The 72089-nt window shown below is 36.3% G+C and overlaps 1 long non-coding RNA gene across 1 annotated transcript; it reads right to left on the reverse strand.

Moving 5' to 3' along the window:
• Positions 1-21303: 21303 nt before the first annotated feature.
• Positions 21304-38890, reverse strand: LOC118703444. Its single transcript, XR_004983035.1, has 3 exons — positions 38878-38890; positions 28074-28080; positions 21304-21467 (listed from the first exon to the last, which is right to left on the reverse strand). It is a non-coding gene; the product is annotated as an uncharacterized LOC118703444 (long non-coding RNA).
• Between the last annotated feature and the right edge of the window lie 33199 nt (positions 38891-72089).

Genomic DNA, 72089 nt, shown 5'->3' on the forward strand with positions numbered 1-72089 from the left:
GGCCATGGTATTTTGTGGAAGAGCCACAGTCAAGGGGCCAAAGAGCCGCCATCAACCAAGAGCCTAGAGGCTAACTGTTGTTCTTAGTCTCTTAAGGGGCAAAGTGTTTTCCAATAGGGTGGGTCAGCTGTCTTCCCCAGGCAATGTTGCCTGTGTAGCAATTGTCTAGGTGAGAAGGATTACCTCTGCTTCCTGAGGGAATGGTGCAGCAGAGGAAACCCAGTGTCTGCCTTCTGAGCTCTAACCCCAGAGCCCTGGATCCAGGCTTCTGCTCACCAGATCCAGTCCACTCAGCTGTTCATCTGTCGGAGCACAAGATGGGTTGCTCCACAGGGAATTTTATGCATTGGCCCTTTAAGAGGGTGCCTGAATTTCCAGCCTTTGCTCCCTGGCAGGACTCTACCCCATTGCTTTTCACATCCAGATATTATGTGGTTCTGGTGCTGTCTGCTGGGGGCCCCACTTGGGAATTTGATCCCAGAGTTTCAATGGCAACCCCCTACAGCTGAAATACCTGTCCAGAACCTCAGCTGCTGTCTGTGGGATCCCGGCCAGCCTGTCTTCACCCCTCCTACCAGTCTCTATGTGGTCTCCACTTTTGGGCCTTGGTTATCAGGGTTCTCTCCAGTGAGACTTCCCTTGATTATTCAGTAAACTTTTCTGTATTTTAGGTGTATTTCCAGTTTAGACCGGGGAGCATGTCCATGTAGCATCCACTTACTCCACCACCATTTTAAGTCACGTACTGGAATTAGAAGGAAGGCAGCTGGATCTGCTCTGCCTTTCCAACCAGAATAGTAGTACTCTGAAATCACTGAATACAGGAAGCAGACCAGCCCTCTATCCCCTTTATACTACAACCTTGGTGCCCCCCCCCCCCCCCCCCCCCCCCCCCCCCGCACTTGAATGCAGTAAATCTTTAATGAGCTATGCTGGACTAAATGGAAACCTCCACTGAAATGGAGTTTTTGTTTTGTTTTTTTTTTGCCCCCTTTTCCTATACCTCACGTAAGAGGATATGAAAATGAAAAGTTTTAAAGTAATCAAATTACTGACTTCTGGAGCAATGGAGAATGAGACACACAAATCATTTGGATATCTACTCCCAATGCAACACGTTAGCAGACATTGATATTCTATGATGGCAGAAACCATTTTTTTGCTTCTCAAGTCTGCTCCAGACTTGAGAAATTAATTGATTGGGTTTGGCTAGAATTGCTGTCCTGGTTATGGAGTAGTTTCTAGGGTTAATCAAACAGAGCTCAAATCTCTTATTTTTCAGTTTTAATATTTTTAAAAATAAAATGAGCCTAATCAGACTGTTACTGAACTCAATGGGTTCGCCTCTTTGAATGTTCTATTCAAGAACATATATTAATAGTTGTTGCTATGTAGTTTCATTTACTGGCACCAAATAAAAGAACTGGGTATTCACACTCCTAGTTCTGTGTCTGGGACTGTAGGCTTAGCCATTGCTTACATACTCCATTTGGTTAAATACATATTAACTTCTTTGTGAAATGGGAACTTTGGGGGTGAAAAAGACAGGCTTAGGGAATTTTAGAAATTAAGGGGACCATGGAGGAAGCACAGGGCTGCAGAGCAGCAGAAGGTATATTTCCATGGAGCTGAAAAGCTGCAATGGGTACATTTCCATAGAATGAGGGAGCTGGGAACAGCCGAAGGTCTATATTTACAAAATAAAGAGAAGGAAGCCCTTCATCCAGAAGGAGAAGAAGAAAGACCAAAGGGAATAGGAAAACAATAAGGAAAGAAGTGGGGGGGGGGGGGAAGGGGGGGAGGAGACCTCACACGTCCCATTTGAGGCTGGACCTTTGAGCTCAGGAGTTAATAAACCAGTCCAAGGGAATAGTGACCTATCAGAAGGGATATCAAAGCACCAGGATCTACAGCTTTTATAAGCTGTAGGAAAAAGGAACTCAGTGGGAGTCCATGCTGTGAGATTCTTTCCCTTTCCCCATGGGGGAGTGAGTACTTGTTCTTCAATAAATTTCCACCTTTGCTATACCATCTTCCATCGGTGGGTTCATTCTTTGACTCCCATGGACAAAGAATCCAGGGAACCAGTCTGTCCAGGGGAACATCACATGTTCCAGTCCAAAAATTATCTCATTTGCAGTGGGCTACCAGAGTTGAGTTCCTGTCAAGCTCATCCTCTTTACATCTGCTTCTGCAAAATACTGTGCTATATTTTAATATTTAACAAGAATAGTATTTAGTAAGGAATGTCCAGACCTTGAGACCCATATCCTATTTAACAAGACCTTTGAAAAGTGATTCAAATGCTTTTCAAAATTCTGTTCAGCTCTATCATATCATGCTTGGTAATGACTAAAACAAAAAATGCACAGTGTTCTCATTCCCTCATTTACAATTCATCATACTGTTATGCCCAGATTTCATGATAGCAAAAAGCCTGTATTTGGACTAGTCCTAGCTCTGTCCCACTTATACCAACAGTGGTGTGGTGGAAGAGAGCGAGCTTCAACAGGTCAAAGAGTTTTATAGGGGTTATGATGTCACTGCTTTGGCTGACCCCAATTGGTTGGGTGAGGGCTAGGGTCCAGTTACACAATGACATACAAAATGGAGGATCAGGAGTTAGCCCTGCCCTGCCCTCTCAATACACATCTGCCAGAAGTTTTGCTCAGTACCAGGGAAACTAATTTCCAACCCAGAAGCATTGTGGTGGAAGGAGATGAATAAAAAGTTAAAGACTAGTGTGGCATAAGTATGCAAAGGATTTATCACATTATTTCCCCCTCCAAGACTCCCACTCCCATCACACACAAACTGTAGAGGATCTTGATTATCTACAAATTAATTTCTTAAAGTTCAAACTTCTTAGATTAGCATTCAAGATCTTTAATGATCTGCATCATTATTTATTTTCAACTAGCATATATGCCTGCATAATTGAACTACCTTGATTCCTGTCTCAGGGCCTTTTTCTTTCATCTGCAATCCCTCCTCCTCTTCTTTTTCCTTCTTTCCAGTTACCATATATGTAAATCCTACCTCTATTCTTCAAATGTTATGTACTCCATAAAGTTTTTCTTTATTATCCCTTTAATAGTTTCCTAGGGCTTCTGTAACAAAGTAGAAATTTGTTCTTTTACAGTTTCGGACCACACTTCCTCTGGAGGCTCTCAGGAAGAACCTGTTTCTTGCTTCTGCCAGCATTTGGTGACTCTTGGCATTTCTTGAGTTGTGGTTGCATCACTTCAGTCTCTATCTTCATAGTTACATTACCTCCTCCATTTCTGTGTGTTTCTCCATCTGTCTCTATCTTATAAAATACATATAATTGCATTTGGGGCCCATCCAAATTCTTAATCACATCTGAAACATTTTTTTCCCCCCAATAGAGTAAATTTAATAAATTTTAGGGATTAGAACCCATTGATATCTTTTGGAGCATGAGGAACATTATTCAACCTACCATAACTACAAAGGGAAGTAAGCTCTCCCTCTAATCTACTCTATCTTATCTTTAATGATATTGGCCACTTTTTAAAATCCCCTACGGATTACCATTTACAACAGCATGGATGAGCCTACAGGATATCAAGCTGAGTGAAACAAGTCAGATAGACAAAGACAAATACCATATGATTTCACTTATCTGTGGAATCTGTAAATGAACAAACAAAACAGAAACAGACTCATAGATACAGAGAACAGACTGATGGTTACCAGTGGGGAGGAGGGGAGGAGGACTGAGTGAAAAAGTGAAGGGATTGAGAAGTACAGATTGGTAGTTACAAAGTAGTCACTGGGATGTAAATAAGTACAGCATAGAAAATATAGTTGGTGATATTGTAATAACTGTATGGTGCCATGTGGGTGCTTGAAATATTGGGAATACTTTGTAAAGTATATGATTTGTCTAAGCAGTATTCTGTATACCTGAAATTAATACAAACTAATATTGAATGTAAGTTGTAATTGAAAATAATTTATACATTTAAAAATATTTAAAAAAAGATTCTATTTTACAGTCTTAGACCTACACAAGGAAATAAGTAAAAATCTTTATGGTTTGCCTGTTTTGATAAGTTTTCTTTTTAAGTACCTTAATTCAGAGAGTAAATAGTTTGTGTCATATTTTTGTCTTCTACTTCTTTGCCTTATTTCAATTAATGAATATATTTACTTTAGTCTGGTGCTTGTTTTTAAAAAAATATATATTTTTATTGATATTTTTAGAGAGAGAGAGGAAAGGAGAGGGATAAAAAGATAGAAACATCAATGAGAGAGAAACATCAAATGGTTGCTTCCTGCATGTCCTCTACTGGAGACTGAGTCCCCAACATGTGACCTAACCAGAAATCGAGCTGGGGACATCTTGGTTCATGGGTCAGTGCTCAACCACTGAGCCACACTGGCTGGGCAATTCTTTTCTTATTGTTACACTAGAGGCCTGGCATACAAAATTCATGCACTCTGCTCCATTTGACCCAGTAATCACACTCCTAGGAATATATCCCAAGAAACTAGAAATACTGATCAGAAAGGATATACGCACCCCTATGTTCATAGCAGCACAATTTACAATAGCTAAAATTTGGAAACAGTCTAGGTGCCTGTCAGCAGTTGACTGGATCAGAAAACTATGGTACATCTACACAATGGAATACTATGCTGCTATAAAAAAGAAGGAATTCTTACCATTTGCAGCAACCTGGATGGAATTGGAGAACATTATGCTAAGAGAAATAAGCCAATCAATGAAAGAAAAATACCACATGATCTCACTCATTTATGGATAATAAAGAACATTATAAACCAGTGAACAAAAAAAAATAGATACAGAGACAGTAAAGCATTAAACAGATTGTCAAAATACAGCGGGAAGGTTAGGGAGAGTTGGGGAGATAAGAAATAGAGATCAACTGAAGGACTTGTATATATGCATATAAGCATAACCAATGGATGCAAAATGCTGGGAGGTGAGGGTATGTATGGGAGTGGGTTTGGGGGAGGCAATGGTAAAATATGTACACATATAATTTAATAAACAAATGAAGAAAAAAAAAAGAAATTTGTGCTCTTGGGGTAGGGGCGGTCCCTCAGCCCAGCCTGCACACTCTTGCAGTCTGGAGCCCTTAGGGGATGTCTGACTGATGGCTTAGGCCTGCTCCCTGCGGACATCCTTAGAGGCTCCTGCCACTACCCCTGAGCTCGCCAGCCATTAGCCTCAGCTTCTGGCTAAGGGGCACTTCCCCTGTGGGAATACACTGACCACCAGGGGGCAACTCCTGCATTGAGTGTCTGCTCCTGCATTGAGTGTCTGCTCTTTCATTGGGCGTCTGCTCCCTGGTGGTCAGTGCATGTCATATCCACCAGTCATTCTGCCATTCAGTCAATTTGCATATTAGCTTTTTATTATATAGGATTTGTTGATTACAAGAGTTAAAAATAACTATTATTCTGGTAGTGAATTTTATTGAATAAGGGTTTTTGAGTTACCTAAAATAGTATATGTAATTGTCTTGGTTGCAAATTAGAACATTTGACAAATTATTCCAAGTTATTCTTTTCAAATGCTGGAATTTTAAATGTTTCCACATATTAAATTTTATATAGTTTTTGATTTTTTTCTTTCAATAATAAATCTGGGCCTTAAAAATATTGTCCAGACTATGTAGTATTTAATTGGCACTCTATTAGAATTGCTTTTTTTAGTCTAAGCTACTGCCTGGCTTCCAAACTTGGTTAAGCATTCTTAATATTCCCCTTTTAACATGGCTCACTTAGTATGTACTCTTTAACAAGAAATTATTATTTGCTCATAAGGAGTACTCATGAAAGTAGACTTTATATAAAATATGGTATTTAACTTTCAGTAGGAAATGGTCAAATAGAGAATCTTAAAAAATGAGGTATTCAAAAGTAGAATGGGGGTTTACTTAGCTAACGAGTACTTTAAAATGTCTGTTGACATAAATTAAACATGAAAATGTAGTTATTTAGTTGTGTTTATCAGTTGAAACATTACTATAATGAATAATCTATAAAATAATTTTATTTTCTGTATAAAAATGTATGTGATGGTTCAAAAATACAAATTCTTTAAGATTCAAATTGTGAAAGTACATTCTAGGTAAGCTTAATGAATGGCAGTAATTGTGCCAGACCTCCAAATATAGCAAATCCTTTTCCATAGGTAAGTTTATAAATACCCCAACGTGCTTGCTGAACGTCCCACCTGAACAGAACAGTTCACATACTGGGTTCTTTCAACTTAATTTTGAAAAATCACTCACTATTTTGAGACATGTTCAAATGCTTCTGCTTTTATTACCACAGGTGTCCCTTTTCAAACAGGTCTCCCAAGAATAAGATTGTTCAGTTCTCTTAGAATTCTCAACTTTCTAAAGCTGCCACCAATAGTCAGAGGACATCTGGAAACATTGGAATTAGCTGTTTAAAAGTGCGGGGTTTTATACAGGGTCACTAATACTCTGAAATTCCAAATTAATTTATTAACCTATGGGGAGTTCTTGTCAAAGAAGTCAAAGTTGGCTTCAGTTGATCTGTGGTTGCTGCCTGAATATTAGTTCATGTTGAACTGATTTGTTTTTCTGAACATACCTAACCTATAGTAAGACTGTATGGAATAAAGCTCACTCTATGTAGTTTGGCCAAAAATTAACCTGAAATCTGGCCGTTTTTAGAACTTTCACTATTTTTATAAAAATTAGAGATGGTGTCTTCTAGCACTTAAGATGTGGCCTCTTTGCAGTCACTGGAAGAATTGATTATGTTGTTTGTGGATAAATCTTGGCTTTTTCCTTATTGATCTTCTCTAGGCATTTCCTACCAGTTTAACTCAGGCTAGGTGGATAAAAGAAAGTGAGGTGAAATGAAAATGATGCTATTTTTATTGTTGCTTTTATTTCATTGGCTCTGATAAAATGTTTTTTAATAATTTGAAGGCTTTACATTAAGGGTCCTGGCTTATGTAAGGATCATTATTGTTATTTTTTCATTGTTTTTGCTATTTCTCTAGGTCACTGAAAGTTTATCTCCATGTTAGTTTCTTAAATGTGCAGTAGATAATAATTTATGCATATTTAAGGTATTTTAAGACTAAATTTTAAAATAAAATTGTTTTATTTTTTATGCAACAGCCCTGTAATAAAATATTTTTTCACTTAATTTTTGTCAACAACTATATATTTAATTTAAATTTTATTTTTTATTTTTTATTTTATTTTATTTATTTATTATTTTTAAAAATATATATTTTATTGATTTTATACAGAGAGGAAGGGAGAGAGATAGAGAGTTAGAAACATCGATGAGAGAGTCATTGATCAGCTGCCTCTTGCACACCCCCTACCGGGCATATGCCCGCAACCAAGATACATGCCCTTGACCGGAATCGAACTTGGGACCCTTCAGTCCCCAAGCCGATGCTCTATCCATTGAGCCAAACCGGTCCCGGCTAAATTTTGTATTTTAATTGCAAGTTGCATTTAATATTATTTTAGATTCATTTCAACTATTTTTAAAAAGTATATTATGAATGTGTAGAATTTCATGTTAAACTTTTTTAGTAATTTCTTTTTCAATGTTCAGTTTTAATTTTGACTATTAATAAGTGATTGTTAGCAGGATCTGCTAATTATTCCCAATGTTCACAAGTCTATGTTCCTGGAAAGCCTTCCTATAATTGTTTCTCCCTCTTACCCTCTTCTACCCAAAAAATCTGAATACTAAATTACTATGGAATATCGTACATTACTTTGTTGTTGTTAATCCTCACCCGGAGATATTTTTTCCATGGAGAGAGAGTGGAAGGGCGTGTGTGTGTGTGTGTGTGTGTGTGTGTGTGTGTGTATGTGTGTGAGAGAGAGAGAGAGAGAGAAACCTGAATGTGAGAGAGACACATTGTTTGATTGCCTCCTGCATTCTCTGATGGGACAGGGAGCAAACATGCAACCCAGGTTCATGCCCTTGACCGAGAATCAAACCCTTGATCCACACTGACCAGTGTATAATACTTAAAAAAATTACTCTGCTTTTACAAAAGATAGAAGAGGAGGGAAAACTTTTGATAACATTCTATGAAGCTGGTATTAACCTGATACCAAAATAAGATAAAGATGTTATAAGTACAATAAAAAGAACTACAGATTAGTATCCCGGTGAATGTAGAATTAAAAATTCATTGAAGTATTAACAAACTGAATCCAGCAAACATAAAAAGGATAACACACTATGATGAAGTGGGGTTTATCCTAGGAATGCAGGGTTGATTCAGAATACAGAACCCAATCAGTGTAATAGACAGTATGGAGAGAATAAAGATAAAACCCCACAGTCACCTCAAAAGATACAGAAAAAGTATTTGTAAAAATTCCCCTACATGTTCTTTCCTTTGGACTGTATGTTTATGAGTTGAACATTTTTTATTTAAACCAGTAGTTTTGAATTTTCCCCACGAGGACACAGTTGGAATTTTAGCTTCTTACTTTTACTTTGACAAAGTTATTGCACAGTTGCAAGTCACAGTTTCTATATTGTTGGTAAGTTTTTGAACAAACTTCTCTGTGGAGGGCCACCCACATTTGGTAGAGAACAGGCAGGATTCCAAGGAGAAGACCACCCTTTCAGTATGATGCAAGCTGCTTTTGACTTCCTCCTTCATGCCTCCTGGAATGCCAGGCAATGCCTGTCTTTTCCACGGGAGCTTTGTTTCTCTCCAGGTTTTAATACTTCAGCTGCCAGAGAAGAAATGACAACTCGGAGGCATAGGAGCTACCATTTTCCTATTTCCTACACATTTTTTATTCTCTCCCCACCACCATCCCCTCCTTGGCGTGCTAGAATCCTTATAACAACACTCCAGGTAGCTATCAAAATGTTAGAGTTGGCGAGAGCATTGCGACTTATGAACATTCCTTATAAAGACACTTGGTTTATCACTTCCATCCATGTGATGTCATCTCACTGCTGCCTTATTCTACATACAGGACCTACCTATTGGATCTGTGTCTGGCTGCAGCTACCATAAACACCTTGCCTTTATTATCTTTAAGCATGTGGCCCTTGGCTCACTGCTTATAGCTACAGAGGGATTGAAATGCTTCATATCCAGATGTGAGATATCTGCTCTGGTCCCTACTATTTTCTCCTCACTTTACATAATTAATTTCATTTTGTTGTTGCCCACTTTCCCGACTAATCATATCCAGTTCATCCTGAGTATCATTCTTCAGGAGCAAATAATATAGGGAGAAACTGAAATATTAATTGGTAAAATAATATGAGACTTGCTTTTAATTACTCCAGCACAACCATTAAACAAAAAAGTAGAATAAAAAATGAAAATGTGTAGATAAAAAATGGCAAAACGATGATGCTTCTGAAAACTGGGTGATGGCTACATAATGCTATTCTATTAATGTGTATGTATGGATTTTCCATATTAAAAAGTGAAAAAATAAAGCTAAATGGATGATTCAAAGAAATGAACTTTCCTATGGTAGAAGTCCTGGAGAGGTGGGACAGGGATGTGCAAAGCGATTGGGTGATGGCTGAAAAGAAGGTACCCTTTGCTTTCTTAACACATTATGTCAGTCATGTTGTCTTCTAATATAGCGCCCTTTTCTGGGGGATTTTTTTTTAATGGAGACCACTATCTTTGGTCTTCTTGATCCGCTGTCTTGGTAATAGATGATTTACCTAAGATGTGTGTGTCAAACAAAGGCATCTATCTTTGTAGCAGGCCATTTAATCCTGGGTGCTACTGACATTTGGACTGGACAATTATATATATATATATATATATATATATATATATATATATATATATAAATAAATTCAGAGAGGAAGGGAGATGGAGGGAGAGAGAGAAACATCAATGATGTGAGAGAATCATTGATTGGCTGCCCTATACTGGGAATCGAGCCCACAAACTGGGCATTTGCCCCTAGCCAGAATCAAACCTTCAGTTCGCAGGCTGATGTTCTACCCACTGAGCCAAACCGGCTAGGGCTGGACTGAGTAATTCTTTTATGTGGGTGCTGTCCTATACATTGAGGATGTTTAACAGCATTCCTGACCTCTATCCACGTGGTGCTACCTCCTGCCCTCTTAGTTGTGATAGCCACAAATGTCTTCAGACATTGCCAGATGTACTGAGGAGGTGGGGCCAGGGAGGCAAAATCACCCCTAGTGTGAATCACTGAAATACAGAGATGTGACTTCTTAGCTCAGCAGCATCCTTGTGGGTATTGGCTAACTTAATTTGGGTATTCAGATGCCATAATTTTCCCATACTATTATAAATTAAAAGGCTGATTGTAAGTATTATAAATAAATAACCTAAAAGTAATAAAAATTTCAGGTCTCACTATATGTTTGTTATAATAATACCAACTTGTTTTAAGGTATAAACCAGGTCCCCTGGTTTTTATCTTTATCATATGCAATCTTGATTTTTTTTTTGTATAAAATTTATATATTTCCCCAGTTTCTGCATAAGATACTTTATTTTACAAAATCTTTACACATTATTCTCTTCATCATTTATAGAATATTTTTTTTGTATTTTTTGTTTTTTCTAGGTACAATTATGTGGTGCTAATTTTTATTTTTTTAATCAATAAGAATTTTACAGTGTATTTGGAAATGTAGCCTTTACTTGGATGAGAGAGTCTGAAAATTTATTTGATAAATTTTGTGGTTCTGGGCACAGTGTAAATGAAACATTTTCAGGTGCTACAGGATATAAATAAGTGAATGTTTTCCCTGGCTCAGTTTTATACCATAACTAGCCAACAACTCTTGTATTAACTTCTTCAACTGAATGGAGGCATACTAGTACATACTTCTGATTTAATGAAATCCTCAAAATAGGTTTTTGTGCTAATATATTTATAACGTGCAGGTGTTTGACACAGAAATATAAATTACATGTACATAAAATTGGTTTAGGGAAATACTGACATGGGCTGAGGAGGATATTAAAATATATATATTTGAATACATATTTATAATTGTTAGAGGGTTTATAGCTTTATTCGATGACTCATTTTTCGGTTACAGTTCTAATCTTGTATGCTTTTTATTGTTTCTCTTCCTAGAAGTGATTTTATTTAGTCTGGTTGTGTAGTTTTTTCTTTTCGGAGCACATACACACACACAGATCTGACTACTAAAAAATCCATGTAATTATTCCCAAGAATCTTACTTATCAGCTCTTTTTATTATGCTTTTCTTTAGAAATATATATAGTTTATGGTTATTGACATGAACCACAAGTCTGCTGGTATACTTAGAATGACAGTCATATTTGTATGTTATGCTAAAAATATCGGTCAAATTTTTAAGTGATTTTGGAGGGAGAACACTATTAAATGTATTATTATAAAAAGGCTTTTATTTAGATGAAGGGTCATCTCTGAAATTTAAACATGCTAATTTAATTTGTCTCTTAAAATACATTTATTTAAAATGTTTATTGAGTACTCACTAAATGACAGGTAAACGATGGTATTGTTTTTCCATTTTTTAAAATCATTATTTCTTACCAATTACCTGAAAGGGAGCTTTCAAGTAAGAAAGAGTTATATCTGTTCCTAAAAGCATCTTGAAATCTGAAACATCAGATTGAACAAAGAATGGGCATTCTCCTCATTTTTAGGTTATTTGCACATTGGTCTGTTCAAGCTATTTGTGATAAATTAATTTATTCATAATTTGATTTAGAATATGTTTAGTTTTTATCTTCATTAGAACTTTTTAAGGTAAATATTTTCATTCTTTCTGGATTGTGAACCAAGTACTATATGTAGACGAATTCTAACTAGGAAAATTAATCATGAAATTGCAGTATGTATGTATGTATGTATGTATTTATTTATTTATTTATTTATTTAATATATTTTATTGATTTTTCACAGAGAGGAAGAGAGAGGGATAGAGAGTCAGAAACATCGATGAGAGAGACTCATCGATCAGCTGCCTCTTGCACACCTTCCACCGGGGATGTGCCCACAACCAGGGTACATGCCCTTGCCCGAAATCGAACCCGGGACCTTTCAGTCCGCAGGCTGACGCTCTATCCACTGAGCCAAACCGGTCCCTGCTGAAATTGCAGTATTTAAATAAGAAATGGAATTTTTCATTTCAAGGTAGTACCCTAAATTGTAATATACCAAGTGGTATCCTTAGTTTTAGGATTACTTGATGTTTTTTATTTCATAAATATCCCATCTGTTTATATTTCTGCAAGGTAAGTAGTAGGAAGAAAAACTAAGGCATTTATTATCAGCTCTTGACTGAGATCTTTGACTACTTTTCTCTCTTTCCGTGTGTTTACACTAGAGGCCCAGTGCACAGATTCATGCACTAGTGGGTCCCTTAGCCTGGCCTGTGGCTCTTCTACATCCCCCGAGGGGTCCTGGATCCCAGATTGCGAGAATATTGTTTTTAAAAAGTCTTTTAAATCTCTTCTTAGTAGACTGTAGATCTTAAAGCTGGACTGTTTTGAGCATTTGGCCTTTAACATTATCCAAGTACACAGTTCTGATTGAATGTTTTGATAAAGTGTTTGTATCTTTGCCCTTTTCCTATAGTTTAAGATGCAAAGCCCCTCTAGTTTACGAACCACATTAAATAATAAGGAATACCCATAGAAGGGGGCATGAAGGATTTCTTTTTTTGCATGTGCACCAAGGTTCTTCAGCCTGAGAGAGTCAAGGGTTAAGAAAAAAATATAACCAAATATCTCAGTGGTTTTGAGAAGTACAATAGTATTAATCTGAATTCTTGGGTCCTGAATTTTTTAATTTCTAGTGCATGGGTTAGGAAGAACTATAGGGTGGAGATTTTAAACAGTGAGTTTGTGTGCTGAATCTGGCCTACAGACATATTTTGTTTGGCCTGAATGGTGTTTTTTAAAAGTTGAATTAATGCTAAGTATTAGCAGTTGAGAATTTTCACCCCCAAAGTCAGATTTCTAGCTTCTGGGAAATTGGAATATCTGACCACAATGAACCTGCTTCCCAAAGAGCAATATTTAGCTGCATTGGGTGGTGGTGCCTTTGGGCCGTACTCCAGTTTGCCATGATTGACACCACTCCCTCTTCTCCTTGATTACTGACATGCAGTGCCAGTTACCAGTCATAATTGTACCTGCACTGCCATTTTTTAAAATTTATTATATTTGGTCTGTAGTTATGAGTTTGTATCTCCTACTATACTGGGAACATTTTTCATGGAAAGCCCTTTTCCCGGAACCCTCTGACCAACATTCAGTGTCAGGCCTTCTCTTTCCAGTGCTTCCATAGCACTTGGACCACCTCGCCCTTTAATACTTACCATTTTAAGTGTTCACTTGATAACTTTCCTTGCTAGATATGAAATTTTTAAAGTAAAGAATCTTGTATTATGTTGTATCCTCAGGGGATTCAGTAGTGTTTGACACTTAAAAGGTGATGAATTTAGGCTTGTTGATTAAATGAGGTGAACTTTAAATATTTCATGGAAAGCTTAGATTCTAGGATACAAGTGAATCTCCAGGAATAGTCAGTTCCTTATGAGGTTCTAATATTTGTCAGTAAAATTGATTGAGATGAGTCTTGGGATGAGTGCTGCAGAACAAGGCCAGAACTAGGGAGAGGCAAGACAGGCTTCTTGAGTGAAAGTTTAAGGAGGGATTCTCTCAGGGTCAGGCAACTGCCTCCTTAAATTTTATGCCATAGGAGCTTCTCTTGCTTCATAATTCAGTCCAGCTTTTAAAAGATATATGTAAATGAACTTTTAGCTTAAAAATAAAATATTGGTTCTAATTAGAGTGGCTGGTCCTAAAAAGAGAAATCTACATTGTTTTCAAAGAAAACACTACCACAGAAAGATATTTATTGTTATTATTTCCAAATTTATACTTATGGCTGTTTTAAAGATTTTTCTCTTCATTATTAATTTTAAGCAAATTGATTATGATGTGCTTGGGTTTAGTCTTTTCTGCTTAATATTCATTGAGCTTCTTGCATCTGTGAGCTTATGGTTTTCATCAAATGTTGCAAAGAATATTTACTAAAAATGCAAATGATAAATTTACATATGTTAAATAGAGAATTTAATGTTACAGAAGCAGAATCACAAAATTTTATATGTTTAGACTAGAAAACAACATTGGGATCACATTTATAGAGCAGCCCTTATATAAGTTAATTTATCCTATATAATAAAAAGCTAATATTGCAAATCGACCAAACAGTGGAATGACTGGTTGCTATTAGGCACACCCACTCAACACGGGAGCTTCCCACTGGTAGTCAGTGTGTTTCCACAGTGGGAGTGCTGCTCAGCCTGAAGCTGGGCTCACAGCTGGCAAGTGCAGTGGCAGTGGCAGGAGCCTCTCCCGCCTACTTGGCAGAGCTAAGGATGTCTGATTGCTGGCTTAGGCCTGCTCCCTGCAGGGAAGGGCCTAAGGTGGCAATTGGACACCCCCCAAGGGCTCTCTGACTGTGAGAGGGCATAGGTTGGGCTGAGCTCCCCCCCGCCAAGTACATGAATTTTGTGCACTGGGCCTCTAGTAGTAAATAAAAAAGTGGATACTATTATGGATAATATGAATGGCCTATTTTGTAGATAGAACATTTCTGGGGAAAATATCCATAATATTTACCAAGAAAACAGATACTCCATTGCTCTGGCAGCGAGTGTGACTTTCATTTGATGTTTTTTTAATTTTGTTTTGTTTTGTTTTTACACGATAAGGGCAAAACTATCAGGAAAGCTTTTAAAAGCAATCATAGTATCTTGAAAGTCAGCAGTAGCAGAATTTCACAAGTCAAATCAGATAGATGCCATAATGTCAATATTTGTGTACTAATAAACGTGAGTTGTGAAACTTGGCTTCAGTTGCCAGATGCTGTAGCCTTGCAATTTAAAATTACATTAGTATTGAAAACTAAATGAACAAAATATTTCCATATTGAAAACAAACAAGCAGTCCTACCCAACTTGCACAGTTTTGGAGAAAAGTAACTTTGGGTAGTTTTGGCAACTGCTGATTAAATAGTTGAATCTGGTTTTGTGCATATAGAGCATATTTTATACATTACATTAACCACACAGTAAATAAATGAATACCACAGTCATTTACTTTGCTTAGAATAACTAAAAAGTTAAGAATTACGTATATCATAAATATGTAGAAATGGAAAAGTAGTGAAGAATACTACTCACAAAAGTACAACATTCTTGTATCTGACCATTACATTTTTCTTGAAATTTAATTGAATAATCCTAATTTATTTCTTTTATAATTATATAAAATGTTTTGGCTTCAAATATTATTTTGAGTCATTACTTCATTTTCCTGAGCTCTTTATTCATGCAGTTATTTAATTCCTCAGTCAAAACTTGTGCTTAATTGTCATTATTGATAAGAATATTTTAGTCCATCTGGTGTGGCTCAGTGATTGACTGTTAGCCCATGAATCAGGAGGTCCTAAGGCACATGCCCTGGTTGGTTGTGGGCTCAATCCCCAGTAGGGGCATGCAGGAGGCAGCTGATCAATGATTTTCTCTCATCACTGATGTTTTTATCTTTCTTTCCCTCTTTCTTCTCACTGAAATCAATTAAAACACATTACAAAAATAACATTTTAAAATAATATCTAGAGAAACTTTAATTGGCTGCCAATGACTTAAGACCTTTTCCCTTTTCATATAATGGTATTCTAGGTATTATCACAGATTTGAAGGTAAATAGACAAATCACAATTTTAACTTCTGTAAAAATAGTGCATTGCTTGAGCTTTAGCCAAGTGGCACTTATGTCAGGGTTATTTTTCCTTTTTTGAATGTTTTTTATATTTTTTGGGTAGAGACAGATTGAAAGGAGTGAGAAGTATGCATTTGTTAGGCATCTAGGCACAAGTAAGGTATTTCAGTCTTCCACTAAAACTGAAAATTTAGAAGGGGGCTATGCCTATGGTATCCATACCACATTTCCTCACTGGACTTTTGGAGGCGTTTCAGGGGAGTTGGGGCCTGTAAGCAGACTGTGTGGGTCTCTCAGCTCTGCCACTCAATAGCTGGCCAATTTCAGGCAGATCATCTAATCTGTCTGTGCCTCTTATCTGCGTCTATAAAATGCCAATAATGATTTTACTCTTAAGATTGGTTAATATACAAAAAAGTGTTTACAGTGTGTGACAAATAGTAACTACACAGTATATGTGATTATTATCATAAAGGTGCATGAATAATATTTTATTTGGGGACCTTTGGTTTTCAATAAGAGAATACCAGGCCTCATTTCTCTCCAGAAAGCTTTATGTGTTTTCAGAACTTCAGTATCCATTCTGTACATTGTTTCACCTCTCATGCAGTTAGAAAGACATAAAAGATTTGATGGCATTTATGGGGACCTTTAAAAAATGTAAGTCCATTATAAATCTCCGGCATCAGCTAATGTGCTTTGATTCCCATTGTAAAATGCTCTTCTATTCTGTATCTTTTGCAAGAGTATTCTACAATGCAGAATCTATGCTAAGAACATGTATTGCCCTACCCTGTTTTTATTTCTTTGCTTCAGGTTTGCTTGGATTTGTACTTGGTATGATCTCTCATTTTAGGATCTCATAAATCAACCTGACCTTTGCTGTTGCAGGAGAGGAGAGGAGGAGATGAGGAGAGGAGAGGCGAGGAGAGGAGAGAGAGAATCCTATATAATAAAAGAGTAATATGCAAATTAACAATCACTCTGTGACAAAAATGGCAGCACCCAGTCCTCTCAGGCACAGGGAGGGCTGCAGCTGAGAGAAGGCAACATGAGGCCCTGGCTGTTGGCCTGGGAGGCACCATCCGCTCCCAGCCTTGACCTGGGCAGTGACCTGGGAGGCAGACTGAACCCTGGACACAATCAGGCACGATCAGCTCCCAGACATGACCTGGGCAGGGGCCTGGGAGGTGGCACCCCCCACCCCCAACCCCCATGAGATCGGCTGTGCACCCCTGGTGTGATCAGCACCCAGCTGCAATCTGGGCCATAGGCCTGAGAGGCAGCTGCGCCCTCCCCCCCATCCTTCCACCTTCAACCCACCTACCTCCACGTGCAATCTGCTCGTACCCTCAGCCTGGGCTGTGGGCCTGGGAGGCACCTGCAACTGCCTATCCCCACCTCCCCACCCTCCAGCAATCAGCTCCCATCCACAACTAGGGGGTGTAGCCCTGGGAGGCACTTGTGGTCCCTAGAGCTATCCATTCCCTGGGGCAGCCTGGAATGTCAGCCTCCAAAGAACCTGCACCCCCATGGAGTGATCCCCCCACACCTATAGCCTGGGAATTTCCCTTGGCCCCAGCAGAGTGATTAGAGACAGAAAAGGAATAAAAAGATAAAAGAAAGAGAGGAAAAAAGGAAGAAACAACCACATGATATCATCTTTCCAAGGTCTCATGAAATTCCTGTTTAATGAGTTTATTTTATGACACGTTTAGTTTGGGTTTACATTTTTATTGGTTTGTCAAGACCACAGCAGGTACACTGTCCAATATGTCAAAGACAAAACCCTATCTAATAAAGAGGGAATATGCAGGGGAAGGCATCTGGGGGTGACCAGGCTGTCAGGGGAGGGCAGTTGGAGACTATCGGGCCAGCAGGGGAGCAGTTAGGCACCAATCAGGCTGGCAGGCAGAGTGGTTAGGGTTAATCAGGCTGGCAGGTGAGCAGTTGGGAGCCAGCAGTCCTGGATTGTGGAAAGGGGGGTCCCAGATTGGAGAGGGTGCAGGTTGGGCTGAGGGACATCCCCCACCCCCAGTGCACAAATTTCATGCACTGGGCCTCTAGTATGAATAGATTTACACAATCCAAGAAGTGAATTTACAGACCCTTCTACTCCAATAGTTCTCATGCTGCTTTTTTATTCTCACCTTCCTGTCTCTCTTTTCTTCCTATCTCCCTCACTCCTTCCCTCACACTCTCCTAAAGTCTGAGACCATTTAAATTTATATGGAAGCATGAATGAGGCAGTACCTCTACCTCTTCCTAGCTGTGGTTCTGGGGAGAATAATTTGGGGAAAAAAACTGGTTAATTATATTAAAATCAGAAACCCAGATGTTTACATCATTTGCTTTGGGTTCTGGTTTTGATTCCTGGGACAATGTGAGCATGCTGAAAACTCTTCTGGAAATGGGAAAATTCTTAACACTAATTGCCACAACTAGCTGTTGAAGTTTCAAGTTATCATCTATTTTTACTTGCTTTTAAACCCTCTAAAAGTTAAGTTTGAATATGGTAGTAAAATTATGGTTCAACTTTGTTACCCATTTTTCTTTTTAATCTAAGTTCATAAGTATTGTATACATGGTTCTATGATTGCAGTAACGTGGGGAAAAGTCTGTTAGATTTACATCTATATAGTTTAAGAAAAACTAAAAACTTTATATTTTCTGAGACAAACCTTTATTGTACAAGGCAATGCAAATATATTATTTGAAGGTTTGTAAATTAATGTACCATAAATTGAAATGTTTACCAAATTCTTGAAAAATCCTATATTTACTTAAAACAATTTTAGTATTGTCTACACTGAAACTATTTCTTTTTATGCCCTATAGAACATAAACTTAAAATTAGAACAGTTACATGAACAGCAACATTACATAATCATGAACTACGGTAGTTGCATGCTCTCTAAAGCTTTTGTTCCTCTAGAGGGCAGTGCTTCCCTTTTCATCGCGAATCCAGAGAAAATGTTAACAGCCTTTTTCAAGAACTAGAAATAATTCATTCTACTCCTTTTCTCTTCTCAAAATAGATTGAATAACTAAGACATGTTTTTAACCAGAAAATATCTTAAATAATTAGAGCTTCCATAAACTAATATTTGATTTGTATTTTTAGAGAAGATTTCTTTGGCTTTCCTTTATTTTCTAAGAAAGCATGAAAGAGCTTGACCTATGTTCTAAATTTAGTTATAATTGAGTTCTCTGTTTTTTGAAAGGTAAACATTATTTACCTCTTAAAAACATTTTGATTTAAGATTCCAGATCTGTCAGTGGACTTGCTAAAAAGACAAACAAAAGCAGAAATACAATTTTTTTTTTCAGTTGCAAGAAATGATACCTTTCTCTATCTTTCCATAGAATATGTTCTAAACTAGTAAACTTTTGTAACCTGACATATTTTATTTTGTCTTTGTCTAGTCTTTTTGGTATAGAGATGGAAATTGGTAGAAAATATATAATAAAATTATTTGAATTGTTTTTATATTATATGATCAAATAATTTAGGAAAATAGGTTTGTACCTTCCATAATATTTCTATCAGAAGATATATTTTAAGAGTATCAACTAATTATTGGCTTTGCTTAAAAATGTTTCCTTTTAGAAATTATGTCAATAAATTATTTTGTTTAAAGGTTTTGTTTCTTGCTAGTGAGAATGTAGACCATACTTTCTCAGTTGGCATTATAATTGCTTATTATTCTTTTGACAGAAACATATTGGAGATTGTGGCACATGAAAAAACAAATTTTGTGCTATGTAAAGGTGATAACAATTAGTTTGTGTTGCTAAAATTAGTGTTCAGTGCCTTCTCACAATAGCAATCTTACTAGCAGAATGAATAGTCTCTGTGATAAAGAATGTAATATTGCAAGCATGATAGTTTCTCTTTAATAATTTAAAGTACCTTTGAAATGTGTGTTTTTTAAGTGTGTTCCAATATATATATTGAAAGCTTTGTGGATTTTTATTTGTTTACTTTCTTTTGCTTTAAGTTCTTTTACTTGCAAACATTGATTTTCGCAGAATGTAGTTGTGATAAAGGACCTCATAGATCTTAAGCTTTTCCTAGCTGAGCTAATTTTCCCTTGAGGTTTTTTTTTTTTTTTTTTTTTTTTTTTACATGTAAGTGTTTTAGCAGGTTAGAGTTGATGCAAATAGAAAATACCAAAAAATACTTATATTTCTATAAATACTTAAAAGTAATTCTAGGAATTTTCACAAACATTCAAAGAAGATTAATATAAACCCTTCCCAAACTCTTCTGAAAACTGAAGAAGAGGCAACACTTTCTAACACATTTATGAGGCCAACATTATCCTGATACCAAAGCCTGGCAAGGATAACATAAAAAAAAATACAGACCATTATCTTGATGATTAAATATTGAAAAACCCTAAACTAGCAAATGGAATCAATGCTTCTCTCTCGTTGATGTTTCTATCTCTTTCTCCCTCTCCCTTCCTCTGTGAAATCAATAAAAACATATTTTAAAAAGTTGTAAGGATGGATTTATATAGGAAGCTTTAATTTAAAGAAAGAATCTAGGTTGAATTGATTTGGAATGGCATGACTGATCAGGGAGCATTTGTAACAAAGATCTCTGAGGTTATGATTATGATTAAAAACAAGGAAAGAAAGGGCAGAGGAGCAGAAGGAATTACACCTAATGTGTGTCTTTCAGATCAGGGACATTGCACAGAGATAGATACTCAAATCCAAGAGAAAGACATGTTAAATATTTACTATTCGGAGAATAAGGGGTCATCAACCAAGTAAAGCAATTACATAATGAGATGGGTGTTGTATTAGTTATCTAGAGCTGCCAAAATGGAGTACCACAGACTGTTTACCTTAAACCACAAAAGTTTATCTCCTCACAGTTTTGAAGGCTACAAGTATGAGATCGACAAAGGTGTTGGCAAGGTTGACTTCTTCTGGGGGCCCCTCTCTTTGACCATCTTCTTCCACTGTCTTCATCTGGTCTTCCCTCTGAGTGTGTCTGTATCCTAATCTCCTCTTCACCTAGGGCTGTGGTTCTCAACTTTCCTAATGCCGTGACCCTTTAATACAGTTCCTCATGTGGGGGTGACCCCCAACTGCTGGAAACCAAATCAGTTTCACTGAAAAAGAGATGTTGACTTGAAGCCAGGAAGGCTGGTCAACAACCTTAATTGCTCTAACCTTTAGTTGAGATTATGTTAGCTGAAGCAGAATCTACCTTATTTGTCCTGTGTAAGTTTCTGTTATTTCCTGCCCAGGGGCTACATGTAAATTTCTATTTATGTTGCTTAAGATGTTTTCCCCAAAGCCTCAATAAAAGGGGATGGCAGGGCCAGAGCCGGAGTAGTTCTCCCACTAGAGTTGGACTACCGCCTGGCCCCCCAAATCGCCAAATTGAATTTCTTCAAGTCTCTTTTCATTTGTGTGCGGCCCTTCTCCAGAACCTGAACCCTGAATTGGAACTCTTTCTACGCGGGCTGTGAAAGAGAGTCCTATACCCAACCATAACATTATTTTCATTGCTACTTCATAACTGTAATTTTGCTACTGTTATGAATCATAATGTAAATATCTGTGTTTTCCAATAGTCTTAGGCTACCCCTGTGAAAGGGTTGTTCAATCCCCAAAGGGGGTCTCGACCCACAGCTTGAGAACCGCTGATCTAAGGACACTAGCCATACAACTTCATTTTACCTCGACAATTTCTTTAAAGGCAGTACTCCTAATACAGTCACATTCTTAGATTCTGGATACAATTCAGCCCAGAACAGAAATGTTCACTTCAAGTTTGCTGTGAACTTACCCTAGTATCTTCCCTGTGTGAATACAAGAAAATAGTCTAGCCAATAAAAAGAAGAATCATTATGATGGATCATGTAGGATAGAATGTATTTTAAAAACTTGTTTTTATTTAAACCCTTTAAAGGAAACCCTGTTTGACCAGAAAGATATATTTGAACCTGTTACTTTTGAGGGAATGGAAGGACTGGAAGATGTTCTATAGGTAAATGGTATTGGAGTGCCTGTGGAAATTGGTCTAGGACAGGTCTAAACCCAGAGCCTTCTGAGGAATACTATATCTTTGTTTTTTCTAGTTTCACAGTGAACCTTCAGAATGTGCTGGGGTTGTTTACCAGCCACTCCCATGAATGAACATGTGAGCACAGAGAGGAGTCAGGTGAGGCACTGATGAGGCTGGAAAGGCTGAACCATTCACCTTTGGTAATTTCCCTCCTTGCACTATTTGTTTTTAATGGGAATTGGGGGAATGGGAAGCCTATTCCTTTATCTTAATATGTGTTGTGTTGTTTCTTGTTTTATGTAACTATCTCTGTACATTTCCATAGTCTTTGTCAGTTAAATGTTTTATAACTTTGTCTATTGGTGTATTTTTAATTAATATCTCATAACCCCACTGGACACTCATGGTACGCTTGATGATAGGCCAGAATTGGAATCATTCATCCAACATTCACTGAGGTTATGATTATGATTAAAAACAAGGAAAGAAAGGGCAGAGGAGCAGAAGGAATTATACCTAATGGAATTATACCTAATGGAATTACACCCTCATCTCTCCCTCCTATTAACCCCTTACACCTCACCCCTACCCCTTTCCATGCCTTCCCCACACTATTGTCTGTCCATGGGCCATTAAAACATTCATCCTCCCCTCCCCCCACTCATTTATCTAAAGCTTATAAAATACTTTGAACTATTGTATTTCAGTAAGATACAGCTTATATTTTAAATAATTCCTAACACTAAAATTGTGATTAAACCCAAAATTGCAGTTGTATTTTTCAATTGTTACCTCAAAATTCAGTGCTTAGATAAGCACACATAAATATTAATAGCCTCAAGCCAAGTCTATTATTATTATTATTATTATTATTATTATTATTCTTTTGGCTCCAAGCCTTATTCAAATTTGTTTCTAGGACGTTGGGTCTAAACATTTAATCCATGTCTATTCCCTTGAATAAGTGGCAATGTAAATATTATGGTAGAATTAGTTCAGATGGGAAATACCAATGCCTGGTATGAGATTATTGTCCTGAAACTAGGGCCAAGGTCTATGTGGTGGGAAGACCCATGTGTAAGACTTGTCTGCCATGGAGAGGGCTCTCTCCAGCTGAGGATGATGCTGGAGGGCCAGGTTGTGTGGCACCTTTCCTTTAGTGAGAACAGATGAACTCTTCTTGGAGATTATTTTTAAAAATTAGTATCTGATTCTGTTATACTATATAAAGTATTAAAATATATAAAGTATTTTCAATATTTTTCTTGTTTTAATTTTTACTTTTATATTCCACAATTTTTGTGGTATGTGCTGGGCACTGTCTATGTGCTCAGTGAACAACTATGAAAATCTCTACCAGAGGGGAGCTTATGTTCTAGCAAGGGAGATAAATAATAATATAACAGTATTATATTAACAGAATGTAATCATATAACAATATTATATTAATGTAATTTTATTATCCTAATATATAAAAACCCTGTGTCGTAATGACCAGTAATGACCTGAGGCTGACCAACTAGAAGTCAGTGCTGGCTGGAAAGGCTGAACCATTCACCTTTGGTAATTTCCCTCCTTGCACTAGTTGTTTTTAATGGGAATTGGGGGAATGGGAAGCCTATTCCTTTATCTTAATATGTGTTGTGTTGTTTCTTGTTTTATGTAACTATCTCTGTACATACCTCCAAGCAAGTGGTAAGGGCAATCAGGCAGGCAGGCAGAGGGGTTAGGGATGATCAGGTAGACAGACCAGCAGTTAGGGGTGATCTGGTAAGCAGATGGCCCCTCATTGGGCTGGTTCTACCCCCCAAGCAAGTATATAGGGGCAATCAGTCAGGCAGGCAGAGTGGTTATGAGTGATTAGGTAGGCAGACCAGCAGTTAGGGGTGATCAGGTTGACAGGCAAGTGGTTAGGGGAGATGAGATAGGGAGCCCAGCGGTTAGGGGTGATCAAATAGGCAGGCAAGGTATTAGGGGAGATCAGGTAGGCAGACAGCACATGACCAGGCTGGCCCCGCCCCCAAGCAAGCAGTTAGGGGCAATCAGGCAGGCAAAGTGATTAGGGGTGATCAGGTAGGCAGGCAAGCAGTTAGGGGAAATCAGGTAGGGATCTGGGGGAAGGAACGCCTACTCTTGCATGAATTTCATGCATTGGGCCTTTAGTAAAGTTATAACAGCCACTTTTACAACTATGAGCAATTAAAACCTTTGATGCTCTTCAATGTTTATATTTATCCCTACAAGCAATTGGCTTTCAAATTCAGTAACTTTCTTCCAATTAAAGTAGCTTACATCTCTGTTAGTTTGTATGGTTAAATCACCAAGTCATTTGCCCAACTTTCTGGATAACTTGCCTAACTTGTGTTCCATAAGACCTTTGAACATTGAGGCCTACTGGAAGACTTAGGTCCTTTTGCACATCCACCAAGATATAGTTCTTCCTTACCTGGCAAGGGATGAGGCAGATGACGTGCCTTTGCTTTTCCTGGGGTCATGGTGCAACAGAGCCTTTACTCTTCTTTCCCTGGAGAAAATGGTTGCCCATTGCAAAAAGGGAAGGAAAAGGAAATGAGGATAGTTCAGTCCAAAGCATATAATCCTTTTTCTTTCTGGGGTCTATATATTCATGCTATTTCAAAGTATTTCTATTAGAGACAAAAACCCTGATCCTCAGTATTCTGGTTGGGAAAACAAATGTATCATTCACAATCCCTCAATTCCATAAAGCTGAAATGAAACCTTGGGGACAGATGTATTTCAGGATTCAGAAATTTTTGGCTTTTAGTAAGTTAATACAGTAACTATACTAGATATTTGTATTGTAATGTTTTTCACTCAAAATTTCTAATCCCAGTTCTTGGACTTTTGGATGACTATTAGTGATTTGTTAACTTACTTGAGGTTTATAATTCTTAAGATGAATCTTTAGAAACACATTTAATATTAAGCCAAGAGTTTTTAAACCTTCTAACAAATACTGAAAGAAAATTCAGCATTACCAAAATGTGTAAAACATCAACATTTTCATATACAGTATATATACTTTAGTTTATCCTAGAAGACTTAGCTATTTTAAGTGTAACCAGTTCAGTGGGTGAAATAGGAAAACACAAAGATTAATTTAACAGTTATCTACATACTCTGTTTCCCCAAAAATAAGACATCTTCTGAAAATAAGACCTACTTACAGGTTTCCTTCTGAGTGAAATATAAGGCATCCCCCGAAAATAAGGCCCCCCTGGGCTAAACATGAGAGATTTGGTCCACTGATTCTGAAAGAAATGGAGTCACAAGAAATTCACCAGGAAATTCAGGAATTGGATTGTTATGATGATGTTCCAGAAGATGATGACATGATTGTCATTGAATAAATGAGTAAATTCTTGATACTGTAGGATTCACAGTTTGTCTGGTTTGTGTTGACAACTACCGTACTACCGTACAGTATACAGGTAATAAATTTCCTTTATTTTCATTTAACAATAAATATGTACCGTATTGTTCTTCATGGAAAAATAAGACATCCCCTGAAAATAAGACCTAGCGCATCTTTGGGAGCAAAAATTAATATAAGACACTGTCTTATTTTCAGGGAAACAGGGTAGTTTATTAAAGAATGCATATATATATATATATATATATATATATATATATATATATATATATATTGTTTTGGTGAACAATAAGTATTTTCCCCCTATGCAGTTACATGAAATTAAAGTCAAAGTACTCTTACTCTTAGAGAGTGTATAGTTAAAAAAAGTAAAAACTCATGTATGCAAGCAACTTTTGGGAGTAATAATACTTTTTTAGATTAGAGGACAAGACAATTTTTTCTCATTTATTTAGCATTCGGGCTCTGGGTATAGACATCATGTTAGGTAATTCTAACTACTGAATGTTTATGTTTGCTAATGAACTTTCAGCCTTCAACTGAGATTTGTCTCTGATCTTCAGAGAAGTTCCCAGGTGTTGACTTATGTAGAAAAAAAGTATCTAGCCAAATTTTCATAAAATACATTTTATCAACTCAACCATTGTGTGGTCTATCAAATTGTTTCACCTTATTTCAGGGACAAAAGAGGAATGCTGATCTGGAGGACGCTAGCAGATGCCTAGCAGATGCCGAATATTTTCTCATTCTTTGCCAAGTGTACAGTTCATTGTTTGGTCACCTGTGTCTGTCAGTTTAACACTTGGAAGGCAGCTCTCAGCACTGCCATTCTTCTCTAAAACTTACATGGAAGCTTCAAACATTATATGGCTCATTATTTCCCAAAGCAGGTTAAGCCCTTTACTATCAGACTGGAATCCTTCGCTAATTAGATAGAGCTCTTGCTTTGGCACTGAACGTGTCGTGTCTGCGAGCCTCCCGCGGTGGTCAGGGGCTCACTGCTAGCTCACAGAGGTGTCTGGAACCTGCAGCTTTCTGGGGAGGACTGCCTGCTGTTTCCTACAGGACACTTTTTAGCTCTAAAATTCAAGCTCTTCTTTAACAGGCTCTAGGAGGGATTGGATGAGGTATTCACCAATTTACCGAGAAGAGTTTGCTTAAAACTGCCCTGTTTATTCTCTTCAATTTTAGTGTCTACACAAGAATAAGGAAAGCAATACTTTCAAATGTGGAAAAAAGTAACACCACTCTTTAAAAAATGAGTATTTGATAATGGTATTTAACTTTATGTTAAGTTAAAAAAAAAGTTGTTTATGATTAAATTAAGGATAACCCAATATAGGTTTACATTATTAAAATGATATATATATTTTTCTAAATGTTTATTGTTGAAACTATTACATAAGTCTTCCTTTTTCTCCCATAAACCACTTCTAACCCCCTCCCCTCTCCCCCCCCCCCGTTATGCATATATGCATACAAATTCATTGGTTGATCTCTCTTCCCAGCCACCCTCCCCTGCCCTAAGTACAACATTTCCCTTGATTTATCTTTGTTTCAGGAAATACATAATTTATGGTTCCTTTTTTCAGTTGATAGAGTTTTACCAGGTGCACAATAGAGAGACTGAATAACAGACAGAAGGATTGAATGGACTGGCAGGATTCATGCCTTTGAATTGTCAAACAGTGCTTTTGGGAGTTAGTCAAGCTTTGATATTCCTGTTTATAGGAGTGCTCCCTTGTCTTCTGTTTCATCATGGCTTCTTTCTCCCATTTCCAGATTTCCTTGGTTAGAGTGGGGAGCTGGCCTAAATGATGCAAGTACCTTGGTACTTGCTTTCATTATGGGTTAGCTTCTTGAAGAAAATTCTATACCATGGATATAGACCATGATCTAGTATTTGGCTAGTTCATTCGCAGGTTCATTTTAGACACAAGACTAGCTCTACAAGCTTAGTGCATTCTTCTTATTTGAAAGAAAGTACATTATAAAAGTTTTCTAAAGATTACATACAGGGGGAAGAACAGCCAGTCAGCTGCTGAGCAGGAGAACTAAGAGAGGCAGAAGCTGCAGGAGTAGGCATGTTCTATTTGATTTGGAGTGGCAGAGATGTGTGAGTATCCTGTGGGGCAACTTGACTCCATGGCAGGTAAAGCTTAAGCCATCTTGCCGTTATCATCAGAGGGCAGTCTTCTGGGTGAGGAAAGTTTTGCAACAAGAGGTGGTGAGGTACTCATCTGATAAACTTACCCTGTACCCCGGGGTCGGGAGTGGCCCAGGGAGGAAGGGGGCTGGAAGATAGGAGCTGGAAGAAGGGGAGCTGGAGGAAGGTGGAGCTGCTCTGGATCTCCCAAGGTCAGGATCTACCACCTAGTGCAACATCCTCTATCCCCACTGATAGTTTTGAAGCTTTATATCAGAATTTAAAATATATTAAGATTAAAATACCACATAAGATATAAAATTTTATATAAAGCAAAACATATTTAATATAGGTAAATATACTAATATTTTGAGTAATAATCAGTTCTTATGCTTATTTAAAAAAATTCTAACCAATTTTAAGCTACACTTGCCAATTTGTTCTCTCAGGTGAATGTAGATTCCCAGACAAAATTTCCCAGGGTTTTGGTCCCTTCCATATTTGCTACTCTTATCTGACAGTGAGAAACGTGGCTCCCATTATTATTACTAGGCCTTTGTTCAGGTCACTTGTTAGTTCATCCCCTGGACGTCAGTCATGCCTGCTCACCACAGCCATGTTCCAACACCCCAGGCCAGTCACAGTGGCATCCAGCACTGAGGCATCAGTGCTCAGGGAGCACCTCACATCAGGCCCGTCCTCCTTCTGCTTACTTTCCCCTACGTACAACACACCTCATACCTGACTGTCACCCCCTGGTCTTTCTCACTGGCCTAGGCTCAGATACCCTCACAAGCCCATAATGGATCACTCCATTTGGAATACCCTCCTCACTCTGCCCGGGCTCTGACACCTCCTGCTAGGGTGCCTGCCCTGTGGATACTCTTCTTCCCCAGCCAGGGCTCTGTCACTGAGCTCAGTTCACTCCCTCTGCCAATGCTCTCTTCATTCTCCAGGCTCTGACTTCCTGTGCTGGGCTCTCACAGTTGATGGACGCCTCCTTCACCCTGCTGCTCTGGCTCTGGTACCTGCTCTGGATTGTGCCTTCTGGGGGATTCCTGTGTCACCCTACTTGGCTTCTGGATTCCTGCTCCAGGTTGTCCTATCACATGAATGTCCTCCTCACCCCACTCAGGTACTGACACATGCTAGGTGGCCTTCCTGAACATCTTTCTCACCCTGCCCCTGCGTTGGTTTTGCATCTAGATGCCTGCCTTATTCTGCTCATACAGTAGTGGTTTGAAATCCTTCAGAAAAGAAGAGAAGGAAAAAGAGGTAGGGAAAAGCTGTATTTGGTTTTCATATCTTCCTTTCTCCCAAATATATTTATTAAATGCAGTTAAAAAGCAAATAAGGTAAGGTGCCTGCTTACATTCTGGAAGTGGGGACAGACATGTGAAGATCTGACCTAGAGTGTGCTAATAGAGAGCTTTCCCCAGGGTGGGGGGAGAGTGGGTGGCAAGTTGGAAGGACACCTATCTCAGCAGAGAGGAAGATGCTGGAGTAACATCCACGCTAACACTTCATCAGATACTTTAGAAATTTAAGTAAGCATCATATTAAAAGTGTTAGGAGTACTAGGAAAACACAAGCAGATTTAATTTATTTAAAAAGCCTTTATTAATGAGAAAAATCTCATTACATGAGCATTTTGGGCTGTCTCTGCCTCTCTGCAAAACAAGGAAGTTGGTTTAAAAATGGAACCATGCTGCTTCGAGGGCCTGGAAAGTGCCTGAATATGAATTACTGCAACCACTGAGAAGAATTTAAAATGAAGCCCTAAATATTTTATAATGGGAATGCTTAATTTATGCTTGGAGTAAGCATGGCAAACCTCTGAACAAAAAGGGAAGGGAAGCTATTCTTACATATAAAATTCCTTGCTGTTTCTTTATAATTAAAAAGATCAGTGAGGAATATTATTAAAGAGGGTTTTCTCACCTGTGGTGTCATTGGGCTTGCTCCCATGACCCAGACAGGACAACAAGAGGTCTGACCAGTGGGAGACGGCACTCAATGGACAAGGGAACCATGCTGGGCATGAGTCTTGGACCTGAGGGGAGGCTTACACATGGGACTACAGATTCTATCCTGGGGGAATTTTGGGGGATGCACAGTAAGCTCTTGTCTTTCCCATGTATAAGAATTAGGATGTATACATTTTTTCCCCCCCCTGAAAGAATACTTATGCATAAAATAGTTCATAGAAATAGAAATTGAACTATAGACTTTCTGGCATGAGAAAAAAATATTTCTGATAATGACTTGCAAGGTGGAATGTAGTTGCATTATAGAATGCATTCTGTGTTTTTATTTATTTTCAGAGTACATTGGAATTGGAGGTTCAGTATGGGGTGATACAGGCAAGCTGGGTGGTGATCTTAGCTATCGATTGTGGTTGAGGCCCAGTTCTGTTGTTCACAAACAATGATGTTAGGTTATTACTTAACATCTCTCATTTTCAATTTACTCATGAATATGATATAAATAATAATGTTGAGAAAAATTATGTTCTTTTCCCATAGCATATTATGCTGCTTAAAGATTGTTAGGTTGATGAGCTATAGAGATAATCCAGTTTCTCCACACACATTTCATGTCCAAATTACTATTTTTATGGAAATTATTCAATATATCCAGGTTTTTTGCAATGAGTGATTTTGGAATTAAGATAATTTTACTTAGCTAAAACTAAAAAAAATTAAGCTAGCAGTTTTTTTCTCTTTTTGAAGAAATGTCCTTTAAATGGACATTTCTTCAAAAAGAGAAAAAACTGCTAGCTTCACCTTCTTGGTACTTAGGAACCACAGAAATGGGGATAATATTTTTATCTCTAATACAATGCCAATCACATAGTGAAAAATAGCTGTGCTGGTTGTTAATGATTTGCCTGAAAATGATGCTTAAGTTACAAAATTTTATTTTTTCACTGTTGTTACCAACAGGGGCAATGCTCCTTCCTTGTGTACTCAGATTACTTATGTTATATTACTAATGTAATGTAAGACAGTGCATGAAAGAGATAACGAGTTGTGAGATACATGGTTTTATTAAATCAACAGTTATAATATTTGAAAAGAAATATTTAGTCTAATCATCATATAGGGTCCAGACCACACACTTCTGAGAAAACTATTTGTAATAAGTTTGGGTTTGTTCCTATACCTGCTGTTTAGATACTGGAAAATCTTTTGTTTTGGCAATTTTCTTTTAAAATATTCTAGGTTGCAGTGTATCATTTCTGTTTTCATGGCTGCTTTTATGATGTGTTTCTGCTAAATAGGAAGTGGAAATGCAATGCTATCAATGTTTAATAGTTAGTGAAAATAAGCATACTTTTAAATGTAATTTAATTTTTCCCCTCTATTCCCTCTTTCACCTCCCCTCTAACCCCATTCCCACCATCACCACACTGTTGTCTATGTCCATGAATTCTCTGTCTTTTTTTTTTCTTTTTCTTTTTTGCTTAATCTTCTTCTTAGGCATCCCCGTACCAGAGCTGTGAGCCTGCTCTCTATAAGTCTGTCTCTATTTTAAAAATAAGCACACTTTTAAATAAAATAAAACCTCTGCAGATTTAGTTGGATTTTCGAAAACAAATGCCTAATTTTAAAAAATAGTTTTTAATTATAAAAGCATGCATTAAAATGCGTTTTCCGTTTGAAATTACTTATTTTCTTTAGTAACAAAACACCAGACCAAATTATGTAGTATCTATAAACCTGAGAGAAAAGGTAAAACTAATTTAATATTTTTAAGAAAGCATACCATCCAACACTTACAGGCGTCTTCAAACTACGGCCCGCGGGCCACATGCGGCCCGCAGAGGAGTCTGATCCGGCCCGTCAGGTTTTTTGGGCAGTGAGCGCAGCCGAGGTGTTACCGTAGGAATTAGTAGTTCATATAGTCCGGCCCTCCAGCTCTCTGAGGGACCGTGGTCTGGCCCCCACTTTAAAAAGTTTGAGGACCCCTGCAAGAAAATATAGTAAAACTCCCAGAATGTACAGTTTAAAAGGACTGTGTCACTTTAGGATTTAGAAAGTTATCTTTCCTTTATGGTTCTCAATAAATAACAAGAGATACATGACTATAAAACATTATTTTTTTGGTCACAAGTAATTTTATATTTGTGCAGTTTGGAATTAAACAAATGTAATTATGTGATAGACACACAGATATATTAGTACTCACCATTATTAGTGTTTAGAGAAAGTATTCAATAAGTATCTATTGAATGAATGAATTTTAATGGTAAAATATGTTAATCATTGTGACCATATTTCAAGTTTGTTTTGTGAAAATATAATTGATATAAGCTTGATATTCTCTTTTGTTTTTAAAAAAATAATTACATCATCCTGATTAAAGACCAGCTCATCTAAGACAATAAATTCACAGTGGCTGCTATGTGGTATTAAGTTCCTTTTTCCAACAGTCTATACTGTGTTATATTAATTTCGGTTTTGTGTGTTAGTGTGTGTAGTTGTGGATGTTTATATGCTTTTCCAGGTAAAAAAAACCAGTGCTTATAATTTTGTTTTTCTTCCTGGAATATAAAAATTTGGTAAATAAAATTTCTTTTAGAAGTATTTTGAAATGGGAAAGTTTGGTTGATAACTTTCTATGGAAAAATTTTCGTTAATGATTGATTCTTATGCCTTCTTTTGAAAGTTCTCAAAATTAGCATTTTTTTTCCAGTTCTTAGGCTAATCAAGAGGATTGTAACTGAGGAAATTATTCTGTGCATAAGGCCTATAGAATTCCCAGATAGTGAGTGATTGTTCACTTGCCAGATATTATATGGCTATTTTCTATGATTTTGAAAAATAATGACAGTTATTTCTCAGGACACTATTTATTTTGTTTGAAATATCCCCTTCCCCCCTAATTTTAGTAGCTGGGTTGATGCTGAGATACTAATTTTGAGTCATGTTATCTTGGTTTCTGCACTTTGAGTTGGTAGGATATGGGGGACATTGGGTGACCTGGCTTCCTTTAACTGTGTTGATTTCAGGCCAGAGGTTGACATCTTTGATTCTTATCCTATCTTGACCTCAAGAGGTCAATTCCTGATTTAATCACATGCCTGACACTTGGGGATTCTTAGTCTATCTTAGCTTCAATTAACCTTAGTTGTTCATAGTAAAGGGCCCAAATCTCCAAAATTAAAGAAACAAGCTTCTTTAATTTGCCTTGTCATTTGGCCAAAATGAGTTTTCAAACTGCCCCTGTAGAAATTTTTTCATATTGCCTTTTTCTTTTCTTTTCTCACAATAGTCCTTCAAAATGTTGACTGATGTGTAGAAAATTTCATATATAACTAGTAGCAAATTGTTTTCCAAAATGTTCTGTACAGGCTCCGGAGAAGAAAGTTCCTGGGTCATAAATGTGTGAAAAACACTATATGATTTCCCTCCTCTCTTAAATATTCATGGTACTCATTTGTTTCATAATGAAGGCATTTGATAAAATTTGTAGCATAGCACTAAGTTTATGAGAGACCAAGCTTTGGCTCTTGTTGACAAGCTTTGAAGCCATTTTTTCTTTGCCCAGGAACTTGGAAACTATTGAAATCTTCTTCTTTAGTAGTAGACCTGAAGCTTCAGCAATATCCGTGTTTGAAGATTGTGTTCCACTAAACTGATTATTGACAATTTTTTTTCCCTCTGGAGAAAATTGGATGAGGGATGGTGGAATACATTGGGTGAGTGAATTTTAGGAGGCTGGTTATATAAATGAGATAGATGGCTTGCTTTTTTCCCCACTTTGATTAATGAGTAGCCCTGATGCCATTTCTCTAAATAAAAGCCTAGGCAAGCTTCCTTGGTCAAGGTCAGTGGCAGGTGGCAGAGACATGAAGGAGCAGCTATGTTATCTGAGCAGTCCTTGTGCTTGGTGAGCAGGGAATACAGGGGTGGCTACATGGCTATTGGCTGAGGAGTGTGAAATTGTGATGAGTGTTGATAAGCAAGACTCAATAGGGCTTGCATGACATTTTCATACTATCATTTAGTACATTTATTTTACTACAGTGCCTTCATCTTATACCTATTGCTTATAGTAGAGTTGATTTTATTTGGACCTTTGGTATAACAGAAACTTCTTAGTGAATCTAAACTCCTCGGGTAATTGAAAAAAAATTATTTCAATTATACTCCAATGAAATAGTATAGTCTTGCCAAGTTGTTTAATCTTACAATAGAATTCTTTTAGTGATTAATACCTATTATTACACACAGAATTAATGTACTATCAAGCATGCTTTGAGAGCTGTTAATTAAAAGTACCTAAATATACCTGGGGCTCATTTTGTGATTTAGCTTAAATATAGGAGATATGTTTTCAATTGAACATTTTTAAAAATCATATATATTTGCTTATTTTTGACATCTGAGTAGAAATTCATGAGATCATAAGTAATATATTTAATTCGTAGTCATTGAATTAGATTGCTACTATTGCTCTAAAAATTATCATAGATTTAGTAGTTAAAACAACACAAAATTATCATCTTATTAATTTTGTATGTCAGAAATCCTAAATCAAGGTGTCAGCAGGGCTGCATTCCTTCTAGAAGTTCTGGGGAAGAATTCATTTTCTTGATTTTTTTTTTTTTTTTAGCTTCTACATGTCATCTGATTTATTGGCTCATGTCCCCTTCCTGTATCACTCCAACCTCTGCATCTGTCATCATTCTTCTCCTCTCAGATGCTGACTCTTTTGCCTCCCTCTTAAAAGGACTCTTATGATTATACTAGAGGCGTGGTGTTTGAATTTGTGCACCAGTGGGGTCCCTCAGCCTGGCCTGTGGGATTGGGCAGAAACCAGCTCTCTGACATCCTCCAAGGGGTGCTGGATTTAGAGAGGGTGCAGGCCAGGCTGAGGGATTCTACCTGTGCACAATTGGGGTCTGAAAAGGGATGTGGGATGTTGGCCAGCTGGAGAGGGACCACAGGAGGGCTCTAGGGCGTGTCCAGCTCATCTCTCTCAGTCCTAATCAGCCAGACCTCAGCAGCAAGCTAACCTTGTTGGAGTATCTGCTCCCTGGTGGTCAATGCACATCATAATAAATGGTTGAATGGTCTTAGCACATCATTAGCATATTATGCTTTGATTGGTTGAAAGGCCAACCAAGCACTGGACACTTAGCATATTAGGCTTTTATTATATAGAATTGAGCCAATCCAGATAATGCAGAATAATTTACCATCTCAAAGTTCTTAACTTAATTACCTCTACAAAGTTCCTTTTGCTATGTAAGGTAACATTCGCAAGTTTCCAGGATTAGGACGTGAACATCTTATGAGGGCCATTATTCTATCTACCACAGACATATAATTCCATAAAATACGAAACTATTAGTCTCTAATCTATAGCATCTTATAGTACACTAATTTCATCATTGGAAATCAAACAATATTTCTTACAGATTTTTTTAAAGGAGCATCAACTGCTAATCTTACACAGGGGAATATTATTTAGAATATGTTTATTAGCTGTTTTCTCTTTGTCTTAACTAGGAATATTTATTTATTTTTGCTGATGTCATGACATCTTTCACCTAAATATAACAGTAGAAATCTCTGAAATATATGAAAATTGTTTTCTATATCCTAAATGACAGCCTTCCTTTTTATAGGAAAGTTGTTACAAACCCTAGCAGGAAGAATGTATTAGATAACAATAAGTTTGCTTAAGCAAATTATTGTTGTTATTTTTATAGGTAGTAAGTAATGTAAGTGACCTCTTTTTACTGAGTGCTAGGATGCTTAGAGCAAGTTTGTGACCCACATTTAGCATTAATATCTTATTTTTTCCCCTTACAATTGTTTTATTTTTCTCCTAGTTTCCTCATTTATGTTTTTCTCCCATCTCAATGTGATATATCTATATCTATATCTATATCTATATCTATATCTATATCTATATCTATATCTATATCTATATCTATATCTATATCTATATATCTTTATGCCTTGCCTCAAATCTTTTTTTGGAAGTAAGCCATGTATACATAAATAAGAAAACATTTCCTGTTAGTACTTTGCAGTAGGGTTTTCTGAGGAAGCATAGAACCTTTATCCTTGCAAGTTTTTAAATTTAGTTAGAATGCCACCAGGATACTTTGGATTGGAATTCAGTTTAGAGAAGATTTAAACATCCATTGACATTTCCCCTGATTCCTCTTACAATTAAGAATAATGGAAATATGCAAACAATTATTTTGCTATTGGGTTCTATTTTATATTTTCAAAGAATAGAAGAACTTTTGCAGGATCACTGAAGTCAAGTGTCTCCCATTTGACTCAAATATCTTCACTACTCAAGTAAGAGCACCCAAAGGAAGAAATTCCAATTTCTTTTGAAAAAGACTTCACAGATATGAAAACGTGGCAGAAAGGGGGTTCTGATGGTAGCTTGCAATTCATTTTCAATTTATTTCTGATACATTATATAAATACTATAATACCCCAAAGTTCTCTCTTTATAATTTTTATCTATGGTGCTAAAGAGTCCAAAACTGCCCCGAGGAAGGAAGTATATCATTTCCCTTCCTTTCCTCCGAGTTTTCTGTTTAAATCCTGCTGTTGCCAAGTTTGAGTGGAAAATCATTCCATTGCCATTTGGCAGTGTACATGACTCTTGGCCAAAAAGTACTATTTAAGCAACTTTGAAATCTGCTTAGATTTTAGAGCTGTGTGTGTGTGGTGTAGTCCCAGTGCTCCTGGAAAACACAGAGAAGTCTGCCATTCTCCCTGCCATGCGCTCAAATATGACATAATTCCATGCCACGAGTACCAGCAAAACAGAAGGCTCACAGGAGAGCCTTACCTCCATCTTCTAAGCTTTCTGCCATGAATCTGAGGGGGACTATTACTACTGTTAATAGTGCACATAAGGGAGCAGTAACTCCAGAGCGAGGAATTATGATAAGCCTTTAAGTGCATTTTTTCAGTTAATCCTCATCATGGTCCTCGAAAGGAGTTGCTATTATGGATGAAGAAACTGTGACTTAAGAAGTTAAGTCACTTGCCCAAGATCACGTGGTTTGTCAGAATTGTGATGAAAAACATTTGTATGTTTTATTTTAAAGCCCATAGTGTTAACCTTTATGCTGTGATCCCCATAGTTAAGTTTGTGTATATACAGGGAGCCAGGCTATATTGTTGCTAAGAATGAGCTTCTATTTAAAAAAAATTTTTAAAAATATAAGAGTAATATGTAGAACTGAACTCCTTAAATTTAGAAAAAAACCCCACCATTTAGTATTGTTTTTCTTTTTGCTATCAACTAGAAATTCCCTTTGCATTCCTAAAGGAAATATAACTCCAATATTACCTTGAGATTTATGTGGTATCATTGAGTCATATAGCATTAGGGGGAAAAAAAGAATAACTTTAAATCATTTTGATGGGAAGTAGCTTAACGGGCAGATGTAATGATGCTAGGAGTGAGGAAATTAATCTTATATTCTGGTTCAAGTTTGACTCATATTATGCTTTTGGAGAGCTACTCAGCATTTAATAGTTTTGATATCTTTTCCTTAAAATGAAGATATACATAAATATAACTATATAATTTATGGTAGAAGATTTGAATTTTCTTTCTAAAGTAGGTTGGCCAGCAACTAGATTCTAGGTCGATGACATCTAACTAACCCATATATGCCGCCCGAGCTGTACTTGTTTATGAATAGGGGAAAAGATCATTCCTTCTCAGGAAATGAGGAGGGAAGCCCAGGCCCACCCATATGATCCATAAGTCCTTAGTCTATACCTCCTTCCTGTTTTGAGTAAGCCCTCATTCTGACTTGAGAGCCCAGCTTTGGGTTTGGTTTCCATTTTGGTTCTTTTTCCAGCTCAGTCAACTTGTATGTATGCTTAGATTGTGTTTGCTCCACTGAGGAAGCTCGGACAGGGAAGAAAATCCTCCAAAGTCAAATTAAGGCCTTCATCAAGCCTGTCAAATTGTTTATTTGACCCGTGCTTGAGTTCGACACGCTTGGCCTTCATTATCCTGCATGAGGATGATTACAGTATTTTCCTATCTGATATTTCTCCTTTGGTCTTCTCCAGTCTATCCCACAGTCTGTTGGCAAAACTATTAAAAAAGTACAGGTCCTTATTTAAAACTAGTTAATGGCTCACCTTGATCCTGAGGATGAAGTGCAAATGTTTTTATTGTGGCTGAGTCACTCCTTGGTCTGGTCCCTGCTTCTCTATCTTGTTATATACTCTTACTCCTTTACTCAGCTAGCCCAGGTGCTTGCACTTCCCCTTAAAAGACGTGTGTGTGTGTGTGTGTGTGTGTGTGTGTGTGTGTGTGTATCTTTGTTCATATGTTCATTCCACTTATTTGATCTTCTTTTTCTTATTACTATTTTTTCTTTATGCTTGTTCCAACTTTCTTATAGAGCTTGAATGACTTAGATGTCTGAGGCATAGAACTGTGTTTTTGAAAGACTGACTGATTTACTAAATTAATGAATGAAAAGATAAGCATGTAGATTCCATTCCCTCTTGGAAACCAAAACCAAAACCAAAACCCTTTCCTCATGCTTATTCTTTGCTCTCACCCTATTTTTGTTTTCATTCAGTGACAACTTCTCAAAAGTATGATCTATACTCCAATACATGTATTTATTTACTATTATTCCTTAACCCTTTACAATATGGCTTTTGTCCTCATAATTTTACTGATATTATTAATTAGTATACATCTGTATCCCTTTTGCCATATTCAGTAACTTTATCTCTTTTTAAAAAATAAATAGACAGGTATAATGATGCATTGTTCTTCACACAGATGTCTGCAGAGTCTTTAACTAAAATCTAGGAATATGTAAGTAGTTAACATAGACCATATAGCCAGATCTAAAATAAACTGGCTTCTTATAACTACCCTGTAAACACCACAGCTCTTCTTCTGTGCAAAATGAACATAATCTCACATGAAAACAGTTAATGTAGGGCCAAAAGTTTTGCGGCCAAAAATAAAAACCAAAAGAAAAATAGCATTTTGGAGGTTAGCTGGTGACAGCAGGGCATCTGGAGCCTTCACTGTGCTGCTTTGTCTTCTTACTCTTGCTCTTTTTGTCCCTCTGCTTCTGCCCATCCATGTTTGCTCTCAGTAGGTTTGCGTAAGCCATCTGAAGCTTATTCACTTCTTTGGAGCTCACACTGTGCTAATCTTTTTCCCATCAGTAGCTCTCAGACTTTATTGTCTGAGGTGAAAGCTCTCCACTGAACCTTTCCTTGGAAGGGGTTTAGTTTGGCCATCATACTTCTTCATGGTGATGAACACACTGCCGACAGCCGGCACTTCTGGAAGAGCCTGGTCAGCTCCGTCAGGAACTGCTCACTCTGCAGCAAAACCATCCGCTGGCCCCACTCAGGCCACATCAGTGACTTTATCTTTTATATTCTCCTTACCTTCTCTTTTTTTTGCATATCCTACCATCATTTCAAATTCAGCATGTCTAAAACTAAATATTTTAATATTCACTTCACATCAATTCTCCACCTATGAACTTCTTTCTACCAGTTGTACAACTAGTCACCCAATTTCAGATTCTTGTTATTATCATCCCTCTCCTTACCATTGTACTGTTTGATTTATTCTTTTATAATATTTATTTCCATTTTACTCCATTTGTAGTTACACTAGACCACAATTTTATCATTTCATTGATACATGCTTACAATAAACTTCTATTTGTCTAATAGAAATGTAATGTGGTCACGTATATAATTTTAAATTGTCTAGGAGCAACATTTAACGATTGAATTGTAAAAAGTTTTCAACCTTTTAATCTCATGGCATACATAAACTACTGAATTCTGTGGCATACAAAAAATAGGCATAATTTTATTGATTTACAAATAATAATGATAATAATAATTACTTTGGTTATTCATGGCATTTGATGGATTTCTTCTCTGTCTAGGTGTTTATGTACAAGTGGCATATAGATTGATAAGTCTTTCTGTTGTTTTCCAGTTGGTGGTGCTGAATCCCAAGTGTTTTTTTTAGCTCTTTTGTACTTCTCTGGTTTTGAAGATCTCTGGGGAGGAGTGGAGGGGAGATGGTGGGGGTGAGAAATAGCCTATGCTCCATGGAAAGGTGAATGCCTCCTCTGTGATTCTGTCACTCTGGTCTCAGAGGACCAACCCCGCAGGGGAATGCAGTGGGTGATGCAGTTCCAAATTCATGAAATCTATAATAATAAAAGCATAATATGTTAATTAGACAGAACATCCTGACAACATTCTGGATGAAGCCAGGGCTGCAGGGGAAGCTCGGGTTCTGGGTGCCAGAGGGAAGCTGGTGCCAGCAGCTGGGGAAAGGAAGGCCTACTCTTGCATGAATTTCATGCATTGGGACTCTAGTATATTTTATAATGCCTTAGTATTCATTTATGTAGGTCCCAAACCCTAATGGAATACATTTTATAACTATTTTCTAATAATTTGCAAAATTTTTTTTTGCGATGAAGCTGTATTAATTGATTACATGGGATATATTATTTAATTATCTAGTTTCCAAGAAATATGCATCATTTAGCCATGCATACAATAATTGAGTACTAGAGGAATTTTGATGCAATACTAAGCTTTCTCCACTTGGTGGCTTCAGTGATTAAAATTATTTTCAATTTTATTTTGAAAACTTCATTTATTTTAAATTAAAATTTAATTATCAGAACTATGTTAAAATTCTTTATTATGACTGTTAATATTTTTCTAAACATATCACTATTGTCATTAAGTAGGTTATATTATATTCTTGGAGCCACATTTTAGGGAACTTTTTTATATTGGCTTTAAAATATTGAAACAGTTTCTTTACATGTAGCTTGACAGTTGAATTAAATCGCTGAAGTAGATAATTTATAATTTTAGTTTTAAATAATATATGAATTTTCAAATTTAATTAAAAATATTTATATTGATTTCAGAGAGTAAGGGAGATGGGGAGAGAGAGATAGAAACATCAGTGATGACAGAGAATTATTGTTTGGTTGTCTCCTGCAGGCCCTACACTGGTGATGGAGCCCAAAACCCAGGCATGTGACCTGACTTAGAATTGAATCATGACTTCCTGGTTCATAGGTTGATGCTCAACCACTGAACTCAACCCAAGCCAGGCTCAATTTAATTTTGTGAGTAAAAGAATATTCCACTTAATCTTTTAACATTGTAAATGTATGAAAACATCATTTGAGTGCCCTAGAACTTGTAATATTACTTCTTGTGCTTGTTTCTTTCTGAGAGCCAAAACTAATTTTATATAAACTCTGAAGGAAAATCATGTCAATCTAATGTAAAATGAATTCCTTTATCAATTTAACTCTAAAAAGCTAAACATTAAACACCAAGTCTTAAATTCTTCCCCATACTCTATCATTATGTTTGCCATTTTTCTGCTCTCATGTCATGTATTTCTTTAGTTACATATAGCTCTTATGTTAATTTTTTTAATTGCTAAGGTCAAATAGATTTTATTTTTCCGGGGATATATATTGTGATTATTAGAAAAGATACAGGATTTATTGTTCTCAATAACATTTGTTTTATGTAAAATTTACTGTATATGTTAACAATAAAAACAATTAGCCGAAACTGGTTTGGCTCAGTGGATAGAACGTCAGCCTGTGGACTGAAGGGTCCTAAGTTCAATTCCAGTCAAGGGCACCTACATTGGTTGTGGGCACATCCCCAGTGGGAGGTGTGCAGGAGGCAGCTGATCGATGTTTCTGTCTCATCAATGTTTCTAACTCTCTATCTCTCTCTCTCCCTTCCTCTCTGTAAAAAAATCAATAAAATATATATTTAAAAACAAAACAAAAAGACCACAATTAAAACAAAGGCCATGCCTCTGTTAACTCAAAATTAGAAAGATAAACATATTTTTATGCAATTAAGATTTATTTTTCAAAAATTAGCTGGAAATTTCATTGTCTTTACTCAATTTTTCCACCATTAATAATTTAATGATATAAAAAATTTATAAGAATTTATTATTATTGGAAGATACACCCTAAGATAGAAGTAGAAGCTATAATTATAATTTCACTAATGGTAAAATATGTAGAATTCATTTATTATCTTGTATATTTCATAACAAAAATCTCATACTGTATCTCAAAGTGGAAACCATACATATACAGAAGTTTGAAAGTTTCATATTACTGAATATTATCCACTTATTGAATTGGGATATCTCTATTTAAAGTTTTCAGGAGAACTATTGTATATACAATTTGAATGAACAATGCTAAAATGATTATTCTTATACATGTTTCCTTGTATCCTCTGTGGCAGCTTTCCTAGTTTCTAAACCTTGAATTAGAATTCATGGGTTGTGGTTAATGAGCATTTTTAACTTTCCTAGGTAACCAAAATTTTTTCCAAAGCAGTATTTAAAAATTTTCCCTCCTACCAAAAGACTGTGGAAGTTTCTGTTGCTTTCTTCAACAGCACTTGGTATTGAGAGATAATTAGTTTTTTGTTGTTGTTGCCAATCTGCTTTCTTTCCTTTTGTATTCTTCTATTAGGGGATATGAACATTTTTTCTTTTGTTTATTGGACATTCATGTTTCTTCTGGGAATTGCTTGTTTATATTATTTGCTCATTTCCCCATAGGGTTGTTTAGTATGTTGATTTGTGGGAGTACTTTAAATATCCTGTATGTTATTGACTTAAAAGTTGTATGAATTTTAAATAGTTTCTTTCAACAAGTACACTTGTGGGTAATTTTTAAAAACCATTTTATAATGTCTGTTGTTGTGCAGTTTGTAATTTTAACAAAGTGAAAAACATCAAGCACTTCCTTTTATTGTCTGTGCTTATTTCATATCTTGTGTAAGAATTCCTTTCCTATACCAAGATCATAAAAATATGACCCTTACAGGTTCTCGTCCTCCCCCATTCCCCCTGTAGTAAATCTGTTTCACCCAGATCCATTTATTGGGTAGTGAATCATTCTGCCATTGATTTTTATATAACCTCAGTCATATATTAAGTATGCATGAAAATATTTCTGGGCTTTCTATTCTACTACATTGGTTTATTTTTTCTGTCCTGGACCAATGTAACACTTTATATCTTTGCGACTATAAAATTTTGATATGTGAAGGCTGGACTTCTCCTCTTGTTCTTTTTAAAAAATATATGTTTTGTTGATTTTTAGAGAGAGAGGAAGAGAGAGGGAGAATTAGAAACATCTATGAGAGAAAAACATCTATCTGTTGCCTCCTGCACTCCCTCTGCTGGGGATTGAGCTGCAATGTGGGCATGTGCCCTGACTCAAATCCAACCAGTGACCTATTGGTACATGTGTAGATGCACAACCACTGACTCATACCTGCCAGGCTCCTCTTGTATTTAAGATAATTTTGTTTATTCGTGGCCATTTCAGATCTTCCACATAAATTTTAAATCTTCTCCCCCAAATAATTTATTAAAATTTAGGTATTATTTATGAGAGGTTTAGTCATAGTTATGATACATAGTCATATATATTTAGCCACTTATTATAATTTAGAAATATTCATATGTATAAATTCATTTTCAGAACAATATAATATTGTAGTGGATTTCTGAAAATTCTTCTTTAATGCTATGGAAATTTCCTTAAATGATAGCATATTTGTTAAAATAAAAATAAAAATTCTGACCTTAAACTTCTAACCTCATTGTATTAAAATGACTAAATAAAATAAGCATTATTTTAAAACTTATTTTGTCATATTACCTCTGTCCTGTGTATATTATAAACATTTTAATTGATTTTAGAATAAATTTAATTTATAATTTCTGTTCTTTGTTTAAAAGCTTTCTATCAGTTTTTTTTTTATTCTACTGTCTTGCTAATATGAACAAAATTTAAAAAGTAGCTATTTCAATTTTTTGTTTTAATTAACTTATTTAATTTTGCTATATGGTATCTCTAATCTCTGGATCTATGTACTCCACTTTGCTCATACTACCTTCAGTTGGGTTTAACCATTGGGAGTCCAGTCCTGCTTTTTTCCCCTGTCAGTGCCTTGGGCACCACTCACACAGAGCATGGGATGAATGATATCCTGGTAGTTGTAGAGCAGAGGCCCTCGTTTATCCTCAGAGAAAGCAATTTCATCACTTTTGCAATTTCATCTGGACTTCACCTTTATATAGCTAAAGAATATGTTTATACTCTATCCACTGAGCCAAACCAGCTAGGGCCCCAATGTAGTTACATCACAACGTTTGTTTTAGTCAATATTCAGAGGTTATGTTACTATCATTTGTAATTATTGTTCAGAACTCAGAAAGAAATTGACCACATTCCCTTTCTTCCACACATTTTAATTTATCCTGGACATAGTTGTAGCCTCATTTTTTGGGGAAAATGTATAGATTTCTATCACTAGTTCTCTTGTAAAATTTCTGGAAAAACAGTAAAATTCTCCTCAATAGGTCACAACACCTGGAAATTGATCAGTTTCTAAGATTTTTCTTTTTCCTTTTGGCAATTCCAGCTTCCTGCTGTCTAGGTTGTTGGTTGTTCTCATGACTTGTTGCACAGCTGTCTTCCAGGAAATTCCTTTCATCATCTTCCTAGGAATGTCCTTTCTTGCTTTAAATCTCCCGTCTCCAGATTCCCATATTTCTTTTTTCATGGTGAATTTCCTTGTTTCAATAGAAACTCTGTGAAGAGTGTTACACTCTGGATGAACTGGGGAGGATTTCTCAAAGGAAATTAAAATTGAGTTGGATTTGAAGTCTGTGTAGGAATTTTCCAAAAAAAAAAAAAAACTTTTTTATGCAGAGAAAAGTGTATGTTTGATGATGCAAAAAATAAAAAAAAATGTGTAAGTGGATCAGTGAGAAATTTAATAGCTTTATTAGGTATAACAGTTTGGGGATGTATAAATTGATGCTGTAGTGTATGACCAAATTTTGAAGAACAATATGTGACATGCTAAAGATTTTGAAACTTTTGCTTAAAAATGATAGTGATCTGAAAGAACTCTTTAAGAGAAGAGACATGACTATATAATAAATGCTTTCTAATGAAGGTAATTCTGGGAGCATTTTAGAGAGTGGACAAGAGTGGAATAGGTGGGGGCAGTGGCAGCAGTTAGGAGACCATTGAATGTGTCTAGTTAAAAGATAATGAAGAAACTTTAGTAAATACAGCGGAGAGGAGAAATAGAGTAAAGATGAAAAAGGAAGAAAATAAATTTAGTATGCATATATTAAGGTTTAAAGACTATGGCAAGACACTGATTTGGAAATACTTGGCACCCAGATGAACTATGAAAAGATTATTATGGTCAGTATTGTGTTGGACTGTCCAGGATCATGAGGTTATTCTAGTCAGTGAAGATTCCCGGCATCACATGGAAAGTATCTTAAACACATCCTCATTTTCCTATGGAGATTCTGATACATTTTCTCCTAGATGAAATTTAAGTGTGATAAATTTTATTTCTATACCTTAGTTTTTAACTCTCCTACTAGTAAGAGATAATAATTTTGGATGGGGGTTGTATGATAACTTTGAGATGAACTGATCATGATTGGTCTTTTTCTTGCAATAGACATAGCAGCAGTGGTTTCAGAAAAGGCATATAATTTTCAAATTCAAAATTTATATTCTTCAAAATTCTTCCTGTATTTTGATACATTATCTATATGAAATGGATTTGACTTGACTAAATACATTAAATGTATTTAAAAAAAAAACCAACTTGATTCTTTCCATTTATCTAAAACTAAAACCTCCATTTAGATTTTAAATTGCTCTCAATTACTTGTTAATGTATTTTTTGCAGTTAAATTATATATACTTATACTGTCATATTCTGAGGATTACTAAACTTTGATATGCCACACTGACATAGGCAAATGCAAGTCATTTTATCTGTAGAAGACAGCAACCTAGATTTCAAATAGACTTTGGAATAACACTTTAAATTTTAACATATACCTTATCTTCTGAAAAACACCTTGTAAGCAAATACTATTTGCCTCCAAACAGCAAAATATGTATTTTCCTTGAGCAACACAGAGTTACTGAACTGAATGAAAGCAATCTTTTTTTTACTAGTTATGTTTTTTTTTTTTTTTTAGGGTGGTGTCTTGTTTGAGAAGTAATTTTCGGGATTAATTATTTAACCATGTCACCTTTCCTGCAAGTATTTATGTAAAAGTTTCCACAATACAAAAAAGTGAACTTAGTGACAGCATGAATTAAGACTTGATTTGGTGAGAGAGGGAAGTGAGCTAAGGGTGTTCTCTTATATAGTTTTGTAAAGCTGTTGTGATCCTTCTGCTAATACACAAAAGAAATCGAAGCAAAATACCATCTGAAATCGAAGCTAAATAACCTAAGAAGGTTAGTGCCTTCTTAGAACCTTCATTTGACTTGTTTTACAACTGTCGTTTTTATTTATTTATTTATTTACTTATTAATTAAAATATATATTATTGATTTTTTTTCAGAGAGGAAGAGAGAGGGATAGAGAGTTATAAACATCGATGAGAGACAGACATCGATTAGCTGCCTCCTGCACACTCCCTACAACCAAGGGACATGAGCTTGACCGGAATCAAACCTGGGACCTTTCATTCCGCAGGTTGACGCTCTATCCACTGAGACAAACTGGTTTCGGCGTCAACTGTCATTTTTAAATAGATTTATTCCTATCAAAAAAGGATATATTTAAGGGAAATGCAATTATACTGTATGTTATTTCCCTGGTTCATTAATTAATTTAACAAACATTTACCTATCAGTTACTTGCCCTCGGCAAGTCATTATTTTGTTAGAGTAACATGAAAGTACTCCTTGTTTTGATAATTCAAACTGCTGCTTTCAGAATGTCTGTAGATTAATGCCTTGACAGAATTGCTGAACATAATATTTTTATTTTTAGTTTATTGGATGGATAATATGTAAATCTTGAGCATACCAAATCAATTTTATATATATTACATGTATATGCATATATATGAATTTACATATATATATTACATGTATATATTATTTAATGTTTGGTATCTGATATCTGGCTTAGGTAAAAGTCTATAATTATTAAATAGTAAAAATTGCCAAATCATTTCTAGTTTGAACTTCTTTATAATATATACATATCGTATTATTTTAGTCTTACTATCTGTTCCCATTTTCCCTCCCCTTTCAGCAAGAGAACACTCTCACGTGCTTCGGTAAGGAACAGTCATTTCTTGTCTAAGAGTTCTTGCTCATAGTAGTGCCTTTATCCAGGGTATTTGCTTTGCAAATATTTCTTGCTATAAATTTTTTATAACAATATACATGATAATAATAGTTATTAAGTACTTCATATGGGCTGGGCAACATGTAAAACTTTGCATTTATCATTGCAAACAAATAAGCAAATAAATACAAGTCCATAAATCCAAGGTGGCTCTGCTGTGTTCAGGTGCATTAGTCTGTAGACCCTTATTGTCTCTTAACAATTTATTCGTTTGTTTGAGATTCTACTTTGAGCCTGGTAGTGCCCTCTCAAAAGAGCAAGGGCAAGAAGGGGAGGCACACCAGCAGTGTAGTCACTGGGCTGGCCAAAGAGAACAGGGGCAATCATTGTCTGTCACAAAATATCTATTATTGCATCTAGACTAGTCCTTTGTTCACTCCTGACTTGAAAAGGGATGTTTGAATGGTTCAGTTTCTCCGGTTTATATGAAAAAGAAACAAGGCTAACAGTTTTATGGAAACCTTGATGCTACTGTTTGAATGAATTTCATGATAAATGCATGTAATCAAGGTAGTATTGACATTGTCTTCTCGTTTGGGGGCCTAATAAAAATTGTAATCCTTCACAGAAAATATTGAATTGCCATGTCAATAAATCTTGCTAGATGCCTAAACAAGAAGTCAATATTTATTAGATAGACACAACACTGGGACTTAGGCTTCTGTATGTTCACCCTAAAAGCTAATATTCTGATGGCACTCAGCTAATGTAAATATTATTCATTAAATGATCTTAAATTGCCATAACAGATTATACAGAAACATTAATAATTACTAAATATGGCTGGAATCCATTTCAGTTAATCATGGAATTCTATACCTTTCAAGGAACTTTCTATCAGTAACTGAATTATACCACAACTTGACATTCTCCAATAGTTTTCCTTCAACCAAATGAATTATGGTCTTTGGATGATGTTAGCAAATGACAGCTTCATTTGTAGTTATTTTTGTACATGTGTGTGCATTTGTGTATTTACACGCATGTGTGTATGTGATGACAACATATTTAAATTTTAAAAATTAAAATGAAAGTTTCAACTGGATAGTAAGTTATAATTAATGTGAAATTAAAAAGTGAGATGAAACAATGCATAATATTAAAGGAAAGTTTTCATGATTATTGACCCACTTCAGATAAAATCACCTGTCAACACTTTTACTTCTAAGGAGAGTTTTTTTTCTGCAGGGCTAGATGGAGAGGTCAAGATATCAGTCTTAGAGTTGGTTTGTTGAGGTTTGGCTCTGCCTGGAAACCGGGAAGATGAGATTTGGGTGAGAAGCTGCATTGACAGCTGAGCCTGGAGAATGCTGCTATGTGGGATCAGCCCCTATGATGAGAGTTTGGCTAGTCAAGATATACAGGAATGCTTCCTATGGATCTGACCTGAATCAAGTTGCATAGCAGGCATTCAGTGATCTGGGGTCTTATTCAACAGGGCCTCTGGAGTAGGGGTGTCGAACTCAATCAGAGAAGGGGCCAAAATCTAAAATCCAGCCTAAATCGCGGGCCGAATGGTTTACTGAACAGTCATAAACTGTCATTGTGATGGAAACACAGTGGAGTGCAGTGATGACAGCGCGGTGCGGGCCACATTGCAAGGCCTGGCGGGACGGATTTGGCCCGCGGGCCTTGTGTTTGACACATGTGCTCTGGAGGATAGAAGGACCACTTCCACAGGAAGAGCTGGACCTAGAAGCTGATGAAGGCATGGCAAGTGACCACCTAGAAGAGAGGTTCATCTGCCTGGTTGCAGGTGATATGGGAGAGAGAGGGTCCTGCAAGACACCTTAAATGAACTTATAAATGAATATAACACAGTACCGAGGTTAACGTCCACCAGTCTCAGGGAGTGGAAAGCCAGCCTAAAATGGCATTCATTTCTACTGCCACTGCCAGCCTGAGAGGATTGCTAAAGTGTTTGCCCAGCTAAGAAAGCAGACTAGGAAAAAATGAGAGGAAGACCATCCCCTTCTGGCTTCTGATTCTGAAACAGAGCAGAGCCAGGGAAGGGGAGATCTTAGGTACAGTTGATTAAAACTTTGGAATTAATCCGTTTTGGAATTGAGACTCATTGAGACTGTTTGCCACTGTGGTACGGTTCTTGCTAAAAGAATAAGGTGAGAACTCAAGAGATCTGCTATAGTTTCATGAACAGACAATATTACCCTAACTGAACGCATTTTTAAAAGGGAAGAAGAAGGAATGGTTGAAATAAGCATGTTTAATACAAGGCATTCTATCAATAGATCTTTAATTAAACCTCCATGGTGAGGTGTATTAGAAAGGAGAAAGATTTCATGAAGAGAGGTGAGTGGTTATTACAGGATCTCAACTGAGAAATATTGAATATGGGTGCTTCATTAGTAAATGGAGAAGTGACATATGGTTAACAATACCTGTGCAGCTTTCTTGGACCGGTAATGATTGGAATCAGATTTAGTAACAACCAGCTCATTCAAAAATAATTCTCTGCTTTTTGGGTGGAATAATGCCGACTTAGCTTGATGGTTAAAGACTATATAAAAACACTTTAGTAGCACTATAAATTAATTCTAACAAGAATAAAACATTAACATTTTCTTGTGTACCTCCTAAACTATTTTTATCTTCTACAACATTATCTTTGAAATGACTTTAAGATCAGGAAAGAGGAAAATATCCACATTAAATTATTTCATTTCATTTAGGATTATCGATAAGATGGGATTTTGTAATTCAGTCCTTCTTCCTGAATGGAAATAAATATTGAAGTAATTACTGGGTGAGGTTTAGATATACATTAGTAGATGTACATTATACTATACTTTGAAAGCAAATAATCAAATAGAAAATAGACTCTTATCCTAACCTGCTGACTGAAGGGTCTCAGGTTCAATTCTGGTCAAGGGCACACACCTCTGTGGCAGACTTTCATCCGTAGTCTAGAAAGCAGCCAATCGATGTGTCGCTCTCACATTGATGTTTCTCTCTTCTGTGGAGTGCTTCCTTTACTGTAGGTTCCTATCACCTGCTCCTTCCGAGTGCTCTGCCGGCTTTGCTCAGGTGAATTAGGCATGTGTGTGTCTGCCAGAGAGTGGTACAGTGGGCACAGGGAGTGCTTTATTATTAAATCCTGTTTGCAATTTGAAAGTTTCTTGCATATCTGAAGATCACCCGGGTTTTATTTTTAGACTGCATATGTTCCTAGAGCAGTTTCCACCTCTGTTTTCTCCTGCCTTTAGTTTTGAGTATAGGTCAGTGAAGGAAATGAATGAGGAAAAATGCACAATGGCATGTAAACCTTCTCTCTCTCTCACTCCATGGAAATACTTTAATACTGAAACAGTAGAATAATTCAAATTTCCTGTGTATGCCTTACCACCATTTTATAATTAGTAATTGTAAAAGAAATTATTCTTTTCATTTTTCGCTAAAATAATTAAAAATGTAAAATAACCTGTTCAAGCCTGCAATCTGAACAATGTTTAAAAGAGGGAAAATACTGAAAAATGCATTAATTTCATAATCTTTTGTTTCCTGATTTTAATATATATTTTAAAAAATACAAGCTTTTGGAAAACATGGTACTATATATTTTTAAAATATCACTTTCACATTAAAGCTTTAATTTTTACTATTAGGACTGACCTATAAAGCAGCCTTAAAGTAACTGTACAAATATTAACTCATTTCTTTTAAGGGAGTAGATTTATGAAGCATTGTGAAATAAAATGTAATGTGATTTGGCTTTTTCCCATATTTTGAGCATTTTAAAAGCTGGAAAATTTTAGGTGATGATTTAATTGAATGACTAATTATTTTTCTGCTGAGATGGAGTATGGCATATGAACATGTAATATACCTCTAATATAAGCATTAGAAAACATTTCGTCATCAGTAACTATGAGGTATCAGGTACCCCATTTTTATATCATTTGCTTTTTGATGAGAAATATAGAGAGGAGTGCTTATGAGGTCACATGTTCATTTTCAAAGAGCAATGGCCAACTGCAAGTATTATCATTGTTAACAATGGTTAAAGACTTGGTGTAGTACAAGTACCAATAAGGCAACAACAACACCTTTGTTGTGCCATATCTTATATCAGTATATTTCTACATGATTATTTGCTTTTATGAATGTAATTCTGACACTTTTTGAAAAATGACCTTTGAACTCAATCTTCTATTCCTATTCCAGGCTTCTTCCCTAAAGGAGTAAAAGCAATCTATTTAAAGCTTAGGTCAGCTCATGTCACACCTCTACTTAAAACACTTCAATGATGTCCCATCACATAGAGAGTAAAAGTTCAAATTCCTTGCCATTTTGGTTTTAGATGGGAGTAATCCAGGGAAGAAATAGATCTTACATGAAAGTGAGGGGATAACTTATTACTAACACATTTATACAACAAATAATTTTTGAGAGCCTGGTATGTGTCCGGCACATTTCTTGGTACATGGATGAAGAGAAGATGATACCTGCCTGCATTGATCCTAAAAACTAGGAGTGCAACACAGACAATCAGCATAACCACTAGTGGTATTGAATTCCCCTTACTCTTGGAAGGCAAGGGAGTTTTTGTTTGTTGACATCATTTAGAAAGAAAAGTAATGATACACAAGCTACATTTTCATCTGTCAACTTTTGGCAGAAATATCAAAAGCAAATGGTTTTCTTTTTTTTTTTTTAAGCTTTGGCTTCTAAGCTTTTGTTATAGCTAAGATAACAATCCCCATAGCTATCAGCATTGAACCATGTAAGAAATATGATCACTGGGTGTATAAACACAGTTTTTGATAATGTTTTTATGCAGAATTGAAAGCTGAGTTCATAAGGTATCTATTTGAGATCCATATTGAGAAGTATAGGCCTCCCTTTAACACCAAGCTATTTTGGAATAGGCCACTCTTTAGAATACCTTATAATATATATGATGTGTGGATATTTGTGCATTATCTTTGTTTATATCCCTGCTTTCATGATATTATGGTCTATACATTCCTATTCTATATTATAAATCTTGGAACTGTTTTCTTATCATTTTTATTAGGTGCTTTTATCAAAGAGCTTTCAACCACTCTGGGTGATGGCAAGGATACATTTCACTAAAACAGTAATTATACTTTTGTGCCTTTGCCTGGCCAACAGGAAAACAACATATGTGGTAAGTTTATTAAATTATTATCCAGTCTTTTCCTTAGGTTTCTTTTTTTTTTTTTTTTGTATCTACAGAGTAAGGTAGTCAATAAGGTACTATTTGAATGAAGACCTTCTAACTTGCTGTTTCCTGGCTTCTTTTGAGTAACATTTCTGAATCTTCTTTGATTTTCCTACACTAAAGCTAAGAGTAGTACATTTAAACTCACTTCACACTTAGCTTTTTGCTAAGGAGGTTGTCCATGTGTTGAGTCTTTGGTTTCTTAAAAATTATGTGATAATTTTGACCTGAATATAAAGATAAATGATTGTATCTTTTTATGGCAGCATTGTGTACATTATTTATGCTTATTAAAAGCTAAATAATATTTTATTTTCAAATTCTACAGCTAATTTGTATTTTTTTTGGAAATATTATAAACCAAAATTTTGCTTCAATTCATTATGTGTTTCTCTTCATGTAGATTTTAACCCACATCAATCCATGTCTTTATCTACTATAATCGTATTGGCAGTGATCTCTATATGAATCTTTAATAAGTAAGAAATACCTTTAGAAAGATTTCTCATCTTAATGTCTGTATGATTTTAAGAAACTAGCCTGAAATGCTATTTTATGTGATATGGGTTAGTTTGTTTTTGCCCAGGACAATAAAAATTTAATAAGCATTCTCTCACAGATAACTTTCTCCTTATCATACAATCCATTATATATATATATATATATATATATATATATATATATATATATATATAAAATTATATATATATATGTAAGAAATTAACTGTAATAAGCAAGTTATTTTTATTTTGTAATCAGCATTCTTAGTTGCAGGCATGGGGATTCACTTAACTGGTTTAAACAGAAAAGGTATTCACAGGATCATTGGGAAATCTGAAGGAATAGATTCAAATAACTAAACTGCTAAGAAACCCTGCTTGGATATTTATAGATGAAATGCCCTGGCTCTGTAACAGATGAATTACAAAGAGAAGGAGAAGGAACCTAGAGATAAAAGAGTCAAGTCCACGCCCACTCGCATGCACCTCGAAATGGGGCAAGATCCAGACCTGGCTGGCTCCACTCCCACCAAGCACTACCAGGTGGGGAGTGCAGCCTCAAGGTACCCATCTAGCCTTGCTGGGTGGGGTGTGCAGCCTCAGGTCCCCTGGCCTGGTGCTGGGGCAGGAGGAACGGCCTGAGGTCCCCTGTCAAACCCCACTGGGCGGGGGGCACGGCCTCAGGTCCTTGGTCAAGCCCCATTGGGTGGGGGGGGGCACGGCCTGAGGTCCCTGCTGATCACTCATTATGGCTTGTTATGGGAACTTCGCCTCTGCTGTGGGTGCAGCCATCTTGTGATGGTGTGAGGGCCAATTTGCATATTATCTCTTTATTATATAGGATGGTATTAGAAAACAAGGTCTGGGGTGTGGTATACCATTGTGATTGGAGTGTCACTTATTGTAAGCACTCTCAAAGGACAGAACAAGGATATATATGTTTATATAACAACCTGTGTATGTACATATATCTATAAAAAGTTTCTTTGAATAACCATCTATATCTATATTTAGCTAAACACCAGTTCATGGTGATGTCTCAGACTGTAATCCATTTCCACATGAAAGCCTAGACTCCTCTTCTTGCTTATCCATAATCTAACACTCTTAACAAGAAGCCTGGCCTCTGCTATCCACTGTTCATTTACTTAATTATTATTTTCCAGTTCACATGCATTGTAGTAGTAGAGAATAAAACTTATTGGGCTATCACTTTATTAACCAGAGAACAAATGGTTAAATACAGTTTCTTTTGCCTTTAATTTTACAGACTCCACTTATTTCCAAAGTTACTTAGCTCAGTATCTTTCCCCGCTCCTCCCCTCCCCGCCCCCCAACACACATTCTTCAGCCAGGGTGTTGCACACACTTGTAGTACAGTTAGGCTCTTTGGTCACAGTCTACATTATATCTTGGGAATCACCTGACTTCCTAAATGGTTTTTCTAAATATTTGCACATATTAAAGTTCACTATTTGTGATAAAAAGTTTAAATGGGTTTTGCATTCACCATTATAATATCAGACATAATATAATAGTTTCATCTATTTAACCCTTTTCATCTACTTGAACCTCTGGGAACCACTATATGATTATTATCTCTGTAGTGTTGTCTTTTCCAGATTGTTATATAAATAAAATCATAATGTACGCAGCCTTTTCAAACTAGCTTTTCTCAAATAGCATTACACATCTAAGATTCATCTATGACTTTCCATTGATTATGAGCTCATCTTTTTTTTTTTTAATCCTCACCTGAGAGTATGATTTTTTATTGATTTTTTTGGAGAGAAAAGGAGAGAGAGAGTTGAGAGAGAGTTGAGAGAGAGAGAGAGAGAGAGAGAGAGAGAGAGAGAGAGAGAGAGAGAGAGAGAAACATCAATGTGAGAGAGAAAATCCTTGATCAGTTGCCTCCCATACTGGGGATCAAACCCAAAACCTAGGCAAGTGCCCTGATTGGCAAGTGAACCTGCAACTTTTTGGTGTTAAGGGATTATGTTCCAACCAACTGAGTGACCTGGCCAGGCTTAGCTAATATTTTTTTTAATCACTCAGTGATATTCCATTATAGACATGTGTCAGAGCTTTATTCACTTACTGAAAAACATCTTGGTCACATATATCTTGGTTGGTGATTACGAACTAAACTGATATAAACATTTGTGTGCACATATTGTGTGTTTTTAAATTAGTTGGATAAATACCAGGAGTGTAATTTTCTGTATTGTACAATAATATTATGTTTAGCTTTTTCTAAATTTAGATATAATTGACAAATAACATTTTATTAGTTTCAGATGTACAACATAATGGTTCCATATTTGTATATACTGTGAAATGATCACCACACTAACTCTAGTTAACATCCATCACTATTGTAGTTATATTTTTTTTGTGATAAAATCTTTTAATTTCTATCCTTGTAGCAACTTTCAAATGTAAAAGATAGTATTAATATAGCATAAATCCTCATGACATATTTAATTTTTAGCTGAAAGTTTGTTCTTTTTTAACCATTTTTACTTGATCACCCCTCCCCTCTCCCTGCCCCCGATCTCTAGCAACCACCAATCTGTTCTATGAATCTGTGAGCTGCTTTTCTTTTGATTCCAATGTAAGTAAGATTATATGGGATTTGTTTCTCTCTGTCTTACTTCACTTAGCATAATGCTATCAAAGTCCACCGTGTTGTTGCAAACAGTAAGATTGCCTTCCTTTTATGGCTAACACATACTTATTTTAAATCCTGACAAAAATAAAGGTCAGTTCTTTCTCTCTCTAACCTAAAAAGGACTCTTCATCTTTGTAGGTCTCTAACCTGTAATAACTGTTATGCTTAGCAAAAAACCATGAGGACTCTTTTTTTTAATATTTAAAAAAATATTTTAGTGTAATGGTATAGGTAAAAGACACTGATATAAAGTATTCTTTAAGAAAAATATTCTTATTTTATGTAAGAAATATAGCATATTATTACATAAAGACTAACATCTATCTAAATTTTATTTTTTAGGGATTAGTTCAGAATATATATATTTATAATATGTCACATTCTAACTTATTTTGCCTTTTAAATCTAAAATGCAATAGACTATATTCCTTATTGCATGCAGCATGATATCTATTATGTGTAATTTAGGAGTGCTTTGTCTGAAGAAAAGTCCCATTGGGGATAATGATTCTAGAGTCCTAGGCAGTTTGTAGCACTGATAAGGGTTGTTTAGAGAAATCCCAGGCTTATCTCTTAATTTTATGACTTTTTAACCTCAGTTTTTTTTTTTTAAACTTTAAGATGAAGTTATTATCCTCTCTCTTCATATAGTAACATTAGGTATAAAATGGTATAATGTAAGTAAAAAGCCTCATGGGAGGCTTTTATATCTATTTCTGAAATAATTTTTTTGAAGTGCCATTTTTAATGATAGTCTACACAAGGCCTTGGTTTGAACTGCAGACTTCCCAGTCCATGATAGAATAAGAGAGCATTTTAATATAAATTCTCCCGGACATTTTACAGTAAGGGGTTCTGAGATGATTTCTACTCTCTTAGGGAATTCAATTGAAATTAATTTATTGGGAATTTTAATGAAATTTATCTTTTTCTCTGTAAGTTTTATTGCACAGCATAACATTTCTTACTTTTATGTCTCAAAAGTATGCTAGATAGAAAATATGGAGCGCAACATGTTGACATGGAGAATGAAAAGCCACTTCTAGTCTTAATTGTGTCAAGTTGGTGACCTTTGAGTCTGAACTAAAACAATTTGGCAATGACAGCTTCAGACTTTCACTGATCGCTCTTTAAAAAAAAAAAAAGAAACTTGAAAATTATATCTTAGCAGAAGTGTATTTTTAAATGAATTATTCATGAAAAATTATTCCATCTCACAGTGTACCTGCTGAGAAGATTTTGCATTGCCTACCAAAATGTATGCAAAAGCTGTGCAATTAAAACCTTCAATATCGGATTCATTTTGTTTTGTTAAAGGTCTTCTAATGCATCACAGGAAGGGCAATGACAAACATAGATTTATATCCATAGAACACTTAAAAATGATTAGTACTTGAAAAGGCCACAGAAGAGAAAAGAGGAAGACTTGTGGCATTTAGTCAGAGGATGAAATGGTGAGGGACACAATATTTTTGTTGTTGTTGATACTCTTGTCCATAGCATTTTTACTCTTAATATTAGTTAGAATTAGTTCATATCTCTGCAACCAAGTTTTACAGCACTTACACTGACGATAGCTTACCGCAGGCATTACAAAAGATAGGCTCCCACAATGTCTATTCATGAGCTGTCTGACTCTAGTGGGTAGTTCATTAATTAATTTAAAAAACGGAAGTGGGATCTTATGGCCAGGAGTTTAAAAACTGAACAGTTTATGCACCCTCAAACTGCTTCATAGTTTAAAGAGCAAAGCAGCTAAAATGAGGTTCTACTACAAAATATACTCCTATAAAATTATCATGCATAAGTATATTTGTTTTGCAATGAGTAATAAATAGACTCAAACCTTTACATATTTCTCTATTAGGCTTGTGTAACAAAATCAGTTATCTGGTTCCTGTTCTTATAGTAGTTGTGCTTTTATATATGCACTTCTGTTTTATTTGCATTATAGATGTTCATTCATGTACTCATTCTTTTATTCATCTTTAATTGTTCATTCACTTATTCTACAAATATTTATTGAGTACAAGTTATGTTTTAGTTACTGTGCTTGGTCCTAGTAATGCAGATTTGAAAATGGTCCCCTACCTTTAAGAAGTTCAAGATTAGTGGAAGAGATAGACCTGTAAATTTAATTAGATTGTAGTTGGGTAAGTGCTGTGATTGATTTGTTTCCAAAGTGTTTTGGGAACTTAAAAGTGAGGCACCTAATGCCTTCAGGTGTTGGAGTCATGCCAGTGAAAACTTTCCCGAGAAAGTTTCACTGGAGGGTATCTTGAAAGGTGAAAATAAGTTAGCTAGAAGATAAGGAGGAGAAGGATATTCTGAGGAGAGATAAAATCGTGCAGAGAGGCAAGATACAGCATGTTGTGTTCAGGAAACTGCTTGCACACTGCCAGTGGGTTATGGTGGGAGAAATGAGTAGTGGCCAAATAATGTAGTATCTGGTCCGCCGTTGAGCATTGTATACTGATGGGCAATGATCAGAACTGTAGTCTTAAAAGTTCATTCTAGAGCAAGTGGGAGGTTAGACTGGAGGAGAGAATGAAGGCAGGGAAATTATTAAAGCAATCAAAGTTGGATATGAAAATTGCCCAAATTAGATCAGTAGTGGGAAAGGTAAAACTTACCTGGAATTAGTGCCATCAGGACCTGGTGATCGGTTGGATTTGTGGGGTAGAGGATCGTGGAATGATTTATAGGTATTTTACAAGGTAGATAGTAGTCTTACTCTAGGTGAGATCTACAAAAGGATGGATAGTAGCTGAGCCATGCCAAGTTTGTCAAGCACTTGAATCATTCATAAAGCAACAACTAACTCGTCAGTAAATTACAAATATAGAAAAAAACACCCACCATATTTGAGGAGACCCAGATTTTATCCCTGCTTCTCAAAACAGCTGAGGGCACAGGATTGTAAGCCATTTAAATGCTCTGGGCCTCAATTTACCTTTAACTGCCAAAGGTAGGAGGTTGAACTACACGATCAATAGAAATATTTTAACTCTAGAATTTTGATTGCAGAAAATTCCCACATCAATTATCTCAGTAAAATATATCTTTGCTCCTAAGTAATCATTCAGAAAACAATGACCAATGTTAAACTTTAGGAACTAAGAAGAGAGGCAAGGCACTGTATGGCTCTGTGTAGTAGGGCAGCCTTTTCTGTCACTGGGTTAAAGCAAAATTTTTAACTTATCAATATACTGTAGAGAATTATGATGGTTTTATATTTATCCTTTAAGAATGCAATGTTTTGATGATGCTTAATTTTACCAAATTTTAATTAAAACAGTAAGTTTAAAAATCTAGATATAATAATTAGACAAATTTCTTACAATAACCTTAAAAAATTAAAATACAGTTAAATACATATCTGTATTAAACTCTTAGAGAATTCAGTGCAAAGTGTTAGCATAAATATAAAATAGTAATACTAAAATATGAATATATTTTACTATTCTTTAATAAAACTTGAAGGCTTTTGGAATATGAGGATTTCCTTTATAAATTTTGGTAAGACATATATACTATTGAAGAGAAGCCAAATTTGGGGAGTTCGATAGTATTTTTTAAAATTTTAAAGTTGCTAAAATTGCATCACCTCTTGCTTAAAGGCTCTTCATCTAGTACTAAAGTTCTAACCCTGTGCCACATGAGAGGGCTCTCACTTCAACCGTCCCTTTCTACCTTAATAGTTTTATTTTCCTTTGCTTTCCTAAAAATCTGCCACCTACACCAGCCTTTCCAAAACATGGTTTCCTGGCTGGGCCTTCTCCCCCCTTGCTTTTTCATATGCTACTCTCTTTTCCTGAACACCCTTTTTCTCTCCCTTCTTGGTTTGAATAACTATCGTTTTTCATTCAGTAGTACGTATGCATTTCTTTTACTAGGCAGGCTTTTTTGGCCATCTCATCCCTTCCTTCCATTTTCAATATCCAGGCCCACTACCTTAATGTGCCCTGTATTATTCTGTAACAGAATACCCAGAGGCTTTGGGCTTGCTTGGCCACTGCCCTCAGTAGACTATGAATTCCTTGTGGGAAGCAACTTTGTCTTCTTTAATCTCTATTTACTCACAGCCTAATATTCTATCTGGCACACAAGTGAGTGCTCAATAAATGTTGGCCAAGTGAGTGAATGAAAGGATCTTCTGTGTCCTCATATTGCTTTCTTTGGCAAAGAAAGATTCTTTGAATGGCTGGTATGGCTCAGTGGTTGATCATTGACCTATAAACCAGGAGGTCACAATTCAGTTCTTGGTCAGAGCACATTCCTCGGTTGTGGGCTCTATCCCTGGTGTGGGGCATGCACGAGGCAGCCAATCAATGGTTCTCTCTCCCCTCCCTGAAATCAATCCTATATAATAAAGAGCTAATATGCTAATGGTCATGACGCCCTCACGACATAACAACCAATCAGCAGGAGGCTGTGTGGGTGGGTGGAGCGGCTGCATTGCTCCGGAGATGGGACGGAAGTTGGGAGGTGCCCGGAGGAGGTGGGATCATCCTGTGGTGGTGAGAGTGGGGGTGAGAGTCTGTAGCAGCCCCCTCACCAGTCCTTCGCCACCCACCGCTCAAACTCAGCGTACCCACCACCCACCTGCCAGGGGGACGGAGTGCATGCGCGTGCCACCAGGAAGCAGTGTTCACAGCTCCACAGCAGGAGGGAGGCTTCCATGCTTTCCTCTGGTGCCATGATGGGGCAGAGCTGCCTTGTTGCTCCGGAAACGGGTGGAAGTGGGTAGGTGCCCAGAGGAGGCCGGAGCAGCCCGAGGTGACTTGCAGGACTGAGGCTAGGGCTTGAAGCAGCCATAGAAGGCTGGAGGGATCGGGGTCGGGGCCAGATGCGTTTGAGCTCTGGGTGGAGAGGTTAGGGTGTCAAGGTGGGGCCACGTGATTTTGCGTGCCCAGTCATTAATAGAAATATGTATTTTTTAAAAGGAAGATTTGTCAACAATCTTGAAAAGCTACTCAAGGTGATGTCGAAACAGTGTGACCAGAAGCACCATCTTTATATTAATCACACTTGTTTATCTTTTTCTGTTCCTCAGTTCCAAATGACTAGGAATTTTAATCCATCAGTCAGTAACTTTCTCAGTTAAGAGAGAGGATCAAAGCAATTTGATTAAAGTTATATCTCTATAAAACAAGTTATATTAATGATCTGGTGCATAATTGTACCCACATTATCAGGTGGTTTTTTTTTTTGAGGTTCACAATAAATGGTTTACAGACATATACATTATCAAATTAGTTTAGATTGATATTTTAGTTCATTGTAACTGAAGGCTTCTATGTTTAATATCAAGATTTGAGTACAAAAGGCACATCAATAAAATAATTATCTGGTAACTACATTTAATAATAATCTATCTCTTGCCTTCTTTTTATTCTATTGCCTTTTTGCTAGTCCAGGTTCTTGTTAATTCTCACCTCAACCATCCTCAAAGCTCGTCCATTGATTCCATTGCCTCCTGACTTGTCCACACAAAAATCTGTAGTTTCAATGGCCAGAGTAATGTGAGCATAGACAAGCTCCAGCAAAGAGAATCTGTGCTCAAAAAATTCCTCTTCAAGGTGCTTATAAAATAAAGTTTATACACCTTAGCTTTGGTATACAAAGAGAGCTAGATCTGGACAAGAATCCAAACCCAAGTTACCTTCACAGACTCTTCTCCTTTCATGCGTAGTTAAATCAGCCAAATTAGATTTTCTGAATTACTTAAGCATATACAACACTTCACTCATGGTATCCTTTTAAATTTAGCTTTACACTTCCTTTCCTTCCACTCTGTCAGAATTCAAATCCCAGCTCAGTGCCACAGTCCCTGAAAAGTATTTTCTGGCTGGCTGGTTCCTTTATTAAAGCTTCTCTCATTCCTTCAGTAAAGTATATCTTTTCCTCATTGGTATTTTCATGGTGCTTGAATATCTTTGATAGGCTAATCATTCTGTTATATTATGAATAATTATACACATTTAATTCCTCCACCAAGCTTTGAGTTTTCCTGGGAGCTGACTTTTGTGTTGATGACTTAAAAAAAAAAATCCTCACTTGAGGATGGAGAGAGAGAAAGAGAGAGAGAATGAACATGTCCCTGACCCCCTCTACTCCTACCCCAACCAGAGACTGAACCTGCAACCCAGGTATGTGCTTTGTCTGGAATCAAACCAGCAAGCTTCCAGTGCACAGGACAGCACTCAGCCAGCTGAGCCACTCAGGCCGGGCTGACCTTTAAAGACACAGTGGCATTAAGAGATGGTTTGTACGCACAGCTCCTGGGTGGAGGCAGGGTAGAGGCAGGGACTACCTTTCATGACGTGAGATTTCAAGCTTAGAAAATTATTTTGTTTCTTTTCTTATGGCACTGAATCAGTCAATTCATACTATCAAAACTCATCGCAGAAGGTTTTATAAGTTACAGGGCTAACTTATTAATTTTTTTATGGAGATATCCTTACATTTTATATCTGGGGTATCACCTTCTAGATGTAAAGGAAATTGGACAACAATATTAGTAATCGGAAGCTTGCTCTATGAAATATAAGCAAAGGGTTTGTGATAGTTTTGAAGGATATTTCATTCAGCCTCTGTGAAATCTTTGAAGTGATTTGCTGGGATATTATATATAGCTATCTAGTATCTGAACACGTTTTCTGCCAGAAGCAAGGCCTGTATCTCTCAGGTATGTGGACCAGGGAAGATACAAACTTTTCCTCTTTTCCCATCTATTTCCTGAATTCTGGAATTATTTTTAATTTTTCTAATTAAATAAGAAATTTCTATTTTTTCTAATTATATCTAATTATCTATTATAAATTTCTATTTTTTCTAAATATATATATATATATATATATATATATATATATATATATATATATAGACCAAACAGTGGATAAAACAACCAACCAGTTGCTATGATGTGTGCTGACCACCTGGGAGCATACTTGGGACATGGTGGACATGTAGCAGGTGGCAGAGCACAGAACATGATGGGTATTGGCCATGGCGGGATGGTGGAGCAGGTGAATGGGGGTGCCAGACCAAGGCAGGGTGCCAGTCGCTGTCATTGGTGTGAGCCTCTGGTGGTTACTGAAAATTCTTTGCTTACACGCACCGTGATTTTGCCAGGCATTTGCACCTGCTACCAGCAACCACACCTGCTGCCAGTGTCTGGCGCTGGTCCCAATCGCTTGGCCTTGTCAGCAGGTGTGAGTGGTAGCTGCTAGTCCCAATGGCCCCTCAGGCCTTCTCCACCTCCTCCTGCTCCTGAGGGGCCATTGGGACCAGCAGCTGCCTCTCACACCTGCTGCTGGTGACAACCCTATTTGCACCCACTGACAGTGCCAGCCCCGCTTGCACCTGCTGATGGCACCAGCTACAATTGCTCTGTGCCATCAGCTGGTGTGTGAGCAGGGCCGGCGCTGTCAGCGCATGGGATCAGGGCAGTGGGAGTTGTGGCAGGAGGGGCTGGGTGGAGGCATGGAGGATGGGCTGAGACCCACCCCTGTGCCCACAGCAGCCTCATCGATCACAGTTCCTTCTCTCCTCCCCTCCCCTCCCCTCCCCTCCCCTCCCCTCCCCTCCCCTCCCCTCCCCTCCCCTCTCCTCTCCTCTCCTCTCCTCTCCTCTCCTCTCCTCCCCTCCCCTCCCCTCCCCTCCCCTCCCCTCCCCTCCCCTCCCCTCTCTTCTCTCTCTCTCTTTCTCCACAGCAGCCTCATGGATCACAGTACCTTCCTTCCTTCCTTCCTTCCTTCCTTCCTTCCTTCCTTCCTTCCTTCCTTCCTTCCTTCCTTCCTTTTAAAATATATTTTATTGATTTTTTACAGAGAGGAAGAGAGAGGGATAGAGAGTTAGAAACATCGATGAGAGAGAATCATCGATCAGCTGCCTCTTGCACACCCCCTACTGGGGATATGCCCGCAACCAAGATACATGCCCTTGACCGGAATCTAACCTGGGACCTTTCAGTCCACAGGCCAATGCTCTACCCACTGAGCCAAACCGGTTTTGGCTCACGGTTCCTTTCAAGGTGTATAAATTTGTGCACTAGGGCCCCTAGTATTATAGGAAAATTGGTAGCTGGTTAACTGCCTTGTTGCTTTAGCAGTTGACATAAGTTGGAGTTGAGAGCAAATTTGTTATGGTGCTGAATCTAGGAGGAAGCCTGGGCTTTTTGCTGGAAATCCGGGGTCACTGTGGTCTCATCTGTAACCATGTTTACAGGGAATCTTTAAAGTTTGCTAGTTCTGGAGAGGACATCTATTTTATTTTGGGTCTTTCCTTGCAGTTCAGAAAGTGATTGTCATTCTTGGCTGTACTCTTTCTGAGGCATTTTGACCATAGTTATCTTTCCATACTCCCATAGCCTGTGCCCAAGAGTTGGGTCTTACACACCATGGATACTTTAGGATCTGATGAATAAAATGCTACTGTTTGGTTTATATTTTGAAATAATGAAATAATTATATAAAGATAAAACTAAGTATAAAGATAAAATATATACAACTATTCAACTTTATCTGACTTTTCTTAAAGGAGATAGAATGACAGGGTAGACCCAGGAATAGCTTTCAGCACATTCTTTTCTGCCACACATATCACAAGGTTCTTTTGGAATTTAGTATAAAACTCTAGACTGTTGGAAAGAATTCCTTAACCTGCCCTTACTGAGTCCCCATGAATTTACTTACCCTCATTGTGTGTGCTTAATTCATGTTATCTAAAGCTTTTTGAGACTCTGTTAAAAGCTTTTGAAGTTGAGGTAAAGGACAACTTTAGTCTCTTGTGACTTTAAAAGGATATAAATATTGCAGATTGTCTAAAACTAACCAACATATAAGAAATATGAATTTTGGTTTTATTTAGCTCAATCAGAAATATCAGCAGTAATTTATATAGTAAATTGGAGAAAACCCCTTAAGGTGTTTAATAACATATCCACATTGCAAAGCACAGCCTAATGAAATAAAAACAAACAAAAAAACCCTTACATTCCCATCTGCTAAAACATCAACAAAACAAAAATATCCTGTCTTGCTTGACACATATCACAGCTGTATGTTGATTCATTTGGAACGGACAGCATTTCTGAGGCTTAGGCTCATGATAGAGAATGCCCTCTCCCCTTAATGAGAAACCACAGGATGTAGTTTGAAGGCCTCAGAATTGTCATGACAGGGCATAGAACAACAGATGGTCCCTTAGGCAGACTAATCCTATGTTATTCAATACCAAAAGCAAAACTGTCAACTGTTTCAGAGAAAAGAGAGAGCCCGGAACCAAAGAATTGATGAGTAAACATAAAAGAAATTGATTTTGAAATATTTAGTTTGAAATGTATTCTAATTTTTCAGTCTAAACACACATTGTTACTCATTTGGAATTCTAAACCACTGTTTGGATTTTAAAAATAAGTCCTTTGGAAATTGCTGGGAAGAAAACTCAGGAAGCCTTTTACTAGCAATTTTTAAATGAACAACAGCAACAACAAAAAAGAAAAGAAAAAGAGAAGAATTATAATACATTAGTTGAAGTTACTGAGTGTTTGTATGTGTAAGCAACAGGTAAAAATTAGGAACGTTTTCAGAAATTCAATAAAAGCATTTGGAACCTGAGGTATTTTCTCCAAATGTGACATAAAGTAGGCTCATCTTGGACCCTCTAAAATCCTCTAAAGGGATTTTAATTGTTTATTTAGGAGGGTAATCTCATTATAAAATACTTTTTTTACAAATGGAAGTTTTGCTTTTCATTAAAATTTATTTTTATATAAATATACAAAATTTAAAATAAAAGGAATACATGTCCCTTATAGAAAATACAAATAACATACATATTTATAATTTAGGAAATGGGCTTACTTTAATCCAATTCCCCAGGAATAATTACTATCATCAGTTAGATGATTAACCATTCACCTTTCTTTATATATACAATATGTGTATATTTACATATTTATTATTTTTTCTTACTAAAATATAGCAGTGTTGGAATATTTTTGAAATTTGGCATATTAAAAGTTTCAAATCAGTTAAACTGAAAGCTACCTTTCAATCTATGGCCAAAAGAAACAAATGAAACCTGTATTAATTTCTAAGGATTTGTCTTAAGAAGGAAAAAGAAGATATCTATTTTTAAAATATTGTTAAAAGTATTATAGATATTCCCCTCCCATTGACCCCTTCTAGCCTGCCCCTGCCCCTTGGTCTTCACCACACTATTATCTGTTCATGATTATGAATATATGCATACAAGTTTTTTGGTTAATCTCTTCCCACCTATCCTCACCATCCCTCTGAGATTCCAGTCTGTCCCATGCCTCTATATCTCTGGATCTATTTTGTTCATTAGATTCCACCTATGAGTGAGATCATGTGATACTTGTCTTTCTCTGACTGGCTTATTTCACTTAGCATAATACTCTTAGTCCCTTGCTGTCTCAAAGGGTAAGAGATCCTTCCTTTTTACTATGGCATAATATTTGATGGTGTAAATGTACCATAGCTTTTTATCCACTCCTCTACTGATGGGCTATTATAATATTTCTTATAGAAATGCAAATGATGAGAAAAATATGGTAAATATTTTAAAACTAATTTATTCAATTCAAGTTAAATTCCTATTATTTATGAAGTACTGGGTTAGGTATTGTGTTTTCAGAAATAAAATAGTTATCTAGGCCTTAAGTAGCTAATAATCTAGTGAGATGAATAGAAAAGGGGGGAAAAACAATTACAGAAGAGGACTAACTAGGGAACCTTGTAAAAGCAGGTCATCAAACTTAGTGGAGCTAAATAAGGAAGGGTTCTGAGTATTTAAGTGTTTTTAGATTTAAATATTTGCAGGACCTTTAAAATGACAATTTAGCATCTTAGGTAAGATTTCTTTTGTATTTATTAGCTGTATATCCTTGAATGAACATTCTTAGCCTCAATTTCTTCATCTATAAAGATGGAATGGTGGTAGTTGCCTCTTAGGATTATGGTAATTAATAAATGAATCCACATATTTAAATGTTTATAACTACTCTAAGTAGCATTGGCATAATTACTTAGTAAATATTATTTGCTATTTAAAGTTCAGTTGGCTGTCAGACAGTAGTATTACATGAGTCTGTTGCATAAGAGAAAGATCTAAGATGGTTATATAGTTTGGGGATCATCAGCATTTATATGACTGAATAAAGGATATGACTGAAATCAACAACATGGAATGTCTAGTATAAGAAGAGTAGAAATGTCAAAGCCAGAGTGAGCACAAACTTATAGAGGTATGGGTGAAGGAAATGGACCCTAGAAGGACTCTACAGAGAGTGGCCTGAGGAAGGATAAAAAAAAAAAAAATCAGTAAATAGCTGTGTTCATGAAAACCAAGGAAGAAGAGAGTTTCAAACAGTGATTACCAATGTCAGATATGTACTGGCATATTTTGTCAAATTGTGTACTGACAAAAGGATTTCAATTAATTTGGAAAGTAGGAGGTCATTAGTAAGCACTGCCATTGGAAATTGGTTGGAAGCAGATGGTCACAATTGAGAATGGAAAAATAGAGAAAAACTACTGGTAGAATGATCTGAAAATCTTGATTATATAGAAAGTAAGAGGAAGAGACTCAGCTATCAAGTCAAGAAAAAATTTTATATGGTAGAAATTTGACATGAGATAAAGAATAAAAAAGGTAAATGGTGGCTGAAACCAGTTTGGCTCAGTAGATAGAGCGTTGGCCTGTGGACTCAAGGGTCCCAAGTTCGAGCTTGATCAAGGGCATGTACCTTGGTTGTGGGCACATCGCTGGAGGGGGGTGTGCAAGAGGTGGCTGATCTTTGCTTCTCTCTCATGGATGTTTCTGGCTTTCTATCCCTCTCCCTTATTCTCTGTAAAAAATCAATAAAATATATTTTTTAGAAAAGTAAAAGATGGAGGAGAGAGTATGAAATTAACATGTTAAGCTCCTAGCCTGTTTTGTCTTCTGGATGGAAAGTATAGTGTCAGTCACCAGTGACTGACTGGGCACTTAAAGTTTAAGTGAACTATAATCTGTGTGGAGGATGGTAAAGATTTACTTGGTTTTGAGCAAGAAAGATGTGTTGGACAAGAGGTACAAGCAAAAGACACTCTTGCTGAAGGGATGAGAAAAAAACTTTTAAATGGTAAGTTGATAAGTGGTAAAGACCTTGCATTGCAGTACTTAAATACAGTCATAAATACTTTAATCTGAGGGAAAATGGGAGAGGTGTCTGGTCAGAGGTGTCTGAATCATGACTGAGATAATTTGGAGACCCTGACATAGTTGTGAAGCAAACTGATAAAATTATGATTTTGTTCTGCAGTATCCCAGAGCCTGGCTATGGGAGTGAAAACACAGATCTTAGAGTTTATTTAAGGTTAGGGTGGAGTAGAAGTTAGTAAGGGGAGATTATGGGTCATGGACTACATGCTGTTCAGGGAAGGAAATGAAAAAAAGGCAAAATGATAGTAGGAGATTGAGGGACTAGTGTGTGTGTGTGTGTGTGTGTGTGTGTGTGTGTGTGTGTATATATATATATATATGTATATATATATATATATATATATATATATATATATATATATAGACACATAGTAAAAATAAGGTAGCCAGAGAGTGAAATAATAGGGTGTTTAGGCTAGAATACAATAATTAAATTTATGATTCCAGAACTGGAATTGTTCTAGATGTAATATGCAGGAGGGTTGCTGATATGGAATTAAGTCAAAGTTCTGTAAATTGTCATGAATTGTAATTTCCAATGGGAAGGGCCCCATGAAAGTTAAAAGAGAATACATTTGTAATACTTGGACTATCCATTAAGTCTTTTTTTTCTTTCAAGTTAGATAGAGAACCTCCTTTAAAGGAAAGGAGGACAAATTCACCAGGTGCCATTTCTTAAGGGAAGTACTCATTTTCTACTGTACTTTGTGTTATTATTGTTCAGCCCAAGGGTTGCCAATAAAAGAAGCTTAATAAATATTTGTTGAATAAGTGAATAAATTAGTGAGTAAAATAAAAGCTGGTACTAAAACTAATCAATACCAATTCATGATCTTCTAAGAATTCTCCCTCTTGAAATGTTGATTTATATTGCTAATATTTCTTTTTGCTTTGTTATCATGGTTGGAAATACAATGAATGCAGAAGCCAATTGGAATTATAAAATATTATTTTTGTTTAAATTGAAATTTTGTGAGAATTAGACTTTTAGAAATTGATAATTATCTTTTATTAATCTTCTGTAAGAAGATATTACCTATAATACTGTGTGTGTGACTTACATAGTGCTGTCTTCTAAATTACACAGATGTGCCATGTAAGTGTTCTTCCCACTCCAAAGCAATAAACACTCTCATACTGTTTGACATCACTGCCTCAACCCATCCAAACAGATGGATTCAGGAGTGCAGAGTAATTAAAACAGTATTTATAAAAGTTTTCAAATGTTGCACTCAATTGCTTATTTTACTTGAGACAGAATTTACAAATGCAGAATACAAATGGGATAGAAGGAATTTTATGGATGTTTTAGAATGTGCCTCAGCTTTATATGGCTATAAAATGGGAAAGTTTTTAAAGTACAAATATATCTCTCTCTCTCATTGTTTCTTTAACAATTTTTTAAAGATATATTCATTAAACATGCTAGCACTCTGATAGATAACTTTAGGTTTGGAATATAGCCAGGAATAATTATGTGTATTACTTTTTTTTTTTGAAAGATAACACAAATTATCCTTTCCCAGATAGTTCTAAATATCTAGACCTTTTGCTTTAATATTCTGTGTTGGTGATCTTTGCTTGGTTAGGAAGTCATTTTTTAAGAAAAATCAGGGTTAAGATCTTCATTGAGATTCATGAAGAGTCACTCAATACAAATTACACACATATACAACTATGAACAAATGTTGAACTAAGTGATAGGTTGTTAAATCTTACATAGTTCTTTGAAAAAAAATAATTTAATGTAAACTGTTGCCCAGGAATCATCAATAAATACAGTCTCACCTCTTTACATGATTTTAAATCTAAAGAAAATTGACACTAATTTTCTACTGAGCTTTTTAGCAAAATAATTACTGTTCTTTTATTAGATTGAGGTGATTTTCCGTTTTTCCTAACATCTATAAGATCTTGATAATGTTTGTAAAACATTTTATTTAATTGGGCAAAATATTATATCCAAGTACTTTGAAGAATTCCCTTCACTTTTTTTGGGGTGTTGATCAGTGGGGCTAGCCTAATGATTGTTTGTGGGGGTATAATATGGTAGTACTAACTGTGTTTGTACTGTAGATATTAAAATCATTATTTTAATGTTTTATATTCACCTTCTTCAAAAAGGTTGGAAGCAAATTATAAAAGGTATAAGAATGAAAAATACTACTAAAATGTAGAGTCACTAGAATTTTTATAATAGGTGAATAATACTTATTTCAAATTTTTGGATACTTTTTAATAGATAAACTTCACATGATTTATATTTATTTTAAAAAATATTTTCTTAAAATATTAACCACAAATCTAGTTAAAATTTTTAGAGCTATTTCTAATATTGACATATGCTTAGACACTTTCTAGTATTTTATAAAGAAAGTTATAAAGTATTCTGGCTTATTAAATTTGGCACTATCATAGTTTTAATCTGATTTTTGAAAATAATAGTAATGTATTCATTTTAACAAACATGTTAACTCTAAAATTAGATATAAATATATGACATATAAGTCTGGAAAAATCAGATTAATTCTTCTAGGATCTTTATATTAAACATTTGAATTTTCTTTAAAAAGCACCTGGGTTCAAATGCCTTTTATAGACCTCTTTAGCTGTATGCCCCATGTTTTCTGACTTAAACTGTATAAATTAAATTCTCCAAACATCAGTTTCTTTTTCTGTAAAATGACTGCAACAAGTTACCTCTCAATGCTGTAAAGACTGAATAAAGTAGAACTTTTACAGTGATTGATGTGTCATTGGTCTTCAGACAGTTAGTGTAACTAGAGAGAAAGACAAGATTGGTAATAATGGACTATAAGCCTCCATTCCTTACTTATTGCTACCATGCCATAGAGACAATAGGATTCTTCTAAACTGGTACTTTCTGCATGTGTGACAAGGGCTCACCACAGTGCTCTCCAGCTAACTTCCAAGTGCGGGTGTCTGTGTTTCTGTGCCTGAGAGTGTTTCTCCAAGAGAGGAAAGCCACCCTCTGTATGAAGCTGAACAGAAGCACAGGGAATTGACATTTCTAGGCTCAGCCCTTAAACATTGTTGCCTCAGTTGCCTCTCCTTTGGGAGGACAAACGTCTTAAGCTCGAGTTGCCACGGTGTTAACTGGTTCCATGATAAACACTTTATTGGCTGTTTTCCTTACTTGTCTTCCTTCCCTCCTTTGTATCAGTGATTCCTGGACTTCACAAATAAACTGCACACAAGTCCTTGTTTCAGGGTGTGTTTCTGAAGAAATCTAAATTAAGTGTAAATTAGTGTCAATTGAACAATCATGTCTGCCACTCAGCTAAGCTCAATATGAATCATGCTAATTTGATAAATGCCGTAAGAAAGTTAGACATAAAATTTAGTCAGTACATAGATGAGGGAAGAATTAATTTGGGGGTCAAAGACATCTGTAGGGAAAGGGTGTTTGGAGAATGAGAAAGAGTTCATATCATCATAATTAGAGGTCGGCATCCATAGCCAAAGGAATAGCATGAACAAAGAATGAGAAATGAAAAAAGTATGGAATATTCTGAGAATGATGAGCAAAGTGGACAGAGAAAGGCAAGATGGGCCTCAGGAGGAATGGATCTTGATGAGGCTGGGCCCCCCAGAAGAAAGCTGTCTGTGCTAACTAAACTCAAATGTTAGTTTTATCCATTTGACAGTGGGCAGGAACAAAATCTTTAAAGATAACAATGACCTGACTACAATTATGCTTTAAAAAGGAATTAGTTGGGCTAACCGTGGTCAGAAAACCGTGGCTCATGAGCCACATGTGGCTCTTTGGCCCTTTGAGTGTGGCTCTTCCACAAAACACGTGGGCAAATCTATTTTGAAGAAATGGGCTAGTCTATTTTGAAGAAATGGCATTAGAAGAATTTTAAGTTTAAAAAAATTTGGCTCTCAAAAGAAATTTCAATCCTTGTACTGTTGATATTTGGCTCTGTTGACTAATGAGTTTGCCGACCACTGGGCTAGGACATAACATGAGCAGAAAAACAATTTAAGAGGCTATTGCTACAATGCAGAAAAATAATGAGGCTTTATCTAGTACAATGGCAATTTGAGTGGGAAAAATTTTACTGATGTTAGATGTGTTTCAGCCAAAGAATAAAGAGGATTGGAATAAAGTTCTGAGTGGAACCTAAAGTTTCCAGTTTAAACAAATATTTGGATTGTGATTCTTCCATTGCCATATTAGGCAAGTTAGAAGAATTCTAACCCACGTCTCAAGGATAGACATGTTGGCTTGTTACACATATCTATGCTCAAGGAGTGGCTACTGGATAGGTAACGTATTTTCTGGAGTATAAGACGACCCCCTAATTTTATAGTTAAAACATAGGTTTAGGCCTATATTAGCTGTATAAGACTACCCCCCCCCCCCCCCCACTTCAAAGAAAAGACTTACTTTGCTGTCAAGATCTGCAGGTAATTTTTGTGCAATTTTGGTCTTTTGCCCCCGATTTTCGGTTGACTTTTTTTCGTTTCAAAAGTCATCTTATACGCCGGAAAATACAGTATTTGCTGTGGGCATGAGAGTAGAACTGGGACATGGAGGATGAAGTGTCCACACCAGGCACCTCATGGTGCAGGTTGGGGCTAACAGGTGGAGGAGAAGGAGAGTAGGCCATAGGACAGTGTTTTTCAACCTTTTTTGGGCAAAGGCACACTTGTTTCATGAAAAAAATCACGAGGCACACCACCATTAGAAAATGTTAAAAAAATTAACTCTGTGCCTATATTGACTATATATAAAGTAATTCTCTTGAATAGGAATCAAATAAACACAAAGAAAGTATTTTATAATTACTTTATTATGAAATATTAAGTAAACAAA

Source organism: Pipistrellus kuhlii, unplaced genomic scaffold, assembly GCF_014108245.1.
Source record: "Pipistrellus kuhlii isolate mPipKuh1 unplaced genomic scaffold, mPipKuh1.p scaffold_m20_p_4, whole genome shotgun sequence".
Taxonomy (NCBI): Eukaryota; Metazoa; Chordata; class Mammalia; order Chiroptera; family Vespertilionidae; genus Pipistrellus; species Pipistrellus kuhlii.